Source organism: Pogona vitticeps, chromosome 1, assembly GCF_051106095.1.
Source record: "Pogona vitticeps strain Pit_001003342236 chromosome 1, PviZW2.1, whole genome shotgun sequence".
Lineage (NCBI taxonomy): Eukaryota > Metazoa > Chordata > Lepidosauria > Squamata > Agamidae > Pogona > Pogona vitticeps.
Window position 1 is genome coordinate 162335859 of NC_135783.1, and position 72089 is coordinate 162407947.

The window sequence follows — 72089 nt, forward strand, 5'->3', positions numbered from 1 at the left end:
TGGGACTAAATGGCCATATCATGGAATCACAGAATAGTGGAATTGGAAAGGGCCTATAAGGCCATTGAATCCAACTCCCTGCTCAATGCAAGAATCAAAATCAAAGGATATCTGCCAAGTGTTGTGTAAACTTCTCTTGAATGCTTCCGGTGTTGGAGCGCTCACCTCTTCCCAAGGTACTTGGTTCCATTGTTGTACTGTTCTAATATTTAGAAAGATTTTCCTGATATTCAACTGAAATCTGGCTTCCCATAACTTGAACCATTATTACATATCTTGACTCTTGGATTATCAAGATCAGATCCTGCCACTCCCCTGTATAGCAAAAACCAAAGCAAAGCATACTGCCTATATACCACCCCATGGTGCTTTAAGCACTCTCTGGGTGGTTTACAAGTTAATTATGCAGGCTACACATTGCCCCCCTAACAAGCTGGGTACTGTACTATACTGACCGCAAAAGGATAGAAGGCTGAGTCAACCTTGAGCTAGATTAGATTAGGCATCCATCAATCTCGAGAGACTATGGTAACGTGCTCTGTATAGAGGACTTGGAACAGCGTCTAGTGTGGCTGAGAAGGCCAATTCGAGAGTGACAATCCCTTCCACACTGAGGACAAATACAATCTGTCTCCTGTCCAGCTCCCTGATTTTGCTGCTTCTGGGACTGCTCTTTGCCTTAGCCTGCTGAACAAGTGCCTCTTCAAATTGGAAGAAGCCATGACGCACTGCCTGCCTCCAGGCTGAACACTCAGATGTCAAGGTTTCCCATCTGCTGAGGCCTATTCCTAAGGCCTTCAGATCCCGCTTTCAGATATCCTTGTATCACAGCTGTGGTCTCCCTCTGGGGCCCTTTCCCTGCACTAATTCTCCATACAGGAGATCTTTTGGAATCTGACCATCAGCCATTCTCACAACATGCCCAAGCCAACGTTGATGTTGCTATTTCAGTAATCTATACAGTACATGCTAAAAATTCCAGCTCATTCTAGGACTACACTGTTTGGAACTTGGTCCTGCCAGGTGATACCAAAACTGCATCGGAAACAACACTTATGGAACGTGTTCAGTTTCCTCTCCTGCCTTGCACAAAGGGTCCAGGACCCACTGTAGTACAGGAGTGTACTCAGGACACAGGCTTTATAGACCTGGATCATGGCATATGCCATCAGCTTTTTATTGAGCCATACTCTCTATGTGAGTCTAGAGAACATGGTAGCTGCTTTGCCAATGTGTTTATCTAGCTCCACATCTAGGGAGAGATTGTCAGAGATTGTTGAGCCAAGGTACACAAAGTTATGGACAATCGAATTCTTGAGTGGAGGTGGTAACAGAGGGAGGTGAGTCCACGCCCTGGCCCATGACTTGTGTTTTATTCAGGCTGATTGTTAGTGCAAAGTCTTGGCAGGCCTCACTAAAATGATTCATGTGTTGTTGGAGATCTTCAGCAGAGTGGGCAACAATAGATGCATCATCAGTGAAGAGGAAGTCCTGCATGCATTTCAGTTGGACTTTGGTCTTTGCTCTCAATCTCAAGATTGATCCAAAAAGATCAAACAGCTTTCCACCTGATCTTGTCTGGAGATAGACCCCTTCTGTTGCAGTGACAAAGGCGTGTTTCAGAATGACAGCGAAAAAGATCCCAAACAAGGTCAGCACGAGGACATAGCCCTGTTTCACTCCGTTTTGGATGTCAAAAGGATCTGATGTTGAGCCATCAAAACTTACAATGCCCTTCATTCCCTCATGAAAGGACCTGATGATGTTAAGGAGTCGAGGTGGACACCCAATCTTGGGAAGTATTTTAAAAAGGCCATCCCTGCTAACCAATTCAAAGGCCTTTGTGAGATCTATGAAGGCCACAAAGAGTGGCTGTCATTACTCCCTAGATTTCTACTGCAACTGTCTGAGGGAGAATAGCATGTCAGTGGTGGATCTATTAGCTCAAAATCCACACTGTGATTCTGGATAGATTCTGTCTGCAACTACCTGGAGTCTCTTCAGCACAACACAGGCAAGCAGCTTTCCTACAATGCTGAAAAGAGAGATGCCACAGTAGTTATTGCAGTCGCCCCTGTCTTCATTGTTCTTATACAATGTGATGATGTTTGCATCCTTCATGTCCTGTGGTACTCCACCTTCCCTCCAGCAAAGATAAAATATTTCATACAACTCAGTGGTGATGATCTCTTTACAGCACTTCAGCACTTCAACAGAGATGTTATCCTTCCCGGGTGCCTTGCCAGAGGTGAGGGAATCCAAGGCCACTTTTATTTCTGCTAAGGTTGGTTCACTGTCCAACACTTCCAAGACAGGCAATTTAACCACTGTGCCATGAGGCTGTTGTATAACAACATTTCAAATATTTGAAGAATGCTATAATAGCTTTGTTGTCATTGTTTAGTTGTTAAGTCGTGTCTGACTTTTTGTGACCCCATGGACCAGAGTACACCAGGCCCTCCTGTCTTCCACACCCTCCCAGAGTTTGGTCAAATTCATGATGGTAGCTTCAATGACACTGTCCAGCCATCTCGTCCTCTGTCGTCCCCTTCTCCTCTTGCCTTCACACTTTCCTAACATCAGGGTCTTTTCCAGGGAGTCTTCTCTTCTCATAAGATGACCAAAGTATTGGAGCCTCAGCTTCAGGATCTGTCCTTCCAGTGAGCACTCAGGGTTGATTGCCTTCAGAATGGATAGGTTTGTTCTGTTTGCAGTCCAGGGAACTGTCAAGAGTCTCCTCCAGCACCACAATTCAAAGGCATCAATTCTTCAGTGGTTAGCCTTCTTTATGGTCCAGCTCTCACTTCCATACATCGCCACGTACTGGAAAAACCATAGCTTTGAATATGTGGGCCTTTGTCGGCAAGGTGGTGTCTCTGCTTTTTTTTTTTAATTATTATTTAGGAACAGGGATAAAGGGTACAAAAAGAAAGAGGGGATAGAGAAGGAAAAATGGTTTTGGGGGATAGGAGAGCATAAAGTATAACATCATCCAATCAATTCATATTACTAATACATATCAACTTTTTGCTTTTTCACAGTTTGATTACCCTCCTGCTTTTATCTTATCATTTAATTTTAATTTTATTCTGTGTTATTCCAACATTGTCTGGTAACTGCTGCCATTTATACAATACATCCCATCGTTCAGTTTCTTTTTGAATTGAACAATCTTTCAGCCCATCTGACAGAATATCCATTTTTTTCACTTCCCATATTTTCACCATAAGATTGTCTGGTTTCAGTATCTCTGCCTCCTTAAGATTTTTGTCATAATGCTTTTTAATTTTGGAAGCTGCATGGGTCACTGGATAACTCTCTACTGCATTCATATTAGCTGGTGTCATGTCTAATACAGACGATTCTAAAGTTTGTACAACTTCATTTAAGTTTTGTTTGGCATCTACTGTCCCCTCTTTCGTCCCTTTCATCAAATCTTCTATTTTGCTAAGACCTGCATTCACTCGCTGAAACCCTGTTAATATTAGCCTTTGTATATTAATCTGCCATTCCTTTTCTATTTCTTGCACCACTATTCCAGAACTTTGGGATTGAACAGACCAAGTCTCCATTTGTTCTTTTGAATTTTTGGGGTCCATCTCAGGCTTTGGGGTTTATATAAATACCACAATAATCACCCCCTAGAAATCCTTCCACAGTTTCCACAATTTTATCAACAATTCAAACCCCTCATCATAAACCTCCCCTTAGATCTCCCTCCAATCTTTATCCAAATATTGTAATATAAAAATCAACTTTTAGCCCAGCAAATACAATATCAAATAGAACCGTGACGCAGTTATTTCTTCTTCTCCTGGGTTCAGCAAGTTTCTGTTATTAGACACACGTGGTCTGCAGACCGACAAACAAAACAACAATCATAAAGTCTCAAACTGTCCAGTAGATTGTCCTTGAAGCTCGTCTTGTGATCTTCATTAACCCCTTAATGCTCCTTAGTCCAGTCGGCCACGTCAGCTCCTTCTCCCGAAAACCACCAGATTCTATTATTTATAGTTCACAAAGTCCAGAGAAGGCAAAGAGTAACGTATCCCAGCCACACTGCATCCACCGAAGTCTCTTAAATCCAGTCAGACGGTGTTGCTGTCTGGGATTCTTTTCCAGAAACATAAGATTTATTTTTCCATCTCAGACTCTCGGCTTTAGAATCAGCCTGGTGTTTTAAGAGTTCACTTGGAGAAGCTTAGTTTCGCTTTTGAGTCAGACTGATAAGATAAACCTGCCGCTGCATTTATTCTTTCAGCCAAATATTTTCATTCTTATTTCAGCTTAATGAGGCTGTTTCATAAATCAGGGGCTTCGGCTTACTTACTTGTTATATATTATTAATTTATATTGATTGCTCTCCTCTCCCCCGGTAAAGGGTTCCTCGCGGCTCAGTGCCAAAAATGGCGCCCGCTCCAGTCTGTGCACGGTGATTTCTTCAGAAGAAAAAAGTCCGGGTCTGCCTCCCTTTCTTCTCCTTCTGCTGCTCACCATCTGCTTCAGAGAGACTTCTTCTAGACTCTCCTTTGATCCCCATTTCAAAAGGGGGATCCCGGACCGGAGGGTTCCAGTTTTTTCCAGAGAGCTCTTCTCTGGAGTTGCTGGCAGCACCGCAACAAAGCCCCGCCTCCGTGTCTCTGCTTTTTAAGATGTTGTCTAGGTTTTTCATCGCTTTCCTCCCAAGAAGCAGGTGACTTTTAATTTCATGGCTGCTGTCACCATCTGCAGTAATCAAGCAGCCCAGGAAAGTAAAATCTGTCACTACCTCCATATCTTCCCCTTCTATTTGCCTGGAGATGATGGGACCAGTGGCCATCATCTTAGTTTTTTTTTATGTTGAGCTTCAGACCATTTTTGCACTCTCTCCTTTCACCATCTTTAAGAGGTTCTTTAATTCCTCCTCACTTTCTTTCATCAGAATGGTATTGTCTGCATATCTGAGGTTATTGATATTTCTTCCGGCAATCTTAATTCTGGCTTGGGATTCATCCAGTCCTGCCTGTCACATGATGTATTCTGCATATAAGTTAAATAAGCAGGGAGAAAATATACAGCCTTGTCATACTCCTTTCCCTGTAATAGCTCTATAATAGCTACCCTGAGTCTAATGAGGCCTAACCAGTGCTGAATAGAGAAGAACTGGGTTTTATGAGATTTGGAGACTGTACTTCTATTAATGCAGCAGCCAAAAGGTGATCAGTGGGGGTGGGCCACTTCTGACCCATCCCCTCCTCATGTGCTGCCATATATTTGTGCCGGGTGTTAGGCACAATGCCTAAGGCTTCAAATCTCCACTGGTAGTATGGTAAAGGTAAAGGTTCCCCTTGACATTTAGTCCAGTCGTGTCCGACTCTAGGGCGCAGTGCTCATCCCCGTCTCCAATCTGTAGAGCCAGTGTTTGTCCGTAGACAGTTTCCGTTGTCACGTGGCCAGTGCGACTAGTCATGGAATGCCGTTACCTTCCCATTGAGGTGGTACCTATTTATCTACTCGTTTAGCCAAATGTACTGGCAGTACATCTGGCTAATCTTGTATCCCTGAAGCCAATACTCTGAACCCCCTAATCTGTTGAAGGGACAAGGTGTCAGCTAGGACATTGTCTACACAAGGCACATGGTGAGTCTGAAAAAATGATATTATAGCACAAACAATGCAACATAAAGGCCCAGGCTAAACTCATGAACCTCATGGACTGTGAGGTAAGGGAACTGACTACATGCACCACTGCCAAGTTGTCACACCAAAATGTGACAGAAGAATATGCCTATTCCTCAGCCCCTAACCACATGGTTCCCTCTATAGGGGAAAAAAATCCAAAAAGATCAAATCCCTAACTATTCCTTGTTCCATCCAGTTGGAGGCCAAACCCTGGTACAACACCTCCCCTGAAAATAAATCCCATACCCCAGGGATCAAGTAGCATCTATCTGAACCTGAAACTCCACCCCTAAACATAATTTGGTTCTCCAAAAGAAGATGCTGTTAAAGCCCTCAAGGAATTGCAGCCACACCTGTAAATCCTCATTCATCCCTGCTGAATGACACATTCTAGAGAAAACCCTCACTGCCTTGCAAAGCCATGAAGGAAATCCTTTCCAGGTGTCACCACCTTACATGTAATATTAAGGTGCCCTACCACCTCTTGCAATTCCTTCAGTGTTACCTTCTCCTTGGGTCACAAGTCCCTCAACCTAGGCTTAAGCTCCACCAACTTCTCTTTGGGCAACCTGCTACTTTGCTGCAGGGTATTGATTTCTATACGTAAGTAGGTCAATACCATCAATGCCCCCTCCATCTTTTCATCAGCCAGTGGCACACCTTACTCTCTAGTCATCTTGTGGAATGCCAGCATAAGCCACCAACATTGGGTGGTGCCCCTCCTTCTGCAGAAGAAATAAACAGTAAACTTATTCTGAGTACTCTCTACCTAGGACACTCTGAAAACGGTCACCACATCAGACTGGACTTGATGGCACAAGGTTATTATTAAACACTTTGCTGGAATTGGAAGTAATTCTTGTCCAACTTCATAGAGCTTACTGACCTGGCCATAAAAGATGTGTTACACTGAAACTGGAACTTCCCACATAGAAAAGCATGCACTCAACCACTAAGCTATCTATGGCCTTATTTTTCTGTTTCCATGCAAGTCTTTCTAAATTTAACCTGGGTAAACAGCGCCTTTCCAAAACCAGAGTGGACTTTATCTTCCCTTTCACCTATAGTTTGAATCTAAAATAAGTGGCAGGATAACGCAAATCTGAGGGAGCTTTGGGTTTTTTTGGGGGGGGGGTTGCTTCACAAATTCTTATAGAGAAGGAACTGTTCTCTCCCCAAAGTGAACATTTAGATCCACCCCCATCTCCTTCTTCAGGCCAGATTCTCTGTGTGGGCAGCTTACTGATGGAAAGCAGATTTCTCTCTCTATCACTTGTATGATGGTTGACACTATGTGCAAGCTTCTCATAAGTTCCCTGAGGTAAAATAGGAGGTCTTTGCTTATTTATAATGACTAAGTCCTCTGGCCACAGAAAATGAATCTATTCCTCATCACTGCTTGCAACTAAGGAACCTTCACTGTCCTGAGTTACTTGAGAGCTCCTTAAGTGAAAACCCCTGAAGCTTGCTAGTATCAAAGAGAAAAGTACTTCAGAAGGAGAACAGGGCGGCTGTAAGATTTCCCACTGCATCTTGAGGTACAATTTCGAACTTTTTTATTTCCCACTGTTGCAGTTCAATATCATCTTGTACTAGTCAACTTTCCTTTCTTTTCTCTCCCCAGCTTACTGTATACACAAAAGGAATATTCAAATATTAAATTAATCACAGCAGTCTGAGACTTTGGGTATGACTATGCAGTGGTAAAAATGTGAATGAATTTGCTGTGAAGTCACACCTAGGGAGCTAAGCTTCTCCAAGAGGAGTTCACTTCACTTGACCACATAGGAGTCAGCAGAGAGAAAGGAGGACATTGGCAAACAGTCTTGTTTGCAGCTTGTTAAGTTAGCTTTACTGTGCCCATCCAGATTTGCAAGAGGCATGGTTATAGCGGGGCCACTGGAAACAAGGGTGACTGATAATTTCCTCCTCACTTTCCCTCCCCTTTGGGTTTCCTAGATTCCTTAGTGCTAAAGCAGCAGTCCTTTAAAAATAAATCAAAGAACAAAACAGAAGAGGAAAGGAAGAGGAAAACAAGCAGACTCAGGCACCACGTTTGGAGACAGGAGGATTCAAATGGCAGCCAGTTTCCCCACTGCCCTGCCTCTCTTACAGCTGTGATAGCCAGGTGGACTGCCTTCATATAGAACAGCAAGAACCCTCTCCACATCACCTCAAGCAATCATGTCACCTGAACTGATACAAATGCATTCAGTACCGAAGAAGAAGAAGAAGAAGAAGAAGAAGAAGAAGAAGAAGAAGAAGAAGAAGAAGAAGAAGAAGAAGAAGAAGAAGAAGAAGAAGAAGAAGAAGAAGAAGAAGAAGAAGAAGAAGAAGACTGAGCGGTGGAATAAAAAAACTACAGACAGGGAAGTGACTCTCAGCTAATTTACATTTACTAGTATGTTGTGTAGTCAATGGAAAATAACATGAATCTGAGCATCCAATTTCAGAGCAATTCCTATATTATTTGTCACTGTCTTTGCACCCTTAGAGTCATAAGCCATTTCCAAGGACACTATTCTTCTTACCTTTTAATGTTGAAAAAAAAAGCTGTGAGAATTGTAAAGAGATATTACCTTTTGCAACTGATTTTTCTCAAACGTTATCAATAGAGTTTCAATGGCTTACAGAGAGGGACAGGGTGCCACATATCCAAAACAAATGTAGGTTTCAGCTTTCAAAGGTTTATCACTGGCTGCAGACATTCATGTCCCTGAAATAGTTCTTCATAGTTCATTGTGTTTTGGGTAACATGACATCATGCTTTCACTAGAAACAAGTTAGTAATTTCTCCAGAAAATTGAAGGTGGTTTGAAAAAGGATCAAATTCATACTTTATGGTGTGTACATCTTTCTCACTTATTAATAAAGAGGTTTTGTAGGCATCCATATTGTTTGAAAAAAAAACTGCAGATTCTCTCTTAACAGAAGCATGTATGTGAGAAAAAATAAATGTGTATTATTTTTATTTTATTTATTTATTTATTTAAAATATTTAACCCCCTTTTCTCCCTAAAAGGACCCAAGGCAGATTACATCATTACGTACAATACCAGAAGTTAAGCTTTTTTAAAAATTGCTTTCAATTACTGATAACTGTGTTTTCTAAGTGTGTACTATTTTCCCTTTACTTGGGAGAAATCTCAATTAAAGAAGAAGGACCTAGTTATTCATACATCCTTATACGAAATATATGTTGGAATAATAGCAATTTTGCATGCATTAACACTGATTATCAGTGTGATTGCCTTTTGCCACTAACTTGACTGTTAAAGGTTTTTCCCCACCACTGGCATTTGAGGCAAACTCCCACCCTCTCTTCCTATTTGTTTGCTTGTTTCCATTGTTTTGTTGTTGAATACTTTCTTCTTCTTCCTCTGACCAAGCAACAAGCATAGGAGGCTCTTCCACTTGAAGACTCAATTTTCCCCTTTTTTATTCTAGTGACCATAACCACAAATGGCAACTGTAAGTAAATATACCTTTTTCTACCTCAAATGCTTCTAGACTACTTTTGTCATAGCAAAGTGCTTGTTTGTGTGGGGGAAAACCCAAAGAGGTGGGCAGGGGCAAAGATTGAACTGATCTCTCCATGTTTTCTCTATGTTGCTGTTGTTCTCTCTCTCTCTCTCTCTCTCTCTCTCTAACTATCTATCTATCTCTAAATCTCATACTCTGCTAACAAAAAGGAATAACCAATATTCCTCAGGAACATATGTCCAATATATCTTCATATTGTGGCATGTGAGGTGTTTTCCTGACTCTTTTTTTAGTAGTATGTTTGCTGCTGAAAGCATGCCTCCTTCCTTGGCTGTTCTGATAGCACCAGCAAACCTGGTCAATTTGAAAGGAGCTCATGGTATAACCTCTTTCCTTCCTGGAATTATAGAAATTTTGATGTAGGGCAAAAGTAGCATGGTAAGAGCCTTTCATAAGAAGACAATCCAATACAAGTTGTGGGCACTCTCTACACTGCTAAAGTAAGATGAGAAATGGTGATAAATTAACACACATGAAAAGGTTCTGACTTTCATTATGAATATTACTGCTTTTCAGGTAGATCTCATGGCGATGTTACTGTTCACTATGCTTTTGTTTGAAGATAATTATTCAAAAAGCCTCCCTTCTCAGAAGCACAATAAAATAAAAATCTTCATTAGGACTGAATCCTGACATAGGCCAATTAAATGTTTATGGATGAGTGATGCGATGTTTCCTCTCAGTGGTGTCGAACTGTGGCCCTCCAGATGTTCTTGGCCTTCAACTCCCAAAAATCCTGGCCAGCAGAGGTGGTGGTGAAGGCTTCTGGGAGTTGAAGTCCAAGAACATCTGGAGGGCCACAGTTCGACACCACTGCTCTACATCATCACAGCAAAGATGCTCTTCAGATGTTGCTGGTATGTTCCTGAAGAGTTACTAGCAGGTAGGAGGATCACGGCATTGGCCTGACAAGAGGCAATTTCCAATGCAGTGAATCTATTATTCAAATGGTACAGCTCTGAAAGGGAGGAAGGTGGAATGACAGGTAAGTGGCTGATAAGTACTGCACAGACTCATCAGTAGCTATTCAAATGTTCCATTATTACCAGTTCATCTCCTGAACTGTTTAGTAAATGAGACAAAATGAGTGCTTTTTGGAACTTGAATGTAGGGCAAGATGATCATCGAAATGTTAAGATCCGTTGCCTTCATTTCCAGAAGCTAAAAGTCAGTCATTATGAAGGGGAATTGGTGGGGGCGAGGTGGAGTAAAGAAGAGTAATGATGATGAAGAGACAAGCCTAGAATCTGGAATCCATACACCTCCAGCAACCCCTGATCTGTCAAAAATAATTTGGCTTGAGATAGCCATATGTGTAAAAGTTCCCCAGGAGCTCTACTGAACGTCAGGACTTCAGGTGTCTGAAGCAACTACTAAAGCAGCACACTTGAATAAGACACACAGGTACAACATAACTTCATTTAATACACTAACGTAAGAACTCAAGACATTTAGAAAAATGAGTTTGGTTTCTTTAGCAACATTCATTCTGCATCCAGGATTCCAGTTCTCAAAGACTTTGGAATTATCACAGAGCAAGAAAGACAGGAGTGCCAGCCACTGAAGGGCTTCGTGAGGGTCATGATGAACAGAATTTTGGAGGAGGAACAGCAGCAAGGCTACTGTGTAACCTCCTGACCTATAAAGGCCAGGTTCCCATCTCATTTCGAAAACAAAACATCTAACCCTGCGCCAAACACTAGTCACACTTTTCATCTGTGGTAAAATGGGACTGGTTTCTTTGATTTGTGGTGCCTTCTGCATTCTGTCCACTGAATAAAGCCTGAAATGTTGTTGTTTCCTCAGAGACCCTGACCAGCCTAGATCGATTTTAATGGAAAGGACAAAGATACAGCATAGCCAAGGCCACCTAGCTAGATTTCACTTTGGAAACTTGTCAGGAGAGTTTCTCAGGGAAAGCATAGGAAGGGAGGCAAAGACATTGATAAATTTCCCTTCTGAACAATCAATAAAAATTCCTCCATCCTATTCAGGCTTCTACTCTGGACGCAAGGGCCATAATTACATTGTCAAAAATTCACGTTATCTTGCTGGCTGAGACCTCCTTTAAAACTGACATGTGATTGGCAGTCAGTTTATGGGTGGTATGTACTGACTGGCAGGAGAGCTGAGTAAAGCCAAAGGCAAGAGTGAAATTTCCCAATCTGCTTTGACCACCCGAGCACAGGACTGCCACTCAGAGGGAATTCTGGGAAAACCCTTAGTCATATTAACATATCAAAGGAAGAAGCTGACAGACACTTACTAAACAATCAGGATTCAGCTGTGGAACATTTCCGCCAACATTTCCTATTCGAAAGAAAAGTAAGAAATTAAATTACTTTTGATGCTGTCTATTCTCAGAGACAGCTGAAAATGTTTTAAAAGTGTTTCCTTAATGATTTAGATCTGTGCTAGGTATGCCTATTTATTTTGAATAAATAAAAATACTGACGAGCACTCCAATTTGTTTTACGCTACCAGCCAGATTGATATTAAATTGGAACCAGCAAAGTATGTTGGGTTTTGATGTAAGCAGCACGACAGCACAACCATAATGTTTTCTTTCCCATAGTATTTTGAAGGGAGGCTCTGTTGCTTTACCTCTAAATTGTGGATTACACACTTTAAGTGAACCTTAACGGTACCAACAGGTTGGATTTGATGCAACTTCATGGCAAGCTCACGATTTCTTACATCACTGCTGAAGAATTGAAATCCAGAGGTGTTTCCAAGATGGTAGTGTGTTGAAGCCACCCTGCTCTCTGTTCTTCCACTCTCTAAATGATTTATGTTGATTTCCCAGCTGTCCAATCAACAGAAATAGCTATTTTATGGGAATTTTCCTAAACCTTGGAAAGTTTCTTTTTAAATGCAATTTGTCATGAAATTTGTTGAGAAGTCCACCAGCTCTGGATTTTCATTCCCTTTGTCTATACAGGTAGCTAGACACTGAAACTCCTAAGCACAAAGCAACTACTGGCATACAAATGAGGCAAATCACTAATCAGAAGACCTATTGCAAAAAAGTGCAATATAAAAATCTTTGCAGTGCTTCAAAGAATTCTCCTCTCTGTGTTGTCTACACCAGCGGTCCCCAACCTTGGGCCTCCAGATGTTCTTGGACTTCAACTCCCAGAAATCCTGGCCAGCAGAGGTGGTGGCGAAGGCTTCTGGGAGTTGTAGTCCAAGAACATCTGGAGGCCCAAGGTTGGGGACCACTGGTCTAGACCTTACAGTGGGAGGAGTTTCAGGAGCTAGAAGGAAAATCTTTTGTCTTCCCCTCTTTCAAAATCACCCCCAACTGTACTGAATTAATAATTAATTCTGATGGCAATTACTCATCTATCTATTTTATCTACTAAATTAATACCAGTGGGCTCAGCTTTCTGACATCCCTGAACCTAGTATGCTTTACTATTTGCTGGCTATAGCCATCATAGTTATGGTTTTCATATTCTCTCCCCTACAGAAACAAATAGTGGAAGACTGTGACTCCCTGCCCATTTTTTACACCTTTTATTCACTGGTGCTATAATTCTGAAACTTTGGAGTGTCTTTTTCTAAAGGTGACAATATTGATGAGCGTGTATGGGATGAATGTTGCCATTTTCCAACACGTTTCTTCTTCAGATAGGACTACAATCTGGTAGAACATATCTGATTCCAGACTGTGCTCTCCAGTGGAAAATTCTCAACAGCATACCAATATCCTACAGAAAACAAATCTATGAATAACATCTTCAAGTATATACAACCTATCTCTTTTAGAGTTAAGCTGAAATCACAGTGCCCTCTCCTTTACAAGTGGATATGGTTTCCTCAGAGATCCAGCTGGACCTGGTTGATCTGCTTTGTACAATACATTAAAATGCTGAGGGCAGCTTATGGACTAGAATGAGCCATCACAGTGCTGACTGCTTGATTTATGTATGCAATGGCTTTTTAAAAATACCTCTTATTTTGGCTTGTTCAGCGAAGAGAGATTGACTTTTTCCAATACTGATGTCTATTTGTTCCTATTTGTTAGGACTGATGTCTATTTGTTCCTTCAAAAAAGAGAAACTCCTCAAACACAAAAAAAGAGTTTAAAGGGGGAAAAAGTTAGAGATGAAGCTCTACCTACCCCCCCCACACACACACATACATATAAAGGAAACCCAGACCACAACTCACCCCTTTTCCATTCTTGTTCAATCAATGGGCACATTGATACACTCTTCTTGCATTTTACTTCCATCTGAAGCTACACAGAACCTCCACTTTGCTAGGACTGCACCCATTGGACTAAAGTGAGCCTGTCTTTTCCCAGTTAGACTGTGAAGCTATGAATAGGGTAGCACTGCAAATCAGTTTCAAGATACTGATGTTGCCAAAGCCCGTGTTTCCTTTCATCACCACTAGCTAGGCACTGTGCAGGGAGTGAACTAACTGATGAGATTGTGCTGCAGCATTTACTTGAGATAGAAGATAAAATGTAAGAAAAGTGCGTAAGTGCATCCATCTTGTGTTGGAAGGATTTGGAATTCAATTATTACCTTTTTAGTGCAGAAAAAAGCATGGAGAGATTTGTTTAGTCTTCTCCCTTCCCTTGGAAAAAGACCGGTCTTGATGCCGCTTGGTTAAAGGAAAAAACAAGCAAACAAAAACATTGTCATTCATGGCTTTGTCCTTTTATATCTATAGAGTGAAGTTACATCTCCATACATCAATCTTTAGAGAGCAGAAAGTGGAGGAAAGAGGCAAGGCAGTGAACAACAGATGCAAGAGGAAGGGGATGTCTCAAAGATCTTGAAATGTGGAAAAAAGCTCCAAGTATAGTGGCAGATGCAGAGTGTGCTGCCCCCAGACATCAGAATTAAATGAGAACCATGCAAGATTATATCTTTACAACATCTTTAGACTAAGGATGGAGCAGGGCTAGTACAAGATCTGAATCTGTTTGCTTTGGAACTAAATCGCTTCCTCCCCAAAGCATAGTCATCCATGATGTCCCTGCATAGTTCCTTTTAGACACTTCCATAAAAACTTTCAATGTTTTTTTCTTCAGTATCTGCAGTTGGAGCGCAGACATGAAAGATTATTATGTTGACAGGCCTTCCATGAATTTCACTCAGTGCAACCTTAGTATAATAGCTCTAACTGCCTGAGCATCTCAATTTTAGAGTCCCACTGTTTCTTCTGACATTGCCATTCCCAGAATAAAACACTTCGTAATTACCTGGCTGAAATTTATCTAATAGAAAATTCCCTGTTCAGTTCCACTTAAGTGCACTGACACCAAGTATTACAGTGTTTCAATGTTTCATTTCTCATTTCACAGATTCAAGCTTACCTTGATTTATACTTTTTACATTTCATGTTACAATGATATGTATCACATAGCATCAGAATTTGATTTTGCCTCTCTGCACATCAACAACCACACATTTTTTTCAGGTTCAACCCACTTGTTTCATCACAACATCATTATCTGTACTTTTCCTTTGTTTTTCCCCACCAGCGGACTGAGTACAGTTTTACTAAGGAATCTCATCTTCTAATACGATCACTTGTTTTGCTTTGGGTTTCCTCATCACAGGGTTTCAAGGTAGTATAAAACATTTAGAAAGTGGTTTACTATTGTCATCTTCTGCACAGCACTGGTGAAAGTTAGCCAGAATCTTGCTGCGGCTGCCTGTAAATGATACTCTGACAATGTCAGTTTCCACTACTGCTGCTGCCCAGTAGACACAATTCAGGAGTTTCTTCACCCTCCTCACCACTGGACTCCCATTTCTCTTCTGCAAAATCAAATTTTCATTCCTAAAGAGGTCAGATGCATCTTAATCTGACCTTACATGTTTGGCTGCTCTGCCTTGGGTGACACTACTAAGAATTTAGACTTGTAATGGAGTATAGTATCCTGCCATCACTGCTCTCAACTTCTCAAACGCATTCAAACCATCTCACATCCTGGCCTTGGATTTTAAGGTATGTATGCATGGATTATAAAAAAATACTGTTAGGACAAAATATGGAGAAAATGAATGCTTTCTAACTAGCCAGGGTGTCAGACAAGGGTGTATTTTTTTTCTCTCTGCCTGTTCAAAGTATATGCAGAATATACCATTCAAAACACTGAATTACATTCAAATAAAGGAGCAAGGATTCCCAATGTGGTGTAGTGGATAGAGGGACAGGCTAGGACTCTGGAGAACAGGGATCAAATCCCCACTCAGCCATGGAAACTGACTGGGGGAGCAGAAGTGGTAAAATCACTCCTTAAATATCTCATGGAACATGAAAGCTCTATTAGGGTCACTATAAGTCAGTTCCAACTTGACAGCACAGAACACACAGACAAAGAAGGAGTGGAAGGTTGTGGGAGAAACATTCAAAACTTAAGATATACAGATGACACCATATTAAGGGGAGAAAACAGTAATAACTTGAAGCAACTGGTGATGAAGATTAAAGAAGAAAATGCAAAAGCAAAATCACATTTGAACATTGAGACAAAGTAATGACTACAGAAGAAATACATTTTATTGCTGATGATGGCGAAACTGAAATTGTTAACTATGTTCCATACCTCAATTCAATCATCAATCCAAATGATGACTGAGATTGAGAATGTTAAGGGTGTGACAGCTAGACAATGAAGAAAGCTTATAAGAAGTGATTCATTTGAAATGTGATGCTGGAAGAGATACCATATGGGCATCGTAGACCTCTAGAAAAACAAATATGTAGGTTGAAGCATAAACTCTCACTAGAAGCTGAAATGAATAAACTGAGGCTAATGTGCTTTGGACATATCCTGAGTGGATTAGTACAGCGTTCAGAGACATTGACTACCTGTGTGTGCCACTGTCCAAACAACTGCCAACTCTAAACCCCTGCACTAAGTGTGGGGCCCACTTTTAGACCTCTAACCAGGGCTCCTTCTCCTGAGTTGTTCCTATCACCAACTCAGTGAATACATGAAACATATGTCATAGCACTGGCCAGCAGTATACATGGGTGTAATGTCTTATGACTGTGTGTGTGCTGTGCTGTCAAGTCGGAACCAACTTATAGTGACCCTAAAAGGGCTTTCAAGGTAAGTGAGATTTTTGAGGAGTGGTTTACCACTTTTGCTCCCCCAGTCAGTTTCCAAAGCTGAACAAAGATCTCCAGAATCCTAGTCTGTCACTCTACACACTACACCACACTAGGAATCCAGTGATACAAAAAAATCTTATGATTCCTATGTATAAATTAGCACTGTTTGGAAATCAAAAAGCGTTCTATTTTTAAAAATCCAAAGGAAGTTCTGTGAACAGGTAAGATAAAATGTAAGAGCAATGTTTCAAACTCTCAGTTTCTTCTATATATAGTCATAAACCTGTACTTTTCTTCAAAACTTGAAAACTAACTATTCTTTGTACATATGGACAGATACTTGCTTTGACAAAGTACCAACCGCTTCGTCCCAAAACAGACCACACTCATTCCCACTCCCCACTTTGACTATTACTCAGACTCTATGACAGCTAACTGACAACATAACCTCTTTTACATACATCCTTCTATACTTCTCTACAGACATAAACAACACACACGAACCAGCTTTTGGTTCAATTCAGCTGTCTTAATTGTTACTCCTGGCACACATCCTACATACAATCAATCAAGTCCAGTCATTTACCATGCAAGCCAACACAAACTTATACAGAAAACATATATACAGTGAAAAATCATCACAGTAAGACTCACTGGAAAAGTCAATAATGCTGGAGAAAGGTGAAGACAGCAAGACCTACTATTATTGATTCGTTTGGGCAATTTGCTCTTTATTCTTTACCAATTTTTCTTCATCCAATTCTATGATGTACATTTCTTTTTTATTAATATTTTTACTATGTAAAATGCATTGAAAACCTAAAATGAACTGGAAAAGTAAATAATAAAAGTGGAAGTACAACAATAATAGTAAACAATCCATAGTTTTCATGAAACTAAATGTCTAAAAATACTAAAATATATGATGTTGTCTATATTCTGTGCTTTCAAATATTGATAAAATAGTAAGTTTCTTGAGTCTTTCAATAATAGGACATGGGCACATGTCTTTCCAGCATTTTAATATAAATATTTTAGTCACAGGAAGGGCACGGAAAATCCATGTACATTTCAAAATAGATTATTCATCATAGATGAAGGGAAATGAAAGGAAATATTTGACAAACATGCACAGGTGATCTCAGTTTAACTCTTGCTTTTCACTTCATACTTATTTTTATGATGCAAAATAAGTATGACAGAAGGTCAAAGACACACAAGAGGTTCTAAGATCTTGCTTCATTATGTTTTAAATAATGCTTCCAAACTAAGTACTCTAGAAAAGTTACCAAATCTCTGCTTTTGTATTTAAAATCCCTACTGCAAGTTTAAATTCACACTGCTCTGAGCACAATCTTCATTGAAAACCTGAGAAAAGTAAGAGGAGGAGGATCTAGAAACACAGGATTTATCTGGAGAGTATGGTCTTCTAGTACTAACCTTTACTATTTCAACCTCTATCTTCCGTGAGGAGACTTTAAGCTCTTCTATGTGGGATTTGACATCATGTCACTTCTGACTTATGGCAATTTCAACAGCATTTTTGAGGAATGTGAGATGTTCAGGGAGTAGTTTACCATGGTCAACACCTTGATGAGTTTCTATGTACCCAGATCTCCTGTGTCTTAGTCCAACACTCTGTCCATTTCATCACACTGGGTTTCTCAATCTGTACTACTCACATTTGAAGGTGTGAAGATGTTAGCTAAAGGGGGGGTGGGGGGATGACAAAAACAAAGGAAATAAGTTTTGGAATAACCAGTGTCCAGATGTATCACTAGATCTTTTCTGTTTCTATGAGCTTTACAGAGTACAAGTGGAAATCACATTTTTGGGAAGCAATGCTGTCTCTCTAGAGGGCATTTAAGTACTGGGCACTTAGGTGGCTCCTAACCAAAGCAGGGGGGCACCACCACCCAAAATTTGCTCAGTCTTTCATGAGCCCCTGATTTTTCAGTATGTTTCATATACACAACTAACACTGGCCAATCTTGCACCACACAAAACAGGCAATTCAGGCCCACCACTTCCTGTTGCCCCAAAACGTTCATGTCACAAGAACAGCTGGGTAGTCAAAATGTGAAGAAGAACCATTTAAAAAAATAGGCAACAATACTAATCCAAATAGGTCACATGGTTTTTAACAATCTGTGAATCATAGGTCAAAGAATACTTGTCCTCTGTTTTTAAGTTCTCTGGGTTCTTGTGGCAGAACTAAATATTTTCACGTGGGACCACTACAAAAAGTATCAAGTAAAACTGGTTCCTTGTAAAACTGGAAAGGAGTCCTTGAAATGAAAAGACTGGGAGAAAACATGTCAATACTCTGTGCTACTGTGACTAAAATCAAATATTTAAAAGTCTTGATTGAAAAGTTATTTGAAACTATATCAAAGTTATATAAAGCCATTTCTGACATGTGTCATACAAAACAAGTGAAAATATGGTTTCCAGGTGGTACTGAAGTTTCTTAATCCTTAAGTAATTAAATTCCATCGGTTAAATCCAGTTGCTAGTTGCATCTACAATAAACACACTGAATGAATGGGAATTGTTACATCAACCCTTACATACGTCTCATTGATACAAGGGGTTGATACATGGGACCAACCATTGGAGTTAGCCCACTTTTCAACAGTTATAGGCATTCATATCCAAACACCAAATAGCATGTAATGTATCGAATTGTCAAGCCTCCAAACTGGTCTCTTCCTGCACCTTATTAATTCATAATATGTAGCTGCTACTTTACAAGGTTGACATTTGTAAAATCTGCTCCTTCATGCTTTTATAGCACTTGACCTCTTTTCTGAGAGCAGAAACGATGGGGTATTGCTCAACCAAGTGTTCAGCTCCAGCTTTTCCGCTGCTTGTTATGGCTACCAGAGAAAGCAGAGAATACAGTATCTTGCCCATGACCTTAGGGTAATTCTGTAAAAATACCAATGAATGATTGTTATGATGGCCTCCCAACCAAACAAAATAAATACAATTATACGAACAATAATCACTTCTGTACAGTATTAAAGAAAGCATTTCTCAACCCACTTCCCTCTGTATGGGAGCAGATTAAAAGAAATATCTTGAGGTTGGCTAGTGCTTTGAGAGAGCACCAGAACTGCCATCGATCTCAAATAAACATTAGCCTCCACTCCCAGAAAACATCAAACTGATTTTAAGAGCAAGGCTGTGGTGGAGAGCAGTGTACATACGATGCATAAATCAGTGAAGGCAAACCAAGCAACATATTGGTATCCTAGGCATGGCGCAAGCCATTGAGACATTTCTTCTATTCTGGAATTTTTTTTCTCTTTTGGTTCCTCTTGTTTATGGCACTTTTTCTGAGAGCAGAAAATCAGGGCTATTTGGCTTTTGGTTCAGAAAGGACATCACTGGTATTTATTACATAACACCTCAACAGAAGACTAGTCTTCTGATCTAACTAGAATAAAAGCCAAGCTAAAATTCAATTAGGGGCCATAACTGTATGCCGATTCTTCATCCTCTTTCGTTTCCCTGGAGACTGGACATCACTGAAGCCATTTTGCCTGGATTTGGCAAGCCTAAACCATGAGGCTGTATTTGCACCCAAACCAGCCTCCCAGGCTTTTTTAGTTTTCTCCTTCCCATGTTTCTTATGCCCTTTATTTGAACCTGGGTAAACAGCTGTAGCAATCTGCACTCTTCTTTTTCACAGTCAAGTAAGTTATATATTAATAAGAAGGAGTAAAATTTTGAAATCTGCTTGAAACAATTCCATGTACACAACACTAGTGCCACCTCTAACCTTCGACTGCTCTGTGAGAGTCTCCTCGAAGCTGGCTGGATTTTGATCAGGTGGGCTGCAGGAAGAAAGTACTCTTTCCCTGCCTTCCTAGCTTGCTGTTCACCTGCTGCTAGTAACAGTAGGCAAGCAGACATTTCACTGGAGATTACAGGGAAGATAGGAGCATGCCGAGAATGGGAGGAGACAATGAGAACACATGTGAGGTCTGTACATGTACTGAGATGTGTGTGCATTTCTGTGCACATGAATGCAGTTCCCACCCGGTAGGAAATGTGTCTCTTGAAATGTTGTGCACCATGGTAGAGAATCAGATAATGTAAAAGGAGAAAAGGTTCTTTGATACAGATTCTGTACAGGCTATGGAACTTTAAATATAAAAGAAAATTTACAGAATTTCAGTAAACATGAAATATGATGTGATGCTTATTAAAGAGATCCTGAACAAGCAAAAAAAATTATGGTAATCACAAAGTGAAATAAAAAGATTTCAAGCAGAAGTAATAAAATTCCTGTGTGATGTTCTGTGTTTCTCTACCCACCCCTTTATAGTCCAACTACAGGAATTTCAAAGGAAATAAAAATAAGATTGTTGAAAAATTCGCAAGTTAACTTGAAAGTGGGAGTGCTTGACATTTTTTCATTAAGGACATTCATGTAACACAACAGTGAGGTTCACTGTTGTGTTACATGTGGCACATAGAAATTCTTGCATTGCATTTAGACAAGATGTAAAAAAAGAAGGGGGCATAGAAAGAAAGAAAGAAAGAAAGAAAGAAAGAAAGAAAGAAAGAAAGAAAGAAAGAAAGAAAGAAAGAAAGAAAGAAAGAAAGAAAGAAAGAAAGAAAGAAAGAAAGTCTTTTTTAGCACCTACATATCCACAAGACAGTAGGGATAACAGTTGCAATCCCAGTTTGGCAATGCATTTAAACAGGTGCCTGATTTTTCAGTATGCAAGTGCTCCCATAAGAATTAATGGAACTCAATGTGTGCTTAAAGTCAAGCAGTGTATGAAAGTACTTCTCTGGATCAAAGCCTTCCTCCCACTCTGAGTTATACCCAGGCAGCTGCTTTAGCATTCTCAGTCAGAAAGCAACTCCCCAAACTGATGGCCATGTTTCTTGGCCATCTGCATGCGTGCCCATCTGTTCAGATGGCATGTGCTCCCTTGCAAGCTGCTTGGACTCTTTCCTGACAGTACCCGTGCCAAGCAATACTGATTTAATCAGCAGCTTGAATACAGCTCTCTTCTGGAGTCAAACTGCTCCAATGAACCAAACTGAAACAGCACTACATTTGGCACCCTTCAACGATGGTGGCTGTGCTTGCCAAAGAAAGCAAATGCCAGAATGGAGGAAAGATTATGACCACAGCATACAGGCATTTGTGGATGGCCTGGAAGAAACTTAATGACAGCAGGTGCTTTATAAACCTATTTTTTAAAACTCTGTATACTATACAGGTTCTTTATACAGCCTGATGAGCCATAACAAACAGCTATCCTGCCAAGAGCCAAGAGAAATTCTCTTTTCCTAGATGCACCAACTGTTTTGAGCATGCAGGGGAAGGACTATCCTAACCAGGTGCTCCACCAAATGCATGTAGTCTTAAAGTGAGGCGTAGAAAAAATGCAAACATAACCCTAACCCTGTGCCCTTGCTATTCCAGCTCAAATGCAAAAATTTGAAGGGGACTTCTGAGTGCTTAGAAGCCTTCTCATAACTGGGAACATAAAAACACAGGCTTCCACTTGTGAAGAGATTTCTAAGCACACTCAGGTCTATATACAGTACATTTTCCTGCTGAACACACAAAAACATGGAATAGAGGAAGGATTGTGACATTTTTGTAGCCAACACTTATATGCATTTTCGATTTTCGTCATCTACAGTTTATGGACCCACAGAACACTCATATAACTAAAAACAGACTCAAGCATCAATATCAATATTTTAGAGATCCTATTTCGTTTTAGGAGAACTTCAAGAAGCCCTATATAGTCATACCACACAATGCCATCAGACAGGTATTGGTATGAAGCAGGCATGTGACCAGGACACTTCAAAGACTGTTTCCAGTGTCTTTGATGATGCCCTGATGGTGATTAAAGCCATCCATTATCCATGGAGCTTTCTCTGCCTCTCCAACATTTGTTACCGGGTGGGGGGGAATACTCATTTAGAAGAATAGTCAAGCATTTTCCAGTCCTGAAAAGCTTGTACAGTAAAACAGGCAAACCACACACACCTCTAAAAGACTAGAAGGAGGAATATAATGACTGTTGTTGTTGTTGTTGTTGTTGTTGTTGTTGTTGTTGTTGTTGTTGTTGTTGTTAAACAAACCAACAACAAAAAGATGGTAGAGGCAACCTTCACTTTGCTCCTCCTTTCATGTATGGATTGCCTTACCTGCTGAGGCTGAAAGCCAGGGTTGTGCCCTCAGGGAAAAGATGGTCTCAGAATGCATGAAACACAGTGGTCATTATTTTTAGGATTTCCTAGACTGTGTAAGAGCTTCAGCTGTTCTGAGAATAAACAGAGCTGGTTCGCATATGTACTGTATGTTAATTCAATGACTGCAACATCAAGAGGTAATTTGTTGGAGTGCCATCACATGCCAATGTTCCAGCCAACTCACGCAGTTCACACATCAGTTTCTTATCTTTCTTGTATGTCACCAGCCCAGGAGAAATCAAACAATATACATTTAGTTTCCCGTGGCTGTCTTCCTATGACACTTGTGCTTGCTGTTCTCAAGATCAGTTTGTTCCTTTGTAGGAGCAGAGACTGTCCTGTCCAGCTACCTTGATCAACTTCCATAGAAGATGTATGGCATAAACCTCTTTTGTTGCTAATGCTAAGGTTAGCTTTCATTGGGAATCCTGGGAGGAACTTGAGTGCTACAAAAGCTGCACATTTTCAACTCTGCTAGCCACTAAGAGCGGTAGCAATGCCATACATGTTGTGATCTTACCCTAAAGAGGTCTAGAAAAAAGTTTGTTTCCATGCTGCTCAAATTAGTATTTACAGTAACGGAAAAGGCACAGAAAAGCATGGAACTGCTACAAATTGGAAAAACATTAAAAATTTGCATGTCCTATCAATTGCATTCCATGGAACAGACAATCTTGAGGAGCTTCAAAATTCTTCACCAAGGTATCTTGTTATGCTGAGATGGCCAGAATAAATGAAATCAAGAAAAGACAGTGTTCTTTCCAGCTCTAGTTATAACCATAGATCAAAAAAAGCAAATAAATGACATCTGATAAGAAAGCTTGGAGAAAAATTCTGAGAGCTGCAAAGAAAAAGCAAGCAGTCACTCACAACCTATGTTGTTTACAATATATGAGGTGAAATCCTGTTCCTCAGTGTAGTAAGCAGCAACTGGAGTAGGCCCACTAAATCCAAGGAATTTATGGAGGAGCTATCTTCGCTGATATAATGGGCCCAGTATGGGTGTGACTTACCAGACTAAGAAACAGGATTTTAGCCAATGTTACATGACGCTTAAACAAATTATCTCAACAAAGACTAATCAATGACTGCATAAGGTACAGTCATTACACTTAGTATTAATGGCATGCAAATAAAATGTAATATAAGGATTTGACTCAGAATTGGTCATGCTGCCATTATTTCACTTCAAGCAAGGTAGAATCAGTGTGGCTCAAACAATGATCTATGACTAGCTTCATCTAACTAACCCCTAAGCCTTTTTTATAAAGACCTGGGCACTAGCAGATAGGTCCATACCTGCCGCCCACAGCTATTCCACTACCTTAGCTATTCAAAGCCATCTCTGGTTGACATTAGAAGTGTGGCTTCATTCCATGCCTACAAATAACTTAACTATTTTCATGCAAATAACTACTATTTACCATTCCACTATTTTCATTTAAAAATGCCCACAAACTCATGCAATAAAAACAAGGTGTCATAAAGTGGATGCTGGTTCAGCCTTAGCTTGTGAATCAGAGATTCAGCCACTAATTTGATTAAGAATTTGAACCCAAGGGATACTAAGTGCCTTAGATATGATAGCAAGAATACAATCTAACTCCCCCTTTCCAGGGTCTAAATCCAATATCCTGTCTAGAGTATATCCATTGAAAGAATATGACTTGCTATGTCAACATTTCTCTAAGTCCCATTGCTTCAATGGACCTACTCTAGTTAGGACAAGCAACTGGATTTAGACCTAATAACTTGAAGTCACTGCCCATATGCATATTCCTACAGAGGGAGGGAGGTGTAATATATATTACACTCAATTTTCACTGATTGCTGCCAATGTTGCTATTTGGCAACTTCTAAACAAAATAGTCTGAACGGTTCTGCAATTCTTTGAAGGTCAATTGAAGTCCTACAGCACAAATGAGGAAAGCATTGCTTTTACATAAATCTAAATGAAGTAGCATTTGTAAAGTGAGCGATTGCTGCTTTTCTCCTAACACGGTTAGTACATGCATGCCTGCAGTCATGCTGCCATTCTCGTGGCTGCAGCCCCCTCCCTCTTATTTTCAGAAGTTAAATCTCTCAGTGGGAGGCAGGGGTGGATTCACTGTGACTTCAGTGATGCATCATTTGATGCACAGCCAGCCTCTTGACACACTGCCATTAGTGATGCTCATTCCGAATAGCATTCAGTTAGCATGTTATAGAACAAATGGGAAGCTGGCTTTGACTGCCACTCATTTGCCTCTCTGTTGCCCCATGCTTCTTTAGTATGTCTAAATAAAATGCACAGTGCTTACCTTCATTTTTTCTCCCCTCACCACAAGCCATAATTGCTTCTTTAGAAAGTGAATGTTCCTAATAGGTTATATTCTCTTAAGATGTACAACCAGGTCCACTGTGAAATGTACCATTCTAATTTAAAACATTCTTCTCTCAGACCTGAACTTTCACAATGAAATGAAACATACAGCAAAGGGGACATGCTCCTTCATTATATACAGGGCAGGAATATTCCAGTGTGAGAATACAGCTGAAGAAAGCCTACAATATTGTTCCCATTTTTATTTATAGAATGTTGGTGGGTATGTGAAAAGTGGGTTCATAAAGTGAGCTCCACAATTAACACCTGTGTGTGTAAAATTTCTTTCTGAAAGGCAATATGAAGGAAAAGCCTAGCTTAGCCCACAAAATCATTCCAAGCTCCTCCTTCTTCCCACAGACACCCCCTATTCCATTACTGAAGAAATCCTCTTCAGACCCTGCCAGTCAGTACTTAATGGAATGAGGAACATGGCACAATGTGTTGATACATTTTAACATTTCATTGAGATAGTAAGCTACTGTCATCATATTCCTGCCTGTCCCTTGGTTGTTTCACCAATCAAAGGGCACAAGCTACAGTACATGTCGTGTCACTTCCACCAGTTGATTACATTAATATTAGGTATCATTAATAATAGAAGTCCAGGCAATGTGTCATTTTAAAAAGTACCAAACAGAAATTGTTTATTATTACAAGAAATAAACGTTCAGTCAGTGTTGTTAACTCTCAACAAAACGACCTTCTTTTCTATTCTCTACTGCCTTCCCAAACTCTCTCTCAACTCTAAACTCCCAAACTCAAATCTCCAATCTCTACTAATCTCCCCTCCTCCTCCTGCAGAGATTCATATCTTGTGACTCTGCCTCTCCAGAACTCTCATTGGTCCATGCATATAGCACATTAATATTCATGACCTGGATGGACACCCCCTTAATAAGTTCGTGATAGGATGGGAAAGGTAATGGTTTGCCCTTATAAACCAATGAAAATACATGGAAGAATGCAAATATTAACCTCTTACATTACTAAGGATACATTACTTACACTAAAAAGGATTACATTATATTACTCTTACATTACTAAGGATACTTACTGTTATTTTTACCATCAGTATACATACTTTTTAGTCTATTAATATCCAAGCAAATTTTGCACATTAAGCTTATCACATAACTATTACACAAACAGAACAGTTAATATTGAACTCAGATGAAAACAAAGAGTTTTCTCTAATGATTTGGCCTTTGGGACAAGGTGTTAGCAACCATATTCTGTGTCCCTTTTAAGCTGCCAATTTTGAAATCAAGGTCTTGTAAAATCAGTGCCCATCTCATTAATTTGCTGCTGTTGGCTCTAATAGTCCTTAGCCATAGAAGAGGAGAGTGGTCGGTGCACAGGACAAATCTTCTCCCCCAAATGTACGGCTTCAACTTTTGCAGTGTCCATATGATAACTAGACACTCTTTTTCTATTGTAGACAAATGTTTGTCACCCAACTGAAGTTTCTCGCTGATGTACATCACTGGCTGCAGATTTCCACTGTCATTGGCTTGACTCAACACAGCTCCCAACCTGACGTTTGACACATCCATGTAAATGATGAACTCACTGTCAAAGTCCGGTGCAATAAGGACAGGTCCTGAAGTCAGCACTCTCTTCAGATGAGCGAAGGCTACCTGGCACTCTGACGTCCACTGGATGTTTTCAGCTTGCTTTTTGGGTTAAGTTTGTTTTCCTTTTGATTAGTAGCTTCATTTTCTCAACTGTGGGAAGGGTACGTAGTTTCTTCAACTCCTCCAGAAAAGCTATGGCTGTGTTCTTCTTTGAAATCTTCTTGCCCTTGCCTTCACCCTCAGCCATAAACTCGACAGGTCACAAAGCTCTTCATATGAGGGAGACCACTTTCCCGGGTCACCTCAGAATTCACCAGCAAGTTCCTTTTAAATGCAATCTCAAACACTTGGCTTATTTCAGATTTATTGAGATTTTCATCATCTGGTTCTCTCCCATTAATCTCTGGTTTCTCAGGTAGGGGCTCATTTTGCAGGATTTTCAGTGCTTTTGCAGCTACATGTTGAGCCTTCTTAATACTAGTTCCTTCAGCTTTCCAGTGTGATCATAACAAATCTACAGGTCCTGACCATGCTAACTGCAATTTATTCCCCTTTATGGATCTCAGCATCAGTACTTTGTCCTCGGGACAGATTGTTCTTTCCAGGGCCTTTTCTCATACCAGCTATTCTGCTTTTCTTGAGCACCCTTTAAGTTTTGCTCTGGTGTTTCTAAGGACTTTTGCAAAGTGTTCATTCGATTATCCATGTACTCTATAACATATTCAGGGTCACCCTCTTTATAATCTTCCCAGTTCTGATGAAGTAAATCTCGAGGCCCTCTTACTTTGCACCCAAATAAAAGTTCAAAAGGACTAAACCTGGTACTTTCTTGAGGTATGTCCCTATAAGCATATAATATTGACTGCAATTTATTATCCCAATCATTTGGGTTCTCTGTTAAATATGTGTGCATCATTCTCATTAAGGTCCCATTAAATTTCTCCACTAGACCATTGGTCTGGGGATGATAAGGAGAAGAAGTGATGTGGGAAATTTCACAGACTTGCCACAATTGCTTCATTATTTTGAAAGTAAAAGATGTTCCCAAATCTGTTACTATTTCTGAAGCAAAACCCATTTGGCACATGTAGTTACCTAAGGCATCTGCCACAGTTTTGGTCTCTATATTTCTTAGGGGTACTGCTTCAGGGTATCTAGTGGCATAATCTATAATAGATAGGATGAATCTATTTTCTCATCTAGTCACACTGGGTAAGGGTCCCACTAGCTCCAGTCCAAAGTGTTGGAAAGGGGTCAAGATCACTGGCAATGGGCATAGCTTAGACCTCATCTTGTCATTTCCAGTACCTCATTTTGGCAAATATCACAGCTTTGACAATATTGTTTAACTTGTTTCCCCATCCCTGGCCAATAAATGTTCTGTGCCACTCTTTGTTTACTGCAAGAGATGCCCATATGTGCTCCAAATACATCTTTGTGTGCCTTTTCCAAAATCTTTTCTCGGTATTTAACAGGTACAATTAACTGTTTGTGGAGTCCTTCTCCTCCCCTATGAGGAGTCATCAAAACCTCTCTATATAATAAATCTTTTTCCACACAATACCTCTCTGGGTGTTCAGGGGTCAGTGGAATGGGATTCTCCTTTTCCAAAGCAATCAGTTAAGGAGCTATCTTCTTTCTGTTCCTTAATAAAGGAGGAACTCAACAGCACTAAATCAGCTGTCTCCCTCATTTCAAGTTGTTCCCCTAAAATGGGTCTTTCATCTATAGTTTCAGGGCTTTCCTCAGTGGCTTCAATCTGCCTCCCCTGAGAGCGGGTTACTATTAAAACACTCTGCACATGCTTAGATAAATCTAAGCTAATCAGACAAGGAGCTGGGACTTGATCTGACACTGCTATTTTCCATATACCAAACCACCCATGGTACTTTACTGCCACTCTAGCCATGGGCAGAAATACAGAGTCCAAACTTATGCCTTTGAGAGTGATGTTCTGTTCCCAAGGAATTATGTCTGGGTGACAAACAGTTATTTGGGAACATGTATCTCTTTTACCTGAATACTTTATTTCATCAATAAAAATAGTTTCCCCAGAGCTTTCCATTAAATCTTAATCACACATGATATAAAAACACAGTATCACTTTAACTTCAGGAAGTTCTGGGCACTCTGCCAAGTCCATTTCCTTAGCAAAAGGGCTGCTGCTGGTGACTTCAGCTGCCGAAGGCTGAATGGGAATACTTTTTTAGACTGATTGTAATTTCCATTTTTAGGCTGACTGAAATCTCTATTCCTTTGAGTTTCACATGGGGAAAAATGCCCTTGTTTATCACAAGCATAACATTATTTATTTACCTTATGTTCAGTGTAAAGGGATGTATTAATTTTTTTCCTCAGAACTATTTGATTTCAGGGGACTTTGCTCTGGGAATAAATGTTTCCCTTTACAATGTATTTCATTGGCTTGGCTGAGGTAGTTTTTACTAGATTTGAACCTCTTACTGTCGTCACACACTTTTCTACCAATTTTTACCTCAGAAAATCAAGGATCTCTGATCTCACTAATAAAATGAGCATATTCAGACACTTGTAGCACATTTTTAGGATCCTTGTTCTTGACAAGATAATGCAACTCCTCTGGTATAGTTGAATAAAATTATTCTAGTCCACATTTTTCATTTGGTCTAAGGAGGTGACATGTTCCTGTTGTAGCCGTTTATTAAGAAACTGAGACAAATGTGCCCCAAGTTGAGCAAAAGACTCCTCAGGCTTCTTTGAAATTCATCTAAATTTTCTTCTGAGGTGCTCTGAATTAATCCCAAATCTAGAATACACCATCTTTCCATAAACCTCAAAATCTCTAGCTTGTTCAAGAGGCATCTGTGAATAGATCTCAGATAAAACTCCCCCTATCTGGGACCTTAAAATTATCACCCTCTCATCATCTTTAACCCCAAAGTCCCAACAAGCTCTCTCAAAAGAAATCAGGAAAGATTCAGGACAATCTGCATTCTGATATTGGGGAAATTTCTTTAGATCAATTTTTGAGGGATTTACTACATTGGAATTATTAGTACAGTGGTGCCTCGCATAGCGAGGTTAATCTGTTCCGGATTAACCTTCGCTATAGCGAAACATCGCTAAACGGAAATAAAAAAGCCATAGAAACGCATTGAACTTTGTTCAATGCGTTCCTATGGCTTTAAAACTCACCGTTAAGCGATCTTCCTCCATAGCGCCGCCATTTCCGCGCCCTCAGTAAGCGAGGGCAGGGCGCGAAAATGCGGTGCGGACCTTCCGGTGGCCATTTTGGAACCGCCGATCAGCTGTTCTCCCCGCTTCATTATGCGATATTCGCTAAGCGAATCGCTTAGCGAATATCGCAAAGCGAAAAAACGCCATAGGGGCCATCACTGAGCAAATGCTCCAGCGATGGCCCAGAGCCCCTCGTTAAGCGATTTAATCACTCAACGGGGCGCTCGTTAAGCGAGGCACCACTGTATTATTTTGAGCAGCTAATTCCAATTTCTTCATCTCAGTTTGAAACTGCATCTCTCTTTCTCTTTGCTTGCTTTCTTGGTCAAATTCCCTTTGCTTGTTTTCTTGCTCAAATTCCCTTTGCCTTTCAAATTCTCAGATTTTTTTCTTTTTCCAATTCTAATTGTTTTTTCATAGCTACTGCCTTCAGTTTGAATTCCTGTTCTAGCTTCCATTTTTCCAAATCTTGGGAGCTTTGAATAGTTTCACCTTCTGAGCAATTATTACTGAGCCCTCAGTTTCTTCTTCTCTTTGAATTTGAGGGTTCCCATTTCCCTCAGCCCCCGCAGCTCAACCTGTGCCTGCATAACCAACTTTTTACTTCATTTGAGGGGAAATACATTTTATTATTAAACTGGACTGGTTCTTTTCCCTCACTAGAGCCAAAAGGGCCTTTCTTTCAGTGGCTTTCCTTATAACTAGGTTGCGCTTTTCCAAGCAGCTCACCTCGGCTACTCCCAGGCTTACAACCCTTGCCACAATATTTCTTTGTCTGGGTGATTCTTGTCTCCAGACAAAAGAACAACTCTCTGCTTAGCTTTTCTTTACTTTTAGCTTTTATTATCACCCCAGATCTATCCTGATTTAGGCTTCTACTCCATCCACTACTGCTCTTTTCCCTCAGAGCTCTGGATTTTGAGCTAGCCACTTGGTCTTGTAAATCCAGATCTGGGTTCAGAAGCCCTGAAACTCAGTCTTCCACAAGACTCTAATGGGTAACCATGTCTTGCCACACATCCTAACCCCTCCTAGCTAGGAATACCTACCAACTCAAGCCCATTCAATTTTTCACTGAATTGTTTTGTATCTACACATTGCTGTGCCACCAATTTGTCACATTCCCGCCTGTCCCTTGGCTGTTTCACCAAAGGGCACAAGCTATATGTCATGTCGCCTCCACCAGTTGATTGCATCAAAACTAGGTATCATTAATAATAGAGGTCCAGGCAATGTGTCATTTTAAAAAGAACCAAACAGAAGTAGTTTATTATTATAAGAAATGAAAGTTCAGTCAGTGTAGTTAACTCTCAACAAAACAACCTTCCTTTATACTCTCTACTGCCTTCCTAAACTCTCACTCAACTCCAAACTCAAATTCTAATCTCCAGTTTCCCATCTGCTAATCTCCCCTCCTCCTCCTCCTGCAGAGACTCTTATATCACATGTCTCTGGCTCTCCAGAATTCTCATTGGTCCATGCATATAGCACATTGATATTCATGAACTGGGTGGATGCCACAGCTACCCACAAAATTCTTGTTCTCAGTTGGCACATGTCAGATATGCTTGACAACAAGCAGCAGCAGCATTTAAAGCTGAACTCTTGTAGATCCCAGTCACATTCTCCATCTCAAAAACCCTAGACTTATGGTTGACTTGCTGGAGTTTGTGTGATTCAGAGACCTTTATTGTATGTGGGTGCTTCTGTTAGGATGGGGCATATCTCCCAAATCTGAATTTAAAAGATTATTCGGTTTCCACCTTGTTCATATAGGATTGCCTGTTTTCCCCGTGCTTGGAAATTGGCACATATTTTTGTTATTTGGTTTGCCTTCTTGTGAGGAACTTAATTTATATGAAAACACAGTAGAAGCAGTGTCCAAACACTACAATAAAAAGCATAAACTTGTGAAGGAGTAATTTTCTAGAATCATTTAGAGGCTGGCCAGATACCCCCAATTTAGGAACGTGGCCTCAAAGCAAATTATATACTTGTTTACTTGAAAGTAAGTCTTCATGCATTCAGTGGCACTTACTCTCAGGTCAGTACATAAAGGATTATAGCCATAAAGGGGAACTATCTGTAACCCAAAGTAAAATAGACTTGGCTTATTTTAGCACTTAGGATGCAAGTAAAATATATACAGATTAGTATTTCACAAGGCTTCACTAGTAAGTAGTGAAACGCTAATCTTTACTTCAATTATCTTTCAGTATTCGTGTAAGCAGGGACGTAGTCAAATGTTATAATTTAATAATTTAGAAAAGAAAAAGCAAAATCTGAGTGATGTAATTTTTATTAGCTTCTGCTTTGTTACGCTATACTATAGAGAGGATAAAGAAGTAAAGAACCTTTTTCAATTGCAGTTCTTTCAGCTCCAGGGGTTCCATGAGCTCAGTGTTTAGCCCACAGTAAAAATAAAAATGTGCAAACAACTTGAAAAAGAATAGCTTGCTACAGGTTAATAATGTGTTTCAATTCTGTAACTCAGTTTGGAGAAACTGAATATGTTCAGCCTGAATAAGAGAATATGGACATGATATCCCCCTTCTAGGTACCCGAAATGCTGTCACAAAAATCCACAAAAAGTTGTCCTTAGACATTCCAGAGGGCAGCGCTAGATCTAACAAGCTTAAGCTACAGAAATACACATTCCATTTTACCAGTAGGAAAGATTTTTTTTAATGGTAAGAAAACATTCAAACAGTAGAAACAATTACCTGTAGACTCTCCTTTGTTGCAGAGCCAAAGGACTGACAGCCAAAACAGGTTGACGGGGATGGGAGACACACGCCCCGCTTCCTTCTTTTTCATTCTACAAATATATTGGCTTAAATCCCAAAACATTAATTGACAGATGTTTGCAAAAGGAATGTTTTCCATTTCCTCTCATAAGCAGACACCCACCCACCCACATCTTACCTTTTTTTCAGGAGCACTCCGAGTCTCCAAAAGTGATATTTTAGGGCAGTGGTGCTAGGGAGAAGAGGAAAATGTGTTGCTCTGGACTTCTTAAGTTCATGCCACTGACCATTTCATGCATGGGCTATGATGTGTAAATTTTGGAAAGAAAATAAATCACTGTAGAATTGACTAAAGTGGCAATCAATGCTGGGGCTCTTAGTATTTCTTATAGACATATGAAGGTACAATTTCTGGAAAGCAGCTTGCACTTAAGTGGCATCAGTTAATCCCATCTATATAAAATAAAAGATGTATTAATAAAACAAATGAATAAGTACTGTTTTCTTCCTCTTGCTTCCTAAGCCACAAATGTCTCACTCATTCTCTCTCTCTCTCTCTCTCTCTCTCACACACACACACACACACAGAGAGGGAGAGAGAGCTTCACAGTCTAAAAAGAGTGGTGGGGAGAAAGAAAAAGAAATGGACTCAGAACTTTGAAAAATTAAGATTGCCTGTGTTGGCTTCCAAGAAAGGAGTCAGGTCTCTTTCTGCTTTGACATTATCACCATCTTGTGGTGAACATCAATGAAACTAGCTCAGGGTTTTATTTAACCATTGTCTGCAAAAGTGAGACGAGTGAGTACTCTAAAACAAAAAGTTCAATAGAAACTTATGCAGGGTTTGGGAGATAATATACTGAACTAAGTAGATAATGAAATTCTCACCTTTCTTTCTTAGGATGAAAATATTTTAGTTTTCTTTCTTTCTTTAACTTGTAAGTCATTATACAGCCAAATCACACAAGGAAATATGTATGAAATAGAAACACTTTAAGCCCAGTTAAACATGATAAAAAAAAATAAGAGTAGCTGACACAATTTAAAATAGTAGAGACTAAAATATATTTTTAAAAGCAATTACTGAAATACAACACACAAAAATCTATCAGGGAAAATCAGTTCTAATACACCAGTGGTTCTTAACCTTTGTTACTTGGATGTTTTTGAACTGCAACTCCCAGAAACCCCAGCCAGCACAGTTGGTAGTGAAGGCTTCTGGGAGTTGCGGTCCAAAACTCCTGAGTAACCCAAGGTTAAGAACCAGTGTAATACACAATCTGGATGAAATTCATGTGGGCAGTCAAGTCAGCATCAAGAAGAATAAGAAGGGAGAATAAAGATTAGCCAAAACTATTGGCAAAGCAAGTATCAGACCTATCTATGGATGACATTCCACATTTGGAAAGCTACCACTGAAAAGACCTGCTCACAAGTTGTTGTTTTTATATGCCATCAAGCCACATCTGACTTATGGTGCCCCAAACAGGATTTTCAAGGTATGTGACATACTTAAGGAAAACAGCATTCTACAACACAATTCTAAAAATAGAGGTGGTCCAAATAAAAAAATTGTAAACTTTTAAACTGGGCTTCAGAACAGCACCAGATCTGGCGCAATTGTAGCAGACAGTCTGCTCCTGCTCTTTATCAAACTTCGGAAAAGGTTTTTGAGTCATTTTTTTTAAACTTAGTACAGTGGTGCCTCACAAGACGATTTTAATTCGTTCCACGGTTAATGTCTTGCAAAAAATTCGTCTTGCGAAATGCGTTTTCCCATAAGAATGCATTGAAATCTAATTAATGCATTCCTATGGGCAAAAAAAGTCAGAACAAAGTCAAATTTGGTTTACAAAGGGTTTATTAAGTGCTCTTTAAAGCTATACATATTGTGCAGATTATTTCAAAAATTTCAATCAAAAAACTTTAACTTTTTAAGCATCATAGAAAAACATTTATAAATCAGCAAACATGAGGCAGGAACAAAAAATGGAAAACATTCCTCTTGCGAAGCACGGCCATAGGAACATTTGTCTTGTGAGTCATCAACCCCATTGCCAAAACCATTTGTCTTGCAAGTTTTTTGTCCTGCGAGGCATTTGTCTTGCGAGGCACCACTGTACTAAATTACCTCCCCATTCAGAGATAGGGACCCCAAGTTTGTTGTTTAGTTGTTAAGTCGTGTTTGACTCTTTGTGACCCCATGGACCAGAGCATGCCAGGCCCTCCTGTCTTCACTGCCTCCCGGAGTTTGGTCAAACCTCAAGCTACCCCAGGTTTAAAATAGTTCGCATATATTGAAAAGACTAATTTTACTTATCCTGAAAGAGAGTTATTTGTCCCATCCACTTGTTCTTACTGGAAAGAATCTAGGCTGTAAGTGCTGAAATATTGGTCTTCATAAAAGGCCAAATGGGAGAAACAGCAATTTCTTATAATGCTGAGCATACATGGTACAGATTTGCTGGAAGAGCTTCAGGGAAAGGTACATTGTACCTAATTGGCCCCCTGTCTAAGGCATTCTGAACTTTTGACCTTATCAATCTGGATCCAATTAGCTGACTCTCAGGAGGAGAACTTAACTCCTTTCTGGCCAAACAGGCTGAGCTTACTAGGGGTCTGGCTATAAAATTTCTGGCACAGACAGCAAAAAGCACAGAGAACAAATATTTCAGAAGCTCAATGATATAAACTGTGAAATTACTGAGGTTTTTTTTTTCTTTTATGGGTTGTTGATGTTTTTGTTTTCTTTTGATTTTTGTGGCTGGGGATGGTCTGGTGATTGTTTTGTGTTTGGGTGCAAAGTGGTTAACGGATTAAAAAAGGAGTCAGGTTCTGGGGCATTTTCCTGCTTGGTTTCTCTTTGTAAATGGTGGTTAAGTACAAGGGGATATTCTGTGGAGCATCTTGACTGTTGCTATTGGTGTCATCAATATTCAGGATGCCCTTTGCTATGTAACAATTGGCATCCTTTTTCCTGTTAGCAATGCAGGCATGATATTGAGCCATTTCCTGGTATTTTGAACCATGGATAGAGAAGCACCATATGCCACATTCATGAACTGGAGTTTTTTAAAATTACAGATTCATATATCACTAGAGCTGGAGAAAGTCTTTTTTCCTCATGTACTTTACATACAAATGTTGGAGGCTAATGCTGGGAGGGAATATTGGAAAATGGCTGGTGGGAAAAGAAGATTTGTCCAGATGGAAAGAATACATGATAGGCCACATGAAATGATAAGTACATATTGTACCAATAGAGCTATTTCAATCTAACAAATTCCCAGCAAGACTATAGGTTATGGCACTTTGTCTGTGGGATCATGAGAAGCTATGACTTGTTCTATAAGAAATGGGGATGCCATGACATTTAATTGTTCTGATGCATAACTTGCACTCCAGTCAAGAGATAACAGAACAGAATACAGAGAAACAGAATGATTTCTAATGAGTAAAGGTGTCAGACGACATTGCATTTTATGTCCTTATCTATTCTATGTATATGCTGATGACATAATACAGAAAGATGGATTAGATTTAGATAAGAAGTATACATACAGGGAAGAAATATGAATAATTTAAGATATGAAGACACCATATTTCTGTTAGAAAATAAAAGTGACTTTTAACAACTAATGAAAAGGTTTTGAAAAGGAAATTCAGAAGCAATTACAATTGAAAATTAAGAAAATCAAAATAACGACTGGAGAAGAATTAAATAACTTTAAAATTGACAAGAATTCAAAATTATTAAATATTTTCTTTATCTCAGTTCAATCATCCATCCAAGTGAAGACTACAGCCAAGATGTTAAAAGACTCAGACTGAGAAGGATAGCAATGGAAGAAGTGGAAAAAGCCTTACATATAGGGATCTGTCAGGGCCATGATAATCCATACTCCAGTATTCCAGATTACTATGTATGGATGTGAAAAATGAATGATGAAAAAAGCTGGCAGAAAAAAAAACTTCAGTTTGTTCGAAATATGGTGTTGGGAGAGAGTTTGTGGATCACATGGACTACCACAAATGCAACTGATAGGTTCTACTGAATCAAGATTGAACTCTCACTAGAAGGTAAAATGAAAGAAGGTGTTTCTTTAGAATGATCTAAATGTCTTGGGTCCATTTATGAGTCTGGTCAGGTGTTAAGATAATCAAGAGAGGCCTCCACCTTCACAAATATGTTTTGTGGAGACACAGAAGAGGGCCTTCTCTGTCACTGCTCCCAGACTTTGGAAATCCCTCCCACAGGAGACCAAGCTGGCCACATCTTTGCTGTCCTTCCATAAGCAAAGACATTTCTCTTTAGGCAAGTTTTCCTTTAGCGGCTGGCTACCTGAGCAGGGTTTTTTAATGATTGTTGTGCCTTACTGCTTTGAATGTGTTTTTGGTGTTGCTTTGGTATACCATTTTTAGTGTGGTATTTGTTTGATCCTTTTTAGTATTTGTATGCTTACTGTTTTTACTGTTAAATTTTGTCTTTTAATAATGTAAGCTGCCTTGGGTCCTTTTTAGGGAGAAAACAAACAAACAAAGGCTATCATAAAATAAAAAACTAACAGAGAGGCACAGTCAATAGTACATCAGCACAGCAAGTAGAAATTTAGGACCTCTCTGCAACGGAATAGATACACCTCATTGTGCATCTTCTTGAAACACAGAAATGATCAGCCATTATCTTCCATAAAATCATTGTTCTCCCATGGTAGGAAAAGTGGTGTCATTAGTACTTTTCCAAGGCTTTCACAGCGCATTATTTTCACTTCAAATCACACAATCTCTGGTGCCTGTATACGAATGCCAACAGTATAGGAAACAAACAAGAACTGGAAATCTTAGTTCAGGAGGCTAAATATGGCTTGATAGGGGGTAATTGAAATTTGGTGGGATGACTCCTGTGACTGGAATACAGCCACTGAAGGATGTAATTTATTCAAAAAGAACAAAAAGAGCAGAAAGGGTGGTAGAATCACACTTTATGTCAAAAAGACATATTCCTTTACAAAAATACAGGAGAATGGTCATGATTGCCCCACTGAGAGCATCTAGATTAATATAATTGGGCTGAAAATTAAAAGAAATTCAGTCATTGGAATATACTAAAGACTGCCCTAACAAGGAAGAGATGAGGATGAAACCTTTGAAAAACGGACTGCATAAATTTTAGAGAGACACAATGTAATAGTTAGGTGATATTTAAATTATCCAGGTATCTGTTGGGAGGCAAATGCTGCCAAGTATGGCCCTTCAAAGCAATTCCTGGCTTGTTTGGCTGATTACTTTCTCCTACAAAATGTGGAGAAAGAAACTAGAGGATTAGCTATGTTTGATTTGATTCTAACCAACAGAGATGACTTTGTAGAAGAAGAAGCAGTAAGGGGAACTCTGTGGGAAAGTGACTCTGTGCTACTTGATTGTTCTGTTATTTCAAAGGAAATAAGAGCAGAGTGTAGTCGCACATGCATTCTGGATTTTAGGAAAGCCAATTTTAATAAACTCAGAACAATGGTAAGTAAGGTCCCATTGCTTGAGATGTTAACAAGGAAAGGAGTCCAAGATTTCTTAAAAAGGAAATTCTAAAGGCACAACTACAATCAATTTCAACAAAAAAAAAGGTGGAAGACAGTGAGAACAATGAGTGTGGCTTAAGAAAAAGCTCAGGGAGCACCTGCAACCAAAAAATGACACATATAAGAAATGGAAGGAAGGCCAGGCCACAAAGGAAGTATACAGACAGGCAGCAAAGAACTGCACGAATGGCATTAGAAACGCAAAAGCTAAGAATGAACTGAGGTTAGCAAGAGACATTAAAAGCTACAAAAAAGCATTCTTTAGGCATGTGTACAGGAGAAGACAGAGAAAAGAAATAGGACTGCAGCTTGAGATTGTTAAACAAATAGTGAGTACCTTATTACTTTAAACAGTACCTTATTGTTTTGAACAATTTCAAATCTCCTGATGAACTCCATCCAAAAGTACTGAATAAACTGAAAAAAATCTCAGAACCATCTTATATTATTTCTTTTAATAATGAAAGATGGGTGAAGTGCTGTATGCTTGGAAGAGGACTAACATTATTCCTATATTCAAAGGTGGGGGGAGGAACCTGGGAACTACAGACCTGTCAGCCTGACATCAACTCCAGGGAAAATTCTAGAGCAGATTATAAAGCAGCCACTCTACAAGCATCTTGAAAAAAAAATCAGTAATAACTAAAAGCCAACATGGGTTTGTCAAGAACAAGTCCAGCCAGACTAAATTTATCTCATTTTTTTTTATCAGGTAACCTCCGTGGTTGACAGTGGGAATGCTGTAGACATAATTTATCTTGACTTCAGCAAAGCTTTGACAAAGTGCCTCATGATATTCTGATTAGTAAACTCACTAGATATATGCTGGGTAGCACAAGTGTTAGATGGATACCCAATTGGCTACAAACTTGTACTCAGAGGATGATGAGTACTCCTTCTCCAACTAGGAGGAGGTAATGTGGGGTACCCCATGGCTCAGTCCTGGATCCGCTGCTCTTCAACATTTTTATTAATGACTTGGATGAGGGAGTGCAAGGAAAGCTTGTCAGATTCGCAGATGACAAACAATTGGGTGGAATAGCCAATACCCTGAAAGACAGAAACAAAATTCAAAAAGACTTTGATGAGCTTGAGCACTGGGCTGAAAACAACAGAGTGAAATTGAAAATAGATAAATGCACACATCTAGGAAAGTTGTACACCCAGGAAAAAGAAACCAAATGCACAGTTACAAAATGGGGATACTTATCTCAGTAATACTACAGGCAAGGAAATTATTGCAGACCACAAGCTGAATATGAGGCAACAATGTGATGTGGCTGCAGGGGGCGGGGAGCCAATGCTATTTTAAACTGCATTAACAGAATTATAATTTCCAAGTCTCATGAGGCACTGGAGATAGGCTTCCTCTTGAGTCCTGTGTCCAGTTCTGGACACTACACTTTAAGAAGGATTCAGTTGAACTCAAAGAGGTTCAGAGGAGGGCAACAAGTATGATCAGGGGACAGGAAATCAAACCCTATGAGGAGAAACTAAAGGAAATGGGCATTTTAGGCCTTGAGAAAAGAAGACTTAGAAGATATGATAGTACTCTTCAAATATTTGAAAGCCTGTCATACAGAGGAGGGGCAGGATCTGTTCTCAGTGACCCCAGAATGCAGGACATGTAGTAATGGGCCCAAGTTTCAGGAAGCCAGATTTTGGTTGAATATCAAGGGGAATAAACCCTAATTGTTAGAGCAGTATGACAATGGAACCAATTACATCAGGAGGTTAGATCACACTGGAGGCATTTAAGAGAAAACTAGACAACCATCTGTCAGATATACTTTAATTCAGATTCCTGCACTGAGTAGAGGATTGGACTTGATGGCCTTATGGGCCCCTTCCGGCTCAATAAATTTATGTTTAGGGAAATCTATGATTTAAGGAAAACTGTTTTTTCTCTCTTTTTGTGTGTGTACTAAATAAAAACCAGATGCATGGAATATGCCAGTGTGGACATTACAATAAATTATTCACAAGACAGGGTTGGGATGTGGCTAATTATGTTGTGTCATATGCCATCAAGTCAGAAGAACTAACTTATAGTGATTCTAGCAGGGCTTTCAAAGTACACGAAACATTTAAGGAGTGGTTTTCACGGAATCCAACCCCAAGCTCTGAATGGCCAAGCAAGGGTACAAAACCAGGTCTCTTGAGTCCTAGTCCGTCACTCTATCTATTACACCTAGAGATGGGGAGGCTGGGGGGGGGATGGAAAAATTGGGGGGAAAACAGGATGGTTTTTTTCCTCCTTTATTTCCAAAGCCATTTTTTTTGTTTTTGTTTTTTCCAGAAAAAATGGGAGGGGAAATATGGAGTATGAAATATGTTATTTTACAATGAAAAATAGTATGTCTATGGCATGGTATTTAAACTCTATAGCATGAAGACCTTAATGAAAGACTTCTAAGACTTTATGTATTTAAGTCATCTCAGAGAATTTAAATACATAAAGTCTCAGAGGACTTTCATTAAGGTATTCATGTAAGGTACACCACATTGAATTAAATAAGCCCAGCATTTAATAAATGGACTTCTGCTCATAAGATGGAGCTTCCCTTCCTCTCCCCTGTACTCCTCCAAATCAATTTGGGAGAGATCCCTTACCCTCTCCAGAGCAGTTTGGGTACACAAAGTGCTATATGGGAAAGCAGGACTTCTATATGAGGGAACAAGAGAGAGAGAGAGAGAGAGAGTTTTAGCATGATGAAGAAAGTAGATTAATTTTCTTATTAAATCAAGAAGTACTTAGTGCTAATGTTAATGTAGCTGTCTTTATTTTTATAGGAAGTGCATTGTTTTCTCTCAAATATTAAATTGCTTCAATATATTTATAATATTTATATTTATAATACATCTTCCAACTTTTATTATAGCAAAAGAAATAAGCTGAGTAGCTGAGACATCCCAAGAATAATCAGGGAAAGTTCACACAACAAGGTAGGAGATGCAAGACCATTTTATTGCCTACCTTGTGAGTCACCACGTGGTAAGTTGGATCATTGCTTTTTACAATCACAAGCAAAAAATCATTTACTCCAAAATAAACTTCAGGGAAATTTCTTAAGGGTAAATTAGTGGGAGGGAGTATAACATTGGCCATCTGATATATGGAAAATTTTCCTTTACTAGAGCTCCAAAGGGGGCTAAGCAGAAAGAAGCTCAGTTAGGAGGAGGGGTATCAAGAAATATCTTATCTGCGTCATTATTTTCAAGATTATTTCGGGGGGGGGATGCAATGGGATTTGAATCTGCCCCACCCCAACCCACACCCCCATGAGTTCAACACAAGACTAATGAAGTGCACAGCTGTATATCCTGGTGTGGCGTTCGCACCTCATGGCCCGTGCCCGACTCCCCAAACACAGAGCACACGAAGGCAAACCAATACTCCTTTTCACCCGCTGCCACCAGTTGATCACTAAATCAACATTACTTATGGAAGGATGAAGATGCAGGTCCAAACTTCACTGTCTTTTAAATAAAACTTGTTTATTGATTACAGATGTTTGATTACTAATCATAGGTAACTTCTACAGGTTTATTGATCATCAATCTCAACCTTCTATTTGTTATACAGTTCTTATTCACTCTTCACTCTAATTGCACCTCAGATCTCCCAAATACCACACTCTATCTCTCCACTCTGATCTCTCCTCTTTCTCTCACTGACTCCTCCTCTTTATTCCATATCTCTCAGCTCCGCCTTTTAGCAACATTAGCCTGCAATATGAATATGCATGACTACTTAACATAATAAGGGTGAATGCTACACCTGGTACTATATTATTGTTAAGTAGAACTGGTCAAAGGGACTGGCATTTAGCTTACATGCAATCAAAATGTTCTGCTGATTTTGTTTGTTGCACCATCTGTTACATTTTGCAAATGCCAATGCATTTCAGAGGTCAACGTAATTCCCTCCAGCCACTACTTTAAGCAATGCAGTGCTTGGACTGCTCATGTTTTGCAATGGTAATCGGCAAAAACAGGAAAATGTAATTATAAACTATTCAGAAGCACTTGTGACTAAATATTACCTTGTGAGTCCTTCCCTGCATGGGGTGGAAATGTCTTTCTTTCATGAAGGAGAGGTCCTCAGTTTGAACTGTATCTCAAGAATGCAAACTCCTTCTATCCCAATATCACATCTATATCCATCCCTAAACCCATCCACCTCTCTCCTTTTTCTCCCCATATCTCACCCTGCCAAAACGTATGCTCACTTCCCCATTAATTTCAGTGACAGGATCCATGGTGCATATTCTCCAGCCTGTGAACTCTTCACAGTCATAAACCTTATGCTAAAATCCCTATATTCTTCATGGGATGACAGTTCCAATGCCTCTATTAAATCTATTCATATCTACATTACGAAGTTTAAAATCTGCCCCAAAACATACATAACAGGTAACTGGCCACACATTTCAATTCCTGAAATCAATGGGAACTAGAAACTTGGCAGAGTAATGCAGTTGGAATATGAACATGTGCACAGAAATTATTTAAGCTTCTCAATCAATTGTTACAGTTGCGGGACCCTTGTTCCAATTCTGGCTGGACCAGCAGTCAGACAAGTGAAAAACACTCTCCTTGCTACTTTCCTGTAACTGGGAAATCATTCCTATTATTAGCTTGAGGTCAGCAGCAGGAGGCCCAGAGTGTTGGGGCAATGGGAAATCTCTAAGTAATGTATTGCCGCTGCCTGCCCAACCTTGCAAGAGCAAACAGGAGAGACCTAAGCCAAAGCGCAGGGGCTGACAGAACCCAAGTCTCCCTCCCTTCCTGCACTGACAGATTGCCATTTAACTAGCAAGCATGGAGCAAGTGTTCCTGTTCCCAGTCACTAGTGAGGGACAAGGTTAACATTTTAAGTGATGGAATACAGTGTATATATTTCCCCATGCCAGAGACCCAAGAATCCAACACCACCTTTCAGAACACTTAATTTCAGTGATTGAATACACGGTACGTATTTTCCAGACTGCAAACTCTTGACAGCTTCTCAGATTAATACACTGGAGAGATCTGCTTTCCCTTCACCCACCCTTTATCCACCTGAAGGGAAGCAAAAAAAATGTTTCTTCAGATATAACAAAGGAATTACAGGGGGAGGGGGAGGTTTTCAGGTTCATTTTTGTTGCCAGGTTGCCTTGAAAAAGTATTAATGTATTAAGAGCCATCTGCTGGAACTATTTCTAGAGAAGTTGGCCACCGTGTTCTTTCCACAATAGAAATAATTATCTCCTTAAGGACACAAAAATATTTACAGAAACAAACAAAAGTTGATGGGTTTTAGCTGTTAGGGAAATGTTTCTCACAAAGCTATTTCCTGGTAAAGGCGCAATTAGGAAGGTGACTAGAACCATAATTTAAAAAGACAAAGTAATGTCTACATGCCCTCACACACACACACACACACACACACACACACACACACACAAAGGCAGGCACGCGCACACGCACGCAAACACGCATGCACACACGCACACATAATCTTCTACCTCTCAGTACTCTAGTCCAAAAATGGATCCATGCCAGGGTGATACTTAATCAACCAAACACATAGTGAGCAGCTTGTAACAAACCCTATCATTCCCATTTTATCTTTGCATTGGCCTGAAAATTGCTCGACTTGTGCAGTGTTTGCCCTGTTGCTCTGCTCAGTCCTGTATCCAAGACTTTTCTGTCTGCAATGCATGGTCTAAGGTAAGCGACAGCACTAAAAGGAAGGTGGCCAAGCCCTGGTAGGCCACCCCTGAGCTTGTGCCAGCCTGGTTTAAAGATGCTCTTCCCTAGACCTTTCTTTCTGCTGCAGAGCTCCCACAACACGTGTTGCCTAAAATTGCCAACTTGCTGCCTTTGAACAGTGAATACAATTAAGCTATCCCATGTAACTGTAGGAGATAACCTAGAGGCATGAGAAGAATACAGTGACTCATGGTTTCCAAAAGCACTGATACAACCAAGTTCGTTCTACACTCCATAGAATCTACTTGTAGAGAGCACAAGAAGGTATCCTACAAACCAGTGGTTCCCAACCTTTGGCAATCCAGGTGTTCTTGGACTGCATTTCCCTTAAGCTTTCATCACTAGCTGTAGTGGCCAGGGTTTCTGGGGGTTGCAGTCCAAAAACAGGTGGGCTACCCAAGTTTGGGAACCACTGCTGTAGACCATCTTCATTGCTACCATAAGTGTTGTCAGCATTCAGGCTGTCCTTTGCTATGTAAAACATGGCATCCTTTTTTCCACCCCAGGCAACACAGGCATGATATTGTGCAGCAATATTGGACAATTACCTTGTGTTTTGAATCATGGATACATAGCTCACTATTCCACATTCATGAAATGGAGGGTTTTTTTTAAAAAGAGCTGAATAATTGTGTGCATCTGAGGAAGTATTAAAATAAAACTGTTAGGTGTTAAATGCTACAATGTATTGGGTTTTTCTTCTTTTCATTTCCTTTTGCTGTTATAACTATGTACAGTAGCATAGTTATGCCCTGCATGGACTCAGGTCTGTGTCGTGCTTATGAGACCTCCTTTTCCAGTGTAGATTGATACTTGCTGTTGTTTCACATGTACATGTAGTCATATGGGCACGAAGATGCCACCTTTCCTGACCCCTCTATTTGGAGCCAATGTGGATGGCACAGGAAACTCCAAGCTCGGGAGGCAATTGCAAAGGATGTTCCCACATCCTATTTCCAGTTTGAGCCTTAAGGCAGGAAAGATTGGGCTGTGGGAGCCATTTGACTTACCAGTCCCAGAAGAGAATTCCTATCAGCCATGCCCAGCATAGCTATTGGTTATGGCAGCTGTAATCAAGAAGAAAGAGCGGGGGGAGGGGGCAGGGAGAGGAGAAAACAGGTTCCTGACCAGAGGCCTAACTCTAACTAATGATGTTAAAGGGAAAACTAATCACAGAGGTTGTTTGGTTTTGGATGACTGACAAGTCAGACTAGTGTTTCCATGAGGACTAGGGGGAGTAATTACTTGTAGAGTTATTGTTTAATGGATAAATCAGCCTCTGACTGCCTAGGTTTCTCCAGATCAGGAATGAACCTAAACTTACCATCACTACTGCCCATGCCTAGCCAGGACTGTCCGGAATTGTAGGCCCAACCTCTGAAAGGATGCAGTTGGGGAAAGGCTGGGCCAAAACAGTTGCTTGTGGGAGTTTATACAGTTCACTCACCTCTTGCTTAGACTTTAGTTCCAGGCATGCCTTTGTATGCCAGCATTTTGGTGGAAGTTGGAGGAGATTGCATAGGACAGAGGGATAGATACTTTGAAGTCCTCACCTGTACTGTATCACAATTTAAAGATGCTTAGTACATCCCAGAATTGTAACTGTAATAAGGGAAGAAGGAAAATTCTCTTCAAAGCTATACCAGTATAGCCTCCTGGGCTCTCGTAAAAGCTGGTCTGGTGTGTTTGCTATGGGACTGATGAATGACATACTCTTCCCACCAGCCATTATTGGATAAATCTATTTACACAGAAAATATTGACCTGGGCCAGTGAAGTGGGACTGGAAACAGGAAACTAGCAGGCCCCAAAGGTAGAAGTGCATTTCCAGCCAAGAGTGTTAGCAACTCAAGCCCATAAACAACAGCACTATCATTAATTACTCAGACAGGGGCAGCCAGGAATACAGCAAGAAGACTCAGAAGCCATCTGGATAGAGTTCCAACAGCTGATGAGTTACAGGGAGGGAAGCAAGCAGTTTTAGGTCACCAACCATAGTATAAGCAAGTTCCTGAGCAGAAGCTCTAGTAAATATTAGTCCTGGATGAGGAGTAGGAGGCGGAAATTCTCTCTGCAGTTCCAAAACATAGAAACCATGCATTGTCACTCCTGTGGTAATTAGTTAAGGAAATGGAAAATAATATTGGTTTTACTAAAACGTATTTTCAAAGGGAAGGTCAAGACAGAATATGAAGACGAAGCACACTGCATCTGTATATGTGCAGAAAGAGTGCGAAAATAACCATTGAAGAAAACTTCTACTCTGGACAGCTCTCCAAATCATAAGAGTTTTGTCTCTTAGAGATCTCTTATCCATTGCCTACATTCTTCAGGCAATAGCATACAGAACACTCATTCTAGTCCCTCCAGCCCAATTTTTCTTGCCCTCACCCTAATTTTCCTCTTTTGTCTATTCTTCTCCCCAATACATCCTCTGCCACACCCCATTCCTTAGCTTCTGTTGCAGGCTTTTCTTGAACTGCCCAGCTTCCTGACCTTTTGTTCCCCAGGGCAATCTTTTCAAATCATGGATCCCATCTGTGATTGTAGATTTACATGTAATCTGTGTTTTGAACTGCACACTCTGTTCCAAAGTAACGGAACAATTAATATTTTTTTTTTAAAAAATTAAGATTGTGTTTCTTCTTTCTTAAAAAATTCAAAGCAAGAAACAATTCAAATATGAATTACAAAATAACAAGATCAAACACATTAAATAATAGTTCTGTGATAGAGCTTATGTTTCACATGATGAAATGTCCCAAGTTCAGTCCCCGGTATCTGAGCCTGGAGAACAAAGACAAATGCTGGAGAGCTGATATCAGTCACTGTTGGCCTAGGTCAATGGTTCTTAACCTTGGGTTACTCAGGTGTTTTTGGACTGCAGCTCCCAGAAGCCTTCACCACCAGTTGTACTGGCTGGGATTTCTGGGAGTTGTAGTTCAAAAACACCTGAGTAACCCAAGGTTAAGAACCACTGGCCTAGATCAATGGTCTGACTCATGATAAGGTAGCTTCTTGTGCTCTCTGCTTAATCCCCAGTCGAAATACTGAGAACCCAAAATGTGGATTTAATCATATGATCACCAATAAAACAAGAAGCATTCAGTACCTCAATGTGTACACTTGCTGTTCAGTTCTTTTGTTATGCCTCACATTTTTCCAACCTGTCAACACCAGGGGACCCTTTCCTGCCCACAGTTCTGTCAGGGAACTGTGGCACATCTCTCCTGCAACCACACCATGCTGCTCAGAGTTGTTGGGCATGTTCCTTGGCCCACAGAACATCACTCCGGCCCTTGTACCACAACCAGGGGAACCTTGTTCATTAGCGCACATCAGGTGTTGCCTTTCTTCGAGCTCAGACCAGCCCTGGCCAGCCCATGTTGCATTTTAATAGGGCTAAGGTTTAAGACAAATAACTTATAAATGTAATTGTTTTTCTGTGCCTGCAGGTGGCTCCCAATCTCTGAAGTTTCACACAAGTGCACTGATGAAGAAGGAAAGTTTAATTTTAATTTCTTTTCCAAAAACTATTCCCAGAGCCCTCTGTATAAAGAGAAGGTGAAAATATTGGGGCTTTTGGGAAACTACTCTACTTTTGGGAACCAGATTGAGAGAGAGAGAAAGAGAATAAGATTAAAGCCAAGGGATCTTCCAGAAACACAGGTTGTTTTGTTCTGCTTCACTAGCAAAAAGAGGATTAATAAAATAAAATAAAAGTGCATTTATTCCATGGAAACTGTCTGTTGGTCATGCCAATTTAGCAGAGGCAAGAACTGACTCCAGGTTTCAGTGTGAACACTAGAGAAGCTATGACCAAAAGAGGGTTAGCACTTTGGGCAGTGCATGTAAGATGTTGGATGAAAACATGGCTGGAGTGGATGCTGTAGCATTTCTTTCTATGTCTCACTTTAAAGCTTACCTAGCTGGTCTTACCTCTACCATCATTCACAGTTCCAGTGCAATATAGGTTTTTGCTATCTGTTTTGTCAAATTTTATATCCTGCCATGGACTCTGCTTATTGCAAGCATGAACAATTAGCTCTCTCCCTCCATGCCCCCTCTTGCCATTAGGAGCTCTGTACAATGGGCATCAGCCACCACAGACCACAACACCAACATCACCTCCGACATGAGGGCACAACCCTCAGCACACCCAGAATTCCCTTGAGAACAGAAATGGGAGAGACAGAAGGTTCTGGTGAACAAGCTGCCTGTCATGGAAATCTATCTCCATTGGTTGCTCTATGGTTGAAAGAAATGAGAGATGCAAAAGCTCAACATGGGAAATCACCAAAGCTCTCCTGAAAAAATACCAGAAAATGTTGTGTCACTTTTTTTTTCAAAACAATCTAGGGAACCTAAAAGAAGACCCTGCCCATCTCCACTAGACACGTCGACTATGCAGTATCAAACAAAACAGCACCTGAATCTACAGTTCCTCTTCTATATTCAGATTTAGGACCGGACTTTCAAGGGCTATCATTTCTTTTATTTATTTTTTCCTCCAGTATGAAAGGCATAATTGACTAATCAGCAAACATTCAATTTCCAGGACAATATCATGTTTCAGGCCTAACACATAATAAACATTTCTTTGGCCTACCTTATATACATTATCAGTGCCATGGTGTATCATGGACTGATTAAAACATCATGCCAAGTAAAATACTCAGGTTTAAAAGCAGGCATAATTGCATAATGCTCTTAAGTCCAGAGGAATAAATGCAGGAAATAGACTCTCTTCCATCTGATAGTGCAAGTTCATAAACTCTCCAGTATCTGGAACAAGCACAACAAGGTTGTCTGTCCACCCTCCCAAGATGAAGGAAAATGAAGTAAGGTGCAGTATTTTGTTGAAATGTATATCTCCCAACAAATAGATTACTTAAATATGGAAATTAAAAATGAAACTGCAAGAAAAGTGTGACAGCCAGTGTCATTCTGTAACAAGAATGCTACAATGCATCTAAGAAAAATTTCCATCATTATTTTTTTAAAAATAAAAAACACATGGATCTATTTCCATATCCTTCTTGTTTTGGCCAACATGATACAAGTTTACACAACTTGATATGAGGTTTGTGTAACACCATGACTAACTGTGGCTAATTGTTGGGGTACTGAGACACCTCTCAGTTGTGCAATTGGGCACAGAACTAGGCATGTGACTGAATCATACCCTAGCACCTTGCCAATGAGCTGCATTAAACTTTCTTATTGGTAGGTCCACAGTATGTGACTTTGGGGGGTGGGGAATGCATAAGACCAAAATATTGTATGTTAGGATAGTTGCAGCTTTCCCACACACACCATACAAACACAGCCCTGCCTTAATTTCAATTAATGTAATAACCTATCCAGATTAAGGATAAAGTTAGTCCTTTCTTTTTTCAAATCTAAGAGAAATCAAATTTTCTAAATGCTTCTGATTAATTTTCAAAAAATCTCTTCCTTTTCAGTAACAGTGTTAGCTACTAGAAAAAGTATTTTTCCCCACTTGCTGTCTTTCTGTATCACTTTTGAAATCATTTTTATAGCCTTAAAACATACTCTTGAAGCTTCAGGAGGGACATAGAGCAGTGATCGAGAAAGGGGACACCCTCCTAGCCAACCAGATCAGCATTACGAGATTCCTAGAGCTGCATTATCACAATAGCTTTGTTTCTAATAGAAGCTTCAAATAGTGTTTGTTGTAAGACTCTCACATTATTTATGTTTAGAAGTATGTCTTCTTGAACAACTTGTAACATGATGTCTATGATTTTGTTCAGCATTTCTGGAGATGAAAAACTTTTATTTCCTGGAATGTGTTTACTAATTGCTGTCAGTGTTTCATCTTTTGAGATTATTTTCAAATATATCTAAATAAATTTTGCCTTCTTTCTTTTAAATGTAATGTGTTCCCTGCATAGCTAGTTCATTGGTAACTAAAAACTGAATAACATCAACAACTTAAATAATGGCTGAAATCCTATTGGCATAAGTATAGCTGTGGAAAGGCAATGACCTCATCAGCAGAAGGAGATTTTCAGTAATTACAGACTTCCTCCTTCTGCCCTATAGCTTCTACAACTTGCAAACAATCTGTTTCATCACATGGGGCATGTGGGAGCCATGAGACAGAAGAAGAAAGTCTTTCATTACCAAATATCACTGCTGGACATGGTCATTTGCAGGAAGAGACTTTATATCATTAAAAGTATCTTACTAAAGCATGCCCCATAGCTCCAGTGATTCCACAGAATAATCACAAGTTTAAAAAAAATGCAGGAGAAAAGAGTGAAGTCTTTAATTACAGAAAAATATCCTGTTAGTGACATTGTCATCCTTCCACCAGAGTAGTTACACCAACAGGATTTCGCGAAGGCTTTCACGTCCAGGATCTAATGGTTGTTGTGGGTTTTTCGGGCTCCTTGGCCATGAACAACCTTCACAGACCGGTACCTACACAAAAATTCCAACCACCACCCACAGCAAAAAAAAGAGGCATAATCAAAACACTGGTAGACCGTGCAAATCGGAACTGTGAAGCTCAGTCTCTCAGCACTGAACTCAACCATCTGAATTGGGCCCTACAGGCAAATGGCTACTCCAGAAATGAAATCACAAGAGCCATCAAACCAAGAAGACAACAACAAACTGAAGAAGAATAACAGCCACCCACAAATAAAGTATTTCTGCCATACATCAAAGGGGTCACGGACCACATGGTGAAACTTTTGAAAAAAACACAACCTACAAACAGTATTCAAGCCCACCACAAAAATACAACAAATGTTACGGTCAGTAAAGGACAGAAGGGAACCCTTCACCACTGCAGGAGTATACTGGATACCTTGAAGTTGTGGCCAGGTATACATTGGAACCACAAAACGAAGTATCCACACCAGAATCAAAGAACATGAGAGACACTGCAGACTAAAACAACCAGAAAAATCTGCAGTAGCTGAACATGCCCTAAAACAACTTAGACATGTAATTCTATTTCAAAATACAGAAATACTGGACAATACAAGCAATCATTACATCAGACTACACAGGGAAGCCATTGAAATCCACAAGCACCAGCAGAACTTCAACAAAAAAAGGAAAGTTTGAAACTCAATAAAATTTGGCTCCCAGCTCTCAAAAATACAGCATTCAAGAGGTCAACGACCCCTACCCAGCCACAAGGACCGGGGATCACTACACACAAAAGACCAGCTAATGACACCCATCAAGCACAGTGACAGATAATCTCTCCCCCTTATCACAACAATACACCCACAACAAAACACACTAATCATGCATCTCCTGAACAGGACAAAAACCTATCTCACAGCCATAAATACTCCACTCCTAAGCAAACTACACCAGAGCACAGAGCGCTGCCCTCTGAAGATGCCAGCCACAAAGACTGGTGAAACGTTAAAAAGAACAAACTTCAAAACACGGCCAAAGAGCCTGAAAAACCCACAACAACCATTAGATCCCGGCCGTGAAAGCCTTCGCGAATATATTGACATTGAAAGTTCCACATCTGAATTCTTCGCTTGAGGGAAAGACAACTTCCTCTGAGACTGATGTTGGATTCACATCATAACATTTATGTGGCATTCGCCCAGGTCATGAATATTCATATGCTATTTGCATAGACCAATGGGAGTGCTAGAGGGGCAGAGTCATGAGGAATAAGAGACTCAGGAGGAGGAGAGAGAGAGTTTTGAGATAGATAGAGGGAGATTTGGAGTTTGAGTGGGAGAGTGGTGGTTGAGAGGGATAAAGGAGAATGTTTAAGAGTTAATAACATTGCTTGTCCCGTCAACACCTGTATCAATAAACAATTTCTATTTGATTCTTTTAAATAACATGTGGCCTGGACCTTGATTATGAATACTGTAATAGGAATTGTTGATGAAATCAACTGGTGGCAGCTGAGGGACACATAGATTGGGCTTATTTGTTTGAAACGAACAGGGGCCACATGGAATTGTGACAGTTTGTTTCTCTTTCATGGACTCCCTGCAGTTACTTTGTAGTCTGTTGCCACAGAGGTACCTGGCATCCAGTTCCAACTCTTCTTATCTATCCCAAAGTCATTTCAGAAATGTATCCAGAAAATAAATTAGGCCCATCACTTTCTTCAGGTCAACTTCAGCAATTTGAATACCTTTTTGTGTGCGCTGTTGAACTGTTCAATAATTAATTTCCAGTTCTTTGCCATCAGAGCAGTTTCAAGTCAATCCGTTTTGTCTGCCAATGTCTGAGTTTCATATCTTGTTTCAAGTGTTTGCTTCAAGTCATGTTCAATATATTTGAGGACGTTTTGAATGTAGCTGTATCCATCTACAAGGGTTTCAATAGCATCAGCTCTTGCTGACCAAAGAGTATCTGACAGGGACTTCACAGTTAGTGCTCTTTTATTCCCTTTCAAAAATTCCATTAGATTTTCCCACCTGTGAGTTGATGCACAAAAAAAGTATGACTTTTGTATGAAGCCAAAATAACTAACAGCTTCAACACTGCAAGAGGCAGCAGATTGTGCAACACACAATTCAATGAATGAGCAACACAGTGAATGAAAACTGCTGCTGGGTTCTTACTCTTCAGTCTAGCTTTCATTTCTGTATAGTGACCAGACACATTGCTTGCATTGTTGTAGGACCACCCTCTACCATCTTCAAAATTAACACCTTCTTTTTCTAGAAATTCTAGCAGAGATGTAGTCAGAACTTCAACCTTTTGAAACCCAGTCTGCAGGAAAGTTAAAAACCTTTCTATCAGCTTCCCAGAAACAACATATCACACAATGACCAACTGTGTCTGGTCAACATGAGCTGGGTCTGGTGTTGAATCTATGGAAATTGAGAAGTACTTGGCAGTTTTCAGTTCTCCCACAATATAATTCTTAACATATTATGCCAGCAGAAGAACAATTTCTTTATAGATAGTTGGTTATATGTATGACTGCTTACCACTACCTAGGGCCGGATTAAGACCTTTAGAGGCATAAACATTAAAAGGTTATGCTGCACCCTATGAATAGAACATGTGGTGAGTCCCACAGCTTTAAAAAAAAGTGTAATGCAAAGTGTAATGCACACATTATATGCATAAAAATATGGTAATTAAATTGTATAGCATGTGGCAAAAAAGAACCACATATTGTATACAAAGCCATAAGTACAATCAAATTACTGGCTTCTAATCAAATCATGCACTTTCACACTTTGATTGCTGTAGACAGATTTTGTCAGAATCTGTAAACAGAAAAGCTCAAACAAGAGCTGAAATCCCCTTTATGGGCATTTTTAAATGGGTGTTATTTCTTTGGCTTGCATATATAGTACAGGGGCAATAGATCTAAAAGACCAGCAGCTCTTTTCATCCCTATCACCACCCAACCTCCCAAAATATAAAACTAAAAGAAGAAAAACACCAAATGATGAGGACAACTGATCATTTCACTCAAAAAAGTTTTCTTGTTAGACGAGTCTTTATACTTTTTAGCTTTTACTGATTCATACTCAATTACTTTAGGTAGTGAAATGGTTTTCTTGGGGCTCTTGAGGGAGGGAGGGAAGGAGGCAATGGTGAGGGATGGATAGAAGTGATTTGTTAAGGAGGGTGTACCATTTGCACCATGGCCCATGGTCAATCCAGCACTGAAAAAAAATGTGTGATGCCCCCTTTCCTTGTTGATGCCCTAAGCATGTGGTGAGTCTTATTTTGCTTAATGGTTATTCCAGAGTTGAGTGGGGACATGAAACGACACAGAGAAAGCACTGCTGGAAAAGGAAGATCCCTAAAGCAGAACGACAAACTTATGATGAATTTTCTCCAAAGCCCTCTTCTTTCTGTGGACCAGAGTTGCTGGTGCAGTACCTTCACCTTGAGAAACTCATGCCCAACTTGCAAAATACCAGATGGTTGCTCTCCTTGGCTGAAGCAAAGATCTGGAGCTAAGTGGAAAGAAGCAGGATATCTGTTCCAGCAAAGTGGAAGAAAGCAAGTGGGAGAAAGGGGCCCCCTATTCAGGGAGTGGTGGTGGTGGTGGTGGTGGTGGTGAGGCTTTCCAGGTCTCAGAGAATGGGCTGCAGTCCAGGAATGGCTGTGCTGCCCTGAATCTCCAGGTTCAGGGAGACAAATCTAAGGACTAGTGGTGCAAGGGAAAAAACAAGTCTCGTTTAATGTTACAGGGTGGCCATAGTGTCTTGGTTCACACCTCCCACCCTCTCCATATTGGCACCAGGGCTCACTGACTTCCTGTGTTTGTCAAACACCTTAAATTTAGGAAAGAGTACAGGGGACCTATCATGCGTCTCTCTCTCTCCCTCACACATGCATGCAGAGACATTATTTTGCCATTCTTGGAGAGACTCCTGCCTCCTGTGACATCACAAGACCCCACACCATGACCTCACAAAGACCTACCCCAAGGCATCTCCCCCCCCTGAAATGAGGAGATGGGGAAGTTGCTCCTATGACAACTCTTGACAGAAAAGCCTTCAAAACCATTTCTGAAAAACATTTTTATTGGCTTTTGAAAAGAGGCTAAACAGGTATCCTGGTCCTCAAGCAGAGACAGACTGGTTTACCTCCAGCAGGATGACCACAATGTGGTCCCTCGTATCACCCTGTGGAAGAGGAAGCTTCTCGCCCTGCAAAACAAAGACACCACCCAAAATAAGGGGTGAGCTCATCCACTACCAATGCCAGTCAGACCCCATTCATTCTACCAGCCATTAATACACATACACAAGAGGCTTCCATCTACTGATATCCACTAGCTAGTTTCAGGAGGCTAACTTCCACCAGCTTACATCTGCCAACCTCTGCCAGTTTCCATCTTGTGACATCGGCCAGATTCCATGGCCAACTCTGCCAGCTTCTGTCTCCCAGTGTCCACATTCCTCCCCGTTCCACTGCTGATGTCCCACAACTTCAAGCTACAGATCTCTGCCAATTTTAAGCTGCTAGCTCACAAGCCCACTGTGAACAGCCCACCTGGCTAATCACTTTTCCAAGTCTCTATTCCCTTTTCTCCCCTTCATGGATTGTTGCCTAGTCATGGCGAAGGGGCTTGAGTAATTCAGAGAAGCTATAGGCTATTCTGTGCAGGGACACCCAAGACGGACAGGTCATAGTGGAGAGTTCTGACTAAACACAATCCACCTGGAGCAGGAATTGGCAATGCCACTACAGGATCTTTGCCAAGAAAACTCCATGGATAGAAACAAAAGGCTAAAAAATATGATGTTTGAAGATGAGCCCCTCAGGTCGGAAGGCGTCCAACATGCTACTGAGGAAGAGTGGACGACAAGTACAAGTAGCTTCAGCTAAAATATCTTTCAATAGAAAACAGTTCCATTCTGTTTACCTTCAAGCATTGAGCTAAAGTACTTCAGATTGTCAGGAAGACATCTATTTCTCTCAGTTAGGACATATTTTCTGATTCATATACTGTGCTTTCCAGTTCCGAGATCACTCCAAGTGTGGAAGTGTGTTCATACTATATAGTATGTTATGCATATCTATAGAAATTGCTTCCTTACCAAAATGCTGAAATCAAGTTACACACATATCCACACAAGAAGGAGAAGACACTATATGGAGCTGAAATTCCCAAAGCCTTCCAATATAATAATAACAACATAGGCATATGTATTTGCTATCACCAGAAAAGGTGTCCAGATAAACAGATGGCATCCCTAGAAGTTGGACCTTAACTGAAAAAATGCAGTGTATGAAATGATTTTAAAGAGTAGCACAATATCACAGTCATAATTCAAGAACCACTTTATGTTACCAATGTACATGATTGTAGAATTGCTCCCCTATGAGAAAACATGTTTAATAATACTAACCCCCATTAAAGGATCTTATCAGGATAAATTGCATAATTCAACACGGCAATTTGGTGCTAAGTATTGAGTTGCTGGTTACACATATTGGGCATAGATATAAAGCTCTCTGAAGTGCTTTAACTGTCTTTAGCCGCCTAGAGTGGTCAGAATGACTAGATAGGCGGGGTATAAATACAATGAATGAATAAAATAAAATAAAATAATTCCTTCTGCTGGTGCTCTAGGATCATGTACCTTGCCACAGGCCACATTAGCTGCAGGGGATACCACTAGAACAGCAGAGAAAGCCAGATACATAGTCCCCATAAAGCATGCTGCACTAAAATAAAAATTACAGAATTTTACGCAAAAGTCATAACCCCCATACATAGGTGGGTGTCACCACAAACTGGCATGGGTATGGGAACCTGCAACGTAACTATTTTGGATGGTACATCACTGAGTTTCTCCTGCACACTTCCATGGCTTATACAGCAATTACACACAGAAAATGCAATGCAGGTGTGTGTTGGTTTACAAAGAGCTCTATCACAACAGATCTGCATTAGCCATGGGGTGAAACAAGGGTGCATTGTAGCACCCTTTCTTTTTAATTTCTATATAAACAGCTTGATCCCGCAAATGGTTTTCCCCTCTTTTTTCTCCCCAACCATAGGCTGTAGGAAAATCTCAATGCTACTTTATGCCGATGACCTGGTTTTGCTAACCCTGAATAAAATTAGAATGCTATCTAAATTTGGGCAGCTCTGAAAAGCCGAACAACTAACAATCATTAAAACAAATATTATGGTCTATGGGAAGGGAGCCCTTAAGCATAATTGGTCATTGGACGGGCATGTCATGCATGGAACAGGTACATTCCTTTAAATAGTTGGGTATCCACTTTTGTGAGAAACTCTCTTGGAAACAACATCTAAATGTCACTGTATTATTGAGCTCTAGATTGATAGGGCAACTTAAAAAAAAAATTATGGTAGAGGTGGCCAACTGGTAAATCCTGCAAAGCTGTTTGCTGTCAAAATCTTACCACAAATTCTTTATGGGGCAGAATTATGGAGAGAAGCAGCTAAGCCAAATTTTGCAGAATAAATTCATGAGGCTGATAATGGGGCTCCCTCAGGGAACTCCCTCGGCTCATCTCAGAGCTGAGTTAGGCCTTCCCTCAATTGCCACTAAAACTGACCTGGCCTATTTTAGATACTGGCACAGACTGAACAACCTAGAGGACCTCTCCCTGACATAGTGCTGCTGGCTAGAACAACTATAGTTTGGTGGATGGGCACAATAGTGCTACCAAAAACTAAAAGCCTATAACCTCCCAGTCTAGGCCCCCAGGACCTTAGAAACTGGATCCTCGACTTGGATGTTAGCCAGGACAGGGCTGTTATTGTCAGGTCTCATTTCTCTGCCTGGTACAACCAAAAATTGCACTTGTTTCACATTCTAGCAAGGTTATGCTCAAAATCCTACAAGGTAGGCTTCAGCAGTATGTGGACCAAAAACTCCCAGAAGTACAAGCTGGCTTTCAAAGGGGAAAAGGAACTAGAGACCAAATTGCCAACATGCCCTGGATTTTGGAAAGAGCCAGAGAGTTCCAGAAAAATATCTACTTCTGTTTTATTGACTATGCAAAAGCCTTTGACTGTGTGGAGCACAGCAAACTATGGCAAGTCCTTAAAGAAATTGGACTGTCTGACCAACTTATCTGTCTCCTGAGAAATCTATATGTGGCATAGGAAGCAACAATTAGAACTGGATATGGAACAACTGATTGGTTCAAAATGGGGAAAGGAGTACGACAAGGCTATATATTGTCCCCCTGCTTATTTAACTTACTGTATATGCAAATACATAATGTGAAAGGCTAGACTGTGGGAATCCCAAACCGGAATTAAGATTGCCAGAAGAAATATCAATAACCTCAGATATGCAGATGATACCACTCTGATGGCAGAAAGTGAGAAGGAATTAAAGAACCTCTTAATGAGGGTGAAAGAGTAGAGTGCAAAAAATGGTCTGAAGCTCAGCACCAAAAACACTAAGATCATGACCACTGGCCCCATCACCTTCTGGCAAATAGAAGGGGAAGATATGGAGGCAGTGACAGAGTTTTACATTCTTGGGCTCCATGATCACTGCAGATGGTGACAGCAAAGACGAAATTAAAATTCTTGGGAGGAAAGCAATTACAAACCTAGACAGCATCTTAAAAAGCAGAGACATCACCTTGCAAGCAAAGGTCCACATAGTCAAAGCTATGGTTTTTTCAGTCGCGGTGTATGGAAGTGAGAGCTGGACCATAAAGAAGGCTGACAGCCAAAGAATTAATGCTTTTGAATTGTGGTGCTGGAGGAGACTCTTGAGAGTCCCCTGGACTGCAAGGAGATCAAATGTGTCCATTCTGAAGGAAATCAACCCTGAGTGCCCACTGGAAGGACAGATCCTGAAGCTGAGGCTCCAATATTTTGGCCATCTCATGAGAAGAGGAGACTCCCTGGAAAAGACCCTGATGTTGGGAAAGTGTGAAGGCAAGAGGAGAAGGGGACGACAAAGGATGAGATGGTTAGACAGTATCACCGAAGCTACCAACATGAATTTGACTCAACTCCGGGAGGCAGTGGAAGACAGGAAGGCCTGGCGTGCTCTGGTCCATGGGGTCATGAAGAGATGGACACGAGTAAACAACAAAACCTCCAATTTCAGTTGCATCATGCAAAACCAAGTTAGTTTGAGTTATTGACTTTTCTTCAGATCCACAGAGCATTCACAGAACTTAGTTCTGGGCAGATGACTACAGCATATCTTGAAGGGAGGTATAAAGGAATCCCAGCGGAGGAGCGGAAATGTTCCTATGGCTGCAATCAGATTGAGGACCTAACTCACTACTTATTGCCCTCTCTCATTGTTCAGCTGTATCCCAACTGTACTTCAATGGAAATAATAGTAAAACTACTCACTGATACACAGCTGTATATTACATACTCTGTTGCTCAATTTGCTCTGGCAGCTAAGTTGTTGAGGCTTTGATTTTTTAAAGCTCATAATGTCATATAAATGTTGAATATAGTGAATTTGATATTATACTCTATGCCACCATCCCCAGAACAGGTTTATTGACCTCTGTGGCAACTTTTTGTGTTTTTGTGTGTGTGTGTGTGTAGGTCTGCCTTTGTAAAGGCCTATGGTCACAAACAATAAAGGTACAATGTGTGTGTGCTTCTCCTGTAGCCCATTCGCAGCATTCAGTGGATACTCCTCAGTCTCTAGCCACCACAGAGACAAATCTCAAGATACTGAAATCATTTTTACTTCATCCAGTCAAATGCCATTACAATAATGCTGTTGCTAAGGCAGTAGTAAAGAATGCATCTGTTAGTGTGCATGTTATTCGCCATTGAGTTGTTTCCAATTTATACTGACCAGCCAACCAACTTTAAAGTTGTCTGCCTAGTATTGTGAAGGCCCCCCCTTGTGCTGCCAGAACAGCTCTGATGTGTTAAGGCATGTGTTACATACAGCACTGATGTTACCTGTCTGTTATGGGTTTGGAGGGAAAGTTCCATCCTATGGGGAGTGGAAGGCGGGACATCAGGAGGAGGGGCTGTATTGTATATATATGTGGAGCTTGTGTGGAGAAGTTAGGAGAAGCTGGGGGAAGAGCTGAGAGAAGAAGCTTGAGTGGGAGTCTGTGTGTCAGACAGGGTACTACTGTGTGTCAGTCAGTACCAACCTGATAGGTTCAGGTGTCTGTATGGTTAGCCAGAACTGATAGGTTCAGGGTCTGTGCTTCAAGTTAAGTGTTCTGTGTGAACCAAACTGTGTGTAGGTATGATTGAGACTAAGCCACGTTACTGTATCTTATTCACTTGATCATTTTATTTTTCCCTGTGTGTTATTTAATAAACCTTGTTCTTTTATTTGTTAAAAATCCATCCCCGGTCTGTGTGACTTCTTATAGGGAATGGTTGGTGGCAGCTTAGTGAAACTGTGGCATATCCCAGTAGGTCTGGGTTTGTCACATTGATTGGTGTCCAGCGTGTGGGATACGACTGGTCCAGTTGTCCAGTGGTACAGCAAAGCCTTGGCAAGTGTGCCCAGAGCAAGGGGGGTCTAGTCAGGGACAATCTGAGAGCACGTAGGTAATCTTCTAGGTGTACCTCACGGGGAGGTGCGCTAGTAGAAGAACGTGTAACCTCAGATTGGGGACTAGATTAGGGAGCTCTGAGGCAACCTGTTTTGGCGGGAAAAAAGCTGAGGCAAAACTGTGTAGTAGCAGTGATCTAGCCTGCCTGCTGAGAGGCCTAGCAGAGGGGGGTAGACTCTGGCTCGCAACTGTTGCAAGTTAGTGCTGAAGAACAGCAGTAATCTATAGAAAGCTGGTTCTGAGGCAAATGAAAAAAAATAAAAAAGTGGTCGCTTTATTTTGAGGCTTGACTTTTGAAAGCAGCCTGTTCTGGGGGGGGGGGATTATGCCCTTGACTCGAAGCCAAATGGCAGAAATGGGTGAAGTGAAAGACCCCCAGGTTGACCAAGGTTCTGAGGATGAATTTGGCTCAGTGCAGGGTGACAGCACGGGAGAACAGAACCCAGAACTCAGAAAATTACTCCTAGCCCAACAGCATGAACTGAGGGTAAGGGAAATGGAGGAAAGATTAGAGAGAGAAAAAATGGAGGAAAGGGAAAGAGAGAAACAAAGGCAATTTGAATTAGAGAGAGAGAGAATGGAAAGAGCAGAAAGATTGGAGAGAGAGAAAATGGCGTTTGAGTTGAGAAAATTGGAACTGATGAACCAGAACAATAATAACAATAGGGATTCTGAGGGAGGCCAATTGTCTAAAGCTGACCTGAAGAAATTCCCTGTGTACCACAAGGGAGATTGCCCTGAGGTGTTCTTTTCCTTAGTGGAAAGAGCGTTTGTGGACTTCTCAGTAAGGGAAACTGAGAAGATGACCATTATGCGATCTTTAATCAGTGGCAGCCTGGCAGAAGTCTATGCAGAGATGCCACAGGAACTGATGAAAGATTTTGCAGAGTTTAAAAAACTGGTGTTTGCCAGACATGGGATAAATGCGGAACAGCTGAGGCAAAGATTCAGGTCAATCACCAAGAAACCAGAGCAAACTTTTACCCAAGTGGGGGCCCAATTGGTGAGGCTGCTAGAGAAATGGCTATCTCAGGAGGGGACAGAGACCTTTCAGCAGCTCAAAGACTTGATAGCGCTGGAACAGTTCTATTCAGTCCTGCATGGGGAACTGAAATTCCAGGTGAGGGAAAGGAAACCGAAATCTGTGGCAGAGGCAGCCGAGATCGCAGATTTTATTTACCAGATAAGAAAGCCCTTAGGTGAGGAGAAATCTGTAGGAAAACCCAAAGAAACCTACAGCAAGTACTCTCAGGGACCAGGGAAAAGCCAGCAAGGGGGAGGGGCCCATGGTGAAGGGAAGCCCTCAGACATGAAACCAAGACCTCAGATTTTGGAGGGAAAACCAAAACAAGATGAGAAAGACTCAAAATATAGCAGAAAATGTTATTTCTGTCAGGGAAAGGGCCATCTAATCTCAGAGTGTGAGAAATTAAAGCAGCTAAAAGGAATTGTGCCTCAGGATTCGAGTGGAACCAAGCCAAAAGCTGTGTTCTGTGTCCAGAAAGAGCAAAGCTCCTTGTCACTGAGGGAGCCTGTTGCCATGGCTACTCAATCTGGAACAGTTACATCTGCTGATCAGGCTGAGGAAAATGGTCCTCTTGTGGAGGTCAAGCGCTGCTTGCTCGTGAGAACAGATTCTCAGTTGTTTGAAACCGCAGGGGTGGACGTAGGAATACTTGACCATCAGTATAGGGGGCTGAGGGACACTTGTTCCCAGGTGACCCTGTGCCATCCAGATATTATTCCTAGGGAATATATAATCCCAAATGAGAGCATGAAGGTGGCAGGGATTGAGGGGCAGGTGATCTCACTGCCAGTAGCAGAGGTACCTGTGAACTTTCAAGGCTGGAGGGGAGTTTGGCGGCTAGCGATTTCATCGACTCTGCCAGCAGCCGTGCTCGTGGGAAATGACCTGGCTGAACATGTGAAACGGGTGCTAGTGATTACACGTTCACAAGCCACCACGGGGACAGTTCAGGGGGGTACTGATGAGCCAGAGACGGAAGCAGAGGGGAGTTCAGAAGCTGTGGTGGAAACCTTAACCACAGACAGCCGATTTGGACAAGAGCAAAAGGCAGACGCCACTCTCCAAAAGTGTTTTGAACAGGTGACTGACGCCCAGCTAACACCTGAAACCCCAGTGAGATTTCTAGAGAAAAAGGGGATTTTGTATAGAGAGACCCTGAGGAATATCTCAAAAGGGGGAGATGGGATCCGAAGTCAGCTAGTAGTACCTGAAAAGTATCGCCCCATGATCTTACAAAGGGGGCACTCTGACATGTTTGCTGCACACTTAGGGGTGAACAAAACACAGCAGAGAATCACACAGAATTTTTACTGGCCTGACATAGGGAAGCAGATCAGGGAGTTCTGTAAACAATGTGATGTGTGTCAAAGGCAGGGGAATAGCCGCGACAGGACCAAAGCAAAGTTGTGCCCTTTGCCTGTGATTGACACTCCGTTCAAATGTATAGGGGTGGATATTGTGGGACCTTTGCCCAAGGCCACAAAGAGGGGGAACAGGTTCATTCTCACCATTGTGGACCATGCCACGAGGTACCCTGAAGCCATTCCCTTGACTAACATTGAAACTAACACAGTGGCAGATGCCTTGGTGGGGTATATGTCCAGGATGGGATTTGCCTCAGAAATAATCACAGATTTGGGCGCATCGTTCACATCGAAGCTCATGAAACGGTTATGGCAAATCTGTGGAATTAAGCACAAGGAAACCACTGCCTATCACCCTGAAAGTAATGGGTTAACTGAGAAGTTCAATGGGACTCTAATGCGCATGATTAGGGCTTACTTGGCAGAGAATCCAAACAATTGGGACCAGAAGCTGCAATCCCTTTTGTTTGCTTATCGATCAGTGCCACAAGCCAGTACCGGGTTCAGTCCATTTGAACTTTTATTTGGGAGAAGGGTGAAAGGGCCCCTTGATTTGATCAAACAAAATTGGGAGCAGATCACCCAGGAGGACCCACAAGATGTTGTGACATATATAGACTCTTTAAGGAATGACCTAAAGAGAAACCTAGAGCTAGCAGCAGAGACCCTGCAAGCTCAAAAGGTCAGAAAGAAAGCTTGGGATGACCAGGAAGGCAGGGAGAGGCACTTTAACCTAGGGAAGGAAGTGCTTTGGCCTAGGCTCTGCAAAGAGAACAAACTGCAGCTGGGTAGCCCAGAAATAAAAGACTTGGGTCACATAGTAGGGGGAGGAGTGATAAAACCCCTCGAGGCCAAGATAGAAGCAGTTCGTGATTGGCCCAGACCCAACACCAAGAAAAAGGTCAAATCATTTCTTGGGTTGATGGGCTACTACAGAGAGTTCATCCCGAGGTTTAGCGAGATTGCGGCTCCGCTGACCGATCTGACGAGGAAGAAGGCTGATGACCGCATCCCGTGGACCAGCGACTGTGAGGAGGCGTTCCGGAGGTTGAAGGAGGCGCTCATCAATTATCCAGTGCTGCGTGCTCCAGACTTCGACTGGGAGTTCATCATCTACACCGATGCGTCTAACAGCGGGGTAGGAGCAGTTCTTTGCCAGGAGGATGAGAATGGTGACCAGCATCCAGTGTCCTACCTGAGTAGGAAACTCCAGAAAGGTGAGAGACATTTGGCAACCGTGGAAAAGGAGTGCCTGGCCATAGTCTACGCGATCCAGAAGGCCAAGCCTTACATCTGGGGAAGACATTTTATTCTGTGCACTGACCATTCACCACTGCAATGGTTAAAGACAATGAAAACCCACAATAGTAAACTTATGAGGTGGGCTTTAAATCTGCAAGACTATGACTTTGAAGTGAAGGTGGTCAGAGGGTCAGTGAACTGTGTTGCTGACGCCTTGTCAAGAAGACCTGAAGAATGAAGACGGCGAAAGAAACATGGACTATGTATATATTTTGATGACAAAAAGTCAAATGTGTCTGTTTATTAAACATGTTGGTTTGTATGAATAAAGGTAACTTGATGTATTGTTAATGGTAAATGTTTAAATGCCTAATAGAGTGTAAGTATAAGTAAGTATGGTATTGTATGTTATTATATGACTGTTTTTGTTTGTTTTGGGTCCAGGTTGTTTTTTTGGTGAAAAGCTCCTTAGTTTTCCCCCTACAAAACAACTTATAAAGAGGGGAGGTGTTACATACAGCACTGATGTTACCTGTCTGTTATGGGTTTGGAGGGAAAGTTCCATCCTATGGGGAGTGGAAGGCGGGACATCAGGAGGAGGGGCTGTACTGTATATATATGTGGAGCTTGTGTGGAGAAGTTAGGAGAAGCTGGGGGAAGAGCTGAGAGAAGAAGCTTGAGTGGGAGTCTGTGTGTCAGACAGGGTACTACTGTGTGTCAGTCAGTACCAACCTGATAGGTTCAGGTGTCTGTATGGTTAGCCAGAACTGATAGGTTCAGGGTCTGTGCTTCAAGTTAAGTGTTCTGTGTGAACCAAACTGTGTGTAGGTATGATTGAGACTAAGCCACGTTACTGTATCTTATTCACTTGATCCTTTTATTTTTCCCTGTGTGTTATTTAATAAACCTTGTTCTTTTATTTGTTAAAAATCCATCCCTGGTCTGTGTGACTTCTTATAGGGAATGGTTGGTGGCAGCTTAGTGAAACTGTGGCATATCCCAGTAGGTCTGGGTTTGTCACAGCATGGACTCTGGGAGACTTCTAAATGTGTCCTGTACTATCTGGCACCAAGACATTAGCAGCAGATCCTTTAAGGTCTACAAATTGCAAGGTGGGGCTCCATGGATTGGGATTGATCTTCTAGCACATCCCATATTGAGATATGGGGAATTTGGAGGCCAAGGCAACACCTTGAACTCTTTGTCATGTTCCTCAGACTACTGTATTCCTGAACAATTCTTGCAGTGTTGCAAGAGTGCATTATGCTGCGGAAAGAGGCACCATCAGGGAACATAATTGCCATGAAGGAGTGTATGTGATCTGCAGTTATTTCTAGGTAGGTGATACTCACAATACAAAGAATTTAGACCAGCCTCAGAGAAAGCAAATAGTTCTTGATACTTCCATCCTACTGACAGAAGCCTGGCAAAGTTTTGGATTAAGTGCAGTTATAGCAGTCAGGTACAGCAAACCAAAACCCCAGAGAGGTGTGTTGAAATCCCTACTTAAGCTAGGAAACTTAATGGGTGATCTTGCATCAGTCACAGTCACAAAGAGGCTGACTAGACAGGCTCTTCATTCTGCTGGAATGCAGTTTTGTAGGATAGTTGCACCAGATCACAGACAGAGTTCTGACTCCTGTCCTCTGAAGATGCCGGCCACAGAGACTGGCGAAGCGTTAGGAAGAAAAACCTCCAGAACACGGCTAAACAGCCTGAAAAACCTACAACAACCATTGGATCTCAGCTGTGAAAGCCTTTGAGAATACAGTCTTCCTTTTAATTGACAGATTGATATTTAAATGATGTGCTATAACATATCTCTTTTTAAAATAATAATTTACAACACACACACACACACAGCTATGTTCCTATCCCATTTTTAGATGTTGCTGTTTTACGGCAGAGAGGTAGGACATAGATCTTTTACTAAATAAATAATAATGCTGTGTTGTGGCAATCAACTGTTTTCTGCAAGGGTCAGAGCTGAAACAAATCTTTTACATAAAAATGAAAAATCTGAAAGTAGAGACGGGCGTAACGTACATTGTGCCCCTTCATAATTTGTCTGTGTGGCAGCACAGTTGCTGTGGATTACCTTCCTTGGCCTCCCAGCTCACCCACTGACATGCTAGTGCATGCTGCTCCATCCCTCTCCATGACACAATCTTCCAGTCTGGGCAGGAGCCCAGACTTCCCTTCTCCACCTCTTCCAGAAGCTGGCCACTCAGACGAGGAGGTGGGGCAGGGATTCCTGCAGCTGATCAACACTAAGTGGCAGCTGATCAAAGCCTAAGTTCCATGCAAAAGAGGGGAAGCTTTCTTTGAGTTGCATATTTGTTGCCTCAAAGGGCCTGTAGGTAACTCCACATGGACTATATACACACTGATATTTCTCCTCCCATATCTATCCCTCAAATGAGCAGAAACCATTACGCTGGACATGACTACATTGGAACTATTCTGAATGTTGAAAGAGAAAAAACATCTTGCTGTCTGGTGGGAGATGAATGAGCAGAGTGAAAGTCTGAAATAGCACCAGGATAAACTTGCAAGGGAGAAAATGGGGTGGAAGAGAAAATGAAAGTGAAAGAGAAAGAGAAAGAAATTGTGTTCTCGAAGGCTTTCATGGCCAGAATCTGATGGTTGTTGTGAGTTTTGTTTTTCTGTGCTTTGGAGGATTTTCTTCCCAACGTTTCACCGGCCACATAAACTCCTCCAGAACATGGCCAAACAGCCCAAAAAAACCCACAATAACCAGAAACAAAAATTATTGGGAATTCTGAAGGAGGAAAACAGAATCATGACAGGTGAGTCAAGAAGAAGATTGGGTCATTGGAGAGCTTCATGGATGGATTAGTGGAGAGCAGCTACACCTAGGTAGATGTGAAGGAAAAAGTCTTGAGAAGCATGAGAGATTTAAGGCTTCCTAAATCTTGCAAAGACTTGTGCTAATTTTGAATTGAAATGAAAAATACAGGCAACAACAACAAAAACAAGAACAGAGCACAGTAAAGGAGGAAAGTACTGTAAATATACTAACCCTTATTGTAGGCATCCTTCAGTCTTGAGAGACTATGGTAACATGCTCTGAATAGAGGTGTTGGAACAGCATCTAGTGTGGCTGAGAAGGCCAATACGAGAGTGACAATCCCTTCCACACTGAAGACAAATACAATCTGTCCCCTGTCCAGCTCCCTGGTTTTGCTGCTTACAGAACTGCCTCTTTGCCTCAACCTGCTGAACATGTGCCTCTATAAATTGGGAGAGGCCATGCTGCACTGCCTGTCTCCAGGCTGAATGCTCAGATGTCAAGATTTCCCATCTGCTGAGGCCCATTCCTAAGGCCTTCAGATCCTGCTTGCAGGTATCCTTGCATTGCAGCTGTGGTCTCCCTCTGTGGTGCTTTCCCTGCACTAATTCTCCAAATAGGAGATCTTTTGGAATCTGACTATCAGCCATTCTCACGACATGCCCAAGCCAATATAGACGTTGCTGTTTCAGTAATGTATACATACTAAAAATTCCAGCTCATTCTAGGACTACTCTATTTGGAGCTTTGTCCTGCCAGGTGATACCAAAAATGTGTCGGAGGCAACACATATGGAACGTGTTCAGCTTCCTCTCCTCCCGTGCACAAAGGGTCCAGGACTCATTGCAGTACAGGAGTGTACTCAGGACGCAGGCTCTAACCTTAATTCTAAATATTTTAAAGATGAGGGACATGGGGGGGGGGGAGTAGGCATGGAGCTATTGGAAGTATGTGTTGCAGGCATGCTCCTGTTCTCCCCTTAATTTTAGTCTTCACGTGTGCAAGCTAAGTACCTGCATGACACTATTGTTTATGCCTAAAGATGTGCACTTTATATTTGTATCCAGGGGATATGAACACAAAACATGGCAGCACAGCTGCCACCACAGTCCATTCCTGCTCCCCAGAATCAATCCAGTCCATCTCCTCGCTGGAGTGGCTGGCTGCAGGGAGAGACAGGGAAGCACCAGCAGGACTATGCCAGTGAGTGGTGTGACAATGATGCTGATGAATGTGTGCACTGTGCAGAGCCCAGTACAGTAAGTGGACTGGGCTGGTTCTAGAGGCATGAATGGATATGAATATGAAGCACATATCTCTATTTATGACTTTTAGTAGATCATGAGCTGAAAGCAACAGAATGCTTGGATACCATGATCTCTTTGCTACCCCTAAATGCCAGGCCTCTCTCAGCTAAAAGAATTGTCACAACAACAATACAGCACTTCAGTTCAATATTTCTTGTTTTCCTGCACTTGTTTTTCCAATTCCTATCAACAAGAAAAAATTCCCTACATCAAAAATTGAACTTCAGCACAGAATCTCTGTGGCCTTGGCCTTGTTCATGAGTTTTCATATTTTTTTTCCTTCTTTTTTCCAGTCATTAAAGCCATCCTTGCTGGAAAAGCTGTCAGGTTTTCTGTACATCAAAGTACAATAAAAGCAATAAACAGCACTCTTCAATGGGCTGTACAGGAGCCACTTTCTGAATGCTACTCAGCATTGTCATGAGTAGTGTAAAATGTGGAATTGTTGAAATTCACTGACAACGGCCATCCAATGGCTGGTTGATTGTGGCATTGAGATTCTGGGTAGGAATCAGAGTCATTTTTGTTTTGACATATCATAACTGCTTTTGACCAAAAAGATACATTATTTTCTCTGACAGGAAACCACATGATGGCACTTCACTGTCCATGTTTGAAGTACCTGTAGGATGTGATGATCCATCACCTTCAATATCTTAATTTGATATGTTACTTTCATTTTCCACAGATGTATTTGGGAGCTCTGGAACTGGTTCATCATTAGCTTCTATGTTTTCCATTGTTGAAGCAGAGAAAAAAATTGTAAGGTGTTTTGTCTTTGCCAAGACAGCAGCATTTCTTTTATTCCTTTCTTTGGAAACCTTTCTCTTCTGAGCCCCAGGCAGCTGAATTTTCCTTGACATACTGGGTCTCCTGTATGATAATATATGGTCATTATGAGGTCACACGGGCATGCACACATGCAATCATTGGCTACCTTCCTGAAGGGCACAAGCGCTCTGTGTGTGGTTCATCTGACCGAACAAAATTCATTAAAAACTAATACAATATACCCAGGGCTGGATTAAGACCTTTAGAGGCCATAATCATTGAAAAGATTGTGCTGCACCCTATGAACACAGTGGACCCTCTACTTACAGAATTAATCCATTTTGGAATTGTGGCTGCAGGTCGAAAAGTCTGTAGGTTGAGTCTCCATTGACCTACAATGCATTGAAAACCAATTAATCTGTAACCAGCCGTTTTTGTTCCATTTTTGTTTTTTCTGGTCTGTAGGTCGATACTCCGGCTGCAAGTTGAACCTAAATTTTGCAGCCAGAGAAGTCTGTAACTGGAAAAGTCTGTAAGTCGAACCGTCTGGAAATCGAGGGTCCACTCTAGAATATGTGTGGGTCCTATGCCTTGAAAAAATCCATATAACTCACAGAATATAGTAATTTAATAGCAACATATGTGGCAAAAAACCCATCACATATCATATACAAAACCATACATACTATCAAATTACTCGCTTTCAGCCAAATCATGTGCTTTCACACTTTAATTGATGGAGACAGATTTTGTCGGAATCTGTAAACCGAAAAGCTCAAACAAGACCTTAAAAACCTTTGGGGCATTTTTAACAGTGACGACTATTTCTTTGGCTTGCATATGCATTGCAGAGGTCATGGGTCTAAAGAAAACCCTGCAGTTTTTTTTTATCCTTATCCCCACCCAATCTCTCAAAGTACAGACACAAAAATTTGTTTAAAAATCAAGTGATGATCATCATGATTGATCATTTCATTCAAAACACATGTTTTCTTTCTAGTCAAGTAATATTAGGTATGGAGGTGGCTTTCTTGGGACTTTGAGGGAGGGAGGGAGCTAAGGATGCGGGAGGGAGGAATGTGGTTTGTTAAGGAGAGTGCACCATTTGTACCATGGCCTATCGTAAATCCAGCATTGAAAAAAAAACTCTGCGGTACTCCCTTTCCTTGTTGATACCCTAAGCATGCACTTATTTTGCTTAATGGTTACTCCAGAGCTAAGTAGGGACATGAAACAACACAGAGAAAGTCCTACTGGAAAAGGAAGATCCCTACAGCAGAATGACAAATTAGAATGAACTTTCTTGAATGCCCTCTTCTTCTAGCGGACCAGAGTTGCCCATGCAGTGCCTTTATTCTGGGAAGGAAGGAGACTCCTGTCCAGTTTGCAAAAGATCAAATGTTTGCTCTCCTTGGTTGAGAGAACTCTGGAGTGGATCTCCATTCCTTCCAGCTAAGTGGAAGAAAGCTGGAATCTGCCCCAAATCTTTACATCAGCTGAGGAGAGCAAATATCTGGTCTCCTTCCTTTTACAAACTCTGTGGGGGCCTCCCCTTCCCTAAACACATGCTTATTTTGCTTAATGTATCTGGAAGTTGAGTCATAGCAACTGGACTTCTTTCTTGTTAGGCTGAAACATTTCTCTATTGAAGAAGATACAATGGTGCCTTCAGTTGTGAACTTAATTCATTCTGGGATGATGGTTGTAACTCAAGTTGGTCATAATTCAAAGCACCATTTCCCATAGGAATACATTGAAACACAATCTGTTCCAGCTGTTTTTTGGTTGTATCTCAAGGTGCTGGTTGTATCTCAAAGCAGTTAATCCATCCACCAGGGCAAGACTTTTTTTTTTAAAGGTTTATAAAAGGGCAGGAAAGGAGGGAGCCTTTTTTTTCCGGTCGTATCTCAAAGGGCTGGTCGCAAGTCAAAGCAAAATTTTGTGACCAGAGCTGGTCGTAACTCGAATTGATTGCAAGTCAAGACATCTGTACATCAAGGCACCACTGTACTCAGATGAGTAGTGAAATGTTTCAACCTAGCAAGAAAGAAGTTCAGTTGCCATTACTTAACCTCCAGATAGCCTCACCTGGATGACAGAATCTTCACAGATATTTTGCTTAATTGTTAATTCAGTCACTTTTAGACATGATTGCAAGCAAAGTATTGTTCCCCACTATAAATTTTAATAAAAGAAATTAATTTTTAATTATTACATTTTTTTATGGGAGGGCCCCTTCAGTAAAGAACCCTGAGGCAATTGCCCCCTTATAAATCCAGCACCGGCTGCCAGTTTTGACTACCGTTGAAACAGCAACACTTGAGCAAAAGCTAGGATTCCTTCCAGAACAGGTTTTGCCCTCTCCTCAATGCAAATCTTCACTCTCATTAAGGAGCAGGACAACAGTTGGGAAGTCATGTACTCAGTGCAGTTACAAGAGATTCTGGGAGCATTTTAAAGAGAAGACCCTGTGATCCAGAATCTGAATTAATTAGTATCTAGCTCTATGTATAAAACATTTTAGCCAACATGCTTTCAGACAATCAATCCTACACATAGCAAAGCCACACACATATGGAGTACAACAAGTGAAAAGGGCTGCTCTCTCTGGGATTACAGGGGACAATGTAACCCTTGGGTCCACCTTAGAAATGGGCATGAATTGAACTACAAACTGGGGGGGGGGCACAGTTTGAGGATCCTATCTTGTCAGAATGAAACAAAGCTTCAAACTTTTCTGCTCAGCACTTTGTTTTGTTTTGGCAAAATGCATGGGCCGCCCCCTTCCAGAAGAGAAGCTGGACTCCTGTTTCTATAGATGATGGCAGCAGAGGACAAAGAGGAAGTGGTGGCAAGCAGAGGTAGAGAGGCAGCAGGGGCAGCGGGAAGATGACAGGCAAGCAGCAAAGGGGATATAGGCACTAGGTTCCCCTCCCCAATGCACAAACCAGGAAAAAACAACCCCACAAACCACTTCTCTGGGGTTTTGGGGTGGTCCATGGGTAGCCAGGAACTGTGAACCATTCCGATTTGTCATTTTTCTGATTTCTGCCAATCTCTAGTCCAAACCCAGGGCTGGGTTCAATGTCTTGTGGTAGGCTGTTATTCAATTTTGACTCAAGCTCCCCAGTCTTGGTGTCAGAGTAGCTGTATTCTCTTAACACACACAACAGTAGTCCAATACACAGGCCTTTGACTCAAAATCCAGCTAAATTGAGGAAGCCTCATATTCTCATAGTTATCCCAGGGAGACAACAGGCTCATCTTCCAGGAGACAAAAGCAAAGGACCACAACTGGGCCTGGAGGTCTTACCAGCCCACAGGTGTATCACAAAAGAGGGTTCCAGTAGGTGCACTGGGGAAATAATTCAGCCACCCAGGTGTGCCTCAGAAAAGAATCTCCGGCGGGGGCTCTTCAGCTTTGAACCAATAAAAGTTACTGGGTCAGATGTAATTTCTGAGCCAAGTGATGTCAACAGAGTGACTTCAGCTAGTAGCAAGGCAATCCTTTATTTCAGCTCCATTTCTTCTGTTTCTAAAAGCAGGGAAATAAAAGGAGTCCCGACAACTCATCCCCACTCCTTTTCTCTCTCTTTCCAGCTACAGTGTGAACACTGTGCTCTAGAAGTCACTTCAATCCCTAGTTATATTAATTAAAATTAATTTTATTATTATTCATGTTGAAATAGTAGGTTTAAGTACTTTGAATACCTGGGTTTTAGAACATATTAAAAACCAAGAACAGGTCTGTATCAAATGCCAAGGGCCAAATTCCCAGTTTGGCCAGCAGCCTAAAGGCCACACCTCA